Source organism: Echiichthys vipera (assembly GCF_963691815.1).
Source record: "Echiichthys vipera genome assembly, chromosome: 22".
Classification (NCBI taxonomy): domain Eukaryota; kingdom Metazoa; phylum Chordata; class Actinopteri; order Perciformes; family Trachinidae; genus Echiichthys; species Echiichthys vipera.
The window spans coordinates 18,559,276-18,620,841 of NC_139847.1; the positions used below are offsets into that span (position 1 = coordinate 18,559,276).

A 61,566-nucleotide genomic window follows, 5' to 3' on the forward strand; every position below is an offset into this window, starting at 1 on the left:
ATTAGAGTATAAAGTGTCTGCATTTATCCGTAGTCTGTGTGTCGATAGTCAATTAAATCTCAGATCAGCCACCAAACAGTAATAAAGCCGTCCTACTGTAATTAGAATAGTTTAAATGTGTGTTTGGCTGTGTTCAGCTGGACGTTTATATTTACCACCATAATTGTCATTATCATTGTCATATTCTATCACCTTAGCTGTGCTAGTTTCTACTATTCTGCTGTATTAACTGCTATAACATATAAGTCATATTCACATTACTATATATATTGTTATAGTTACTGTTACTTTTGTGGTTGCTTGCATCTCTGGGACTGTCTCTCTGTCTGTCTTTGTGTCTGTCTTTGTCTCTCTCTGTCCATCTGTCTGTCTTTGTGTCTGTCTCTGTCTCTCTCTGTCCATCTGTCTGTCTTTGTGTCTGTCTTTGTCTCTCTCTATCCATCTGTCTTTCTTTGCGTCTGTCTTTGTCTCTCTCTGTCTGTCTTTGTGTCTGTCTTTGTCTCTCTCTGTCCATCTGTCTGTCTCTTATCTCTCTCTTTCTCTCTCCTTTTCTTCCTCCCCAACCGGTGCAGACAGATGTCTGTCCTCCACAGAGCTGGGTCTGTTCGTTCCTGTCTGTTATAGTGAAGGTTTTCATTGCCACCATACTCTACAGGGGAATTGTTGGGTCTATGTAAATCATGAATAAGTCATAGAGTGTGGTCTATACCTACTCTGTAAAGTGTCCTGAGATAACTTTTGTTATGATTTGGCACTATAAATAAAATTGAATTCAAATTCAAATTAATGTTGTTTTTTTCACATTGTCAATTCATACATTATTATTCTAAAGAATAAAGCCATAGCCTTACATTGCTTTAATCAAAGTGTATATATTGAATTGAATTGAACGTACCCTGTCGACAACCCTTCCCAACCCTCTGGAAAGCTCTCTTTCTCTTCTCCTGACACTGTTTATTATTCTGACACATTTAACGTGACCCCCACACTGACCGGGCCAGGAACATTAATATTGAATGCTTGAACATATTCACACTTCCAACTATTTCTATCTCAACATGTCCATGTTATTTTGTTTTGTATGAACTGTGTAGAAAAGTATCCAATCCCAAGTAACCTATGATTCTCATCTTTTAAAGAATCAAAATGTTGCATGTTGATGTATGGTCAGACAGAGATGGAAAGGGAGAAATCTAGAGTAGAGGGTATAAACTGTGGCCCATTACCCTTGTTTCCCTGTTTAAGTGGGTGTGAGGGAAGAGTGACGGGGATGAGAAACCACTGCGTGCTTCATGCTCGGGAGCTGGCTTGTGTATGCAAAGCAAACCTCTGCAATTAATTAAGACCTGACGTGTGCATCTAGAGATCTGTAACTGTGTGCTCTGCAGCCTGTGGCTCCTTGATGACTTACTTGTGGCCTTGTGTGCAGCTCAAGACCATTACACTGTCAGAGCGACTTGTGTGAGTATGCACTAGAGATGTATCAATCGCTCAATATTGACCTATCACAGACACATTGCTATCTATCGGTATCAGAATCAGAATCCGGTTTATTGGCAAGGAATTTTTGCATTACAAGGAATTTGCCATTTTATTTTGAATTCATTCTTGATTTAAATTGTCAGTAATTGACTGATACTGAACATGATGTTTATTTAGCTATTTTTCTTTTCACTGTTCATTTCTAGAATTGATTGATTGATTGGCTTAAAGTTCTTGGGCGGTTCTTTTCAGGCTCACAAATAGTTTTTTTTTTTTTGCTTTTACCCCTGAATGTAAAATGTGAAATATTCTTTCATAAATGTGGTGGTTAGCACTGTCGCCTCACAGCGAGAAGGTTCCTGGTTTGAATCCCGGCTTGGGCCCTTCTGTGTGGAGTTTGCATGTTCTCCCCGTGTCTGCGTGGGTTTTCTCCGGGTTCTCCAGTTTCCTCCCACAGTCCAAAGACGTGCAGGTGTTCGGTTCATTGATGACTCTAAAATTGCCCGTAGGTGTGAATGGTTGTCTGTATCTGTACGTCTCTATGTGCCCTGCGATAAACTGGCGTCCTGTCCAGGGTGGACCCCGCCTAACGCCCGATGTCAGCTGGGATCGGCTCCATCCAGCCCGCGACCCCGACAGGGACTAGCGGTTGAAGATGAATGAATGAATAAAAGATTGTTTGTTGAGCAAAGCAGTCTTCTGAGCACCTTTTCAGAGTCATATCAGTGAAAAGGTTGACTTTCATCACTGCTCAAATATTCACTAAATTGTTCGTCATATTGTTCGTTTTTGCTCATCAGATACATTCATATTCCAGCTGGAAGCGTGAAGTTTGAAGTTTTGTGTACCATGTCTTTACTCCTGATAAGCCCTCAATCTTGCAGCGCTTCATGTTTGCGACACCGTGCTGTTTTCTGGGCCATATGGGTCAAGTGGAGGAGGGGGAGGAGGAGGCTGGTCAGGAGCAGCTGGTGCTGCGCTCCTTGACAAAGGCTGCAGTTAACCGATTAGAGGCTTTACCTCTAAATTTAGAATCCGAGCTGCGTCCTGCTGCACACACACTGACTCTGCATCAATACTGATCAGGACTGTGTCTTAAGTCGTAAGGCAAAACGAATCGCTTTGCTCTCTTTGCATTGATTGCTTTCGGACTTGACGATTGAGCACACACACATTTGAACTTCAGATGTTGCCATGTGAGTTTGGTCTCTCCACACGGTTTGTGAACAAGCATATCAGTCAGTTTGTGAACAGCCTTAAGCCTTAAACAAACCCAGTGTGTGTACATGAGGACTTATAAGAGCCCTCAGCACACACTTCCAACTGAAATGTATTAATCACCGGCAACAAGTGTTTATGTGTCTCAACTGAGGAGGAAACATCCTATTGCACTGCTTTGTTGACACGTTTGAAACCTTATCTGTAATCTAATACTTTCCCCTAACTCTGTAAAACTCCCATAGAGCCAACCAGCCTCGACACAATATTCATTCATTCATCTTCAATCGCTTGTCCCTGTCGGGGTCGCGGGTGGCTGGAGCCGATCTCAGCTGACATCAGGGGTGAGACGGGGTACACCTTGGACAGGACGCCAGTCTATAACAGGGCACATAGAGACGAACAGAGACAGACAACCATTCACACCCACGGGCAATTTTAGAGTCATAAAAATTAGGAAGTAGATAAGTATTGAAAATAAGTTCATAAAACTCAGTAAACAGAAAAGCATTCTGCACCACCTTTCACAGCTTGATAGAATAGGGTTTGGAATAAAGATACGCGTATTTACATTTAAAGTCTGAAAATGTATGTTGCATGTGCTAAAATAAAGACGCCTTCCCCAGAACATGTCATAGCTAAATACAAAGGAGGAGTCCAACATCGAAATGCTCTTTTTAGTTATGAAGCTCCTCTTCATTCTTTAATGCAGCGGTGCTGCAAATATATTTTAGGAATATTTGAGAATGACGCAGAGTGTCCTCCTCTGCCATCACATTCAGTAATAACTTAGGTCAGCTCCATAAAGATGGTCACACCCTCCCATATCACCAGTACGATATATTCAAAGCTGGGCTGTACTTGAGTCCACTTCTGTGAAGTCTTGCACTCGTCTCTGTCTCTCGTCTCGTTTCCTCTATAGAACCGGTCGACTTGTTCCTGGCTTCTGATTCAGGATCAGTTGGACAGACCGCCGTCTATATTCTCTGCATTGATGTTCGAATATCGGCCATCATGTTTATAGATCCATCCTAACTCCTGAATCACTATATTAGCATTGGCTCACTATTGCCTATTATGGCCTGGATCAGGACTCGATTCACTCTGGACGCTCTTCACTTGGTCCCTACTGGACCTGGACTTGGGCTTGACTTGGAGTCAATTAAGGTGGTCTTTACTACAGCCCTTCAACGTGATAAAGAAACAGAGGATCACACGATGATGGTGAATTGATTGAATATGAAAGAATAACATCAGTATAAGCCTGTATTTGTATTCATGCTAGTCCAGGTCCTCTCTCTCTTTGGAGAGCTAAGACCTGCTCAGATTATTCTCATGTCCACTGATGCTTTGTGGTGACTAAAACAAGTGTCAGCTTTAAATGAAGCTCAAGCCCAACCGCTCATCTTCCTCACTCCCTCGCCCTGCTCTCAGGATATCTGATCCTTCAAATCCTGGAGGTGGAGTTAGTGAGTCAATGAAACCTTTTCACTGTTCTGCAAACTTAACATAATTCCTCTAATTCATTTATTTTACATACATAATAATACTAATAACACTTTAATCATAATACTGATACTATTTAAAAATTCTCACATGAAAAATCATTCAACCCTTTTACTGACTGAACCACTGGATGACCAATGCAAGGACACACACAGACTTCTCACAAAGACGCTGTCACTGTGTGCTTTGGGTTGTTCATAATTTATATCTCTATATAGCAAATAATCACTAATGACTGGAGGATGGAGGATGACACCAGCAGGTGATGAGTGGCACCTAAGCCCCCACCACAGTGACTTCCTGGCTGATCCAATAAGGAGGTGCCAAAAGCTGCAGTTGAGTGTCCACTAGGAGCAGGTTTCATAACAGAGCAGTTTCCCCTTGACCCCCATGTTAAACAGGCCGTTTTCACAGCATCATTAAACCTGTTTAAGGCCTGGGACAAAAAACGTTATAGTCGGTATGTTTAGGTCATATCTCCATGACAACACTGAGGGGAGTGATTTTTTTGTACCAAGCTAGTTTTTATTTTATTGGAGGTTAAAGTTTGCGATAATTAAGGATGCAGCCTCTTGAGTGACATATAGCCTCTGGCCCTCACTTCTCCTCGGTAAGCTGGATTCATACCTCCGGATCCGGACGAAATTGGTCCGTCCGTTCCAAACGTTGTCTCCGTTGCTACCCTTCATACCTCCATCCGGTTTCAGCGTTGTTATAGATGTTACGCAATACATCCTCTAGAGGAGCCGTGTCGCAAATTACCGCATCAACAATTACCAACATGGCGTCTGTCGAGGGGATGATTTTGCTGTTTGTCATCCGAAATCGGCAAAAAAGGTGCGAAAAGTGTATGCGGCGGTGGCATATGAGACCACTCAATGAAAACCGACACTTTAATGACATCTTTTTCTTTGAGTTTTCTGGCAGCTGTCAGCCGCTACTTTTGACGTTTTGCGTTTTAGCTTTTTAAATGTCCAGTTTACAGGTCCAGTTACTACTCTCTTCTTCGTCGATTTTCACGAATGGTTGGACTAACCCTATACTGCCGCCTCGATTTCCGGTGGTATTGCTCCGTTCCGTCCGGAGCCCTCCGGATTCGTGAGCTCAGAGTCGACTGAACCACTGATGGATGAAACGATCTCCGGGACCGGACAACAGGGTCCATATCCGCATTGACCGTAGGATGGGAATGGGCCTCTCAGCCAGATGGATGTCACTCCCTCCCCTCAACGTCACATCAATGCCCTTTTTTGGAAAGAGGCGGAGTCAAACTCTGACAAGATGGCGACTCTCGTAGGCGAGGACGATTGGATCAAGTTGAGAGTACTATCTCGACGGAGAGGCTACGTCCTTTTTTTTTTTATAAAGTCTATGGTGGCACCTGAGTTTTGCAAGAATCTCAAGAACTCTGATCCAATTCATTCACATTTTAGTTGTGTCAAATCATTGCAGGACACTTCTCATTGGGTATGTCTAGACTACGCAACTGCATCGAGGAAGAACTTCCTTTTAAGCAGCAGAAAGCTGGCTCTGGGAGACGGCCATCAGAGAGAAAAGAAAGAGATGAGTGAGCACAAGTTAATAGCATGCATTAACTGGACATGAATACATAGAGATCTGTCTCTGCATGTGTTAAAAAGAACTACTCGGTCTCAAAGAAGTCAGAGATTGCCTGTTGATTTGTGGCCTAATATGAGAAGCGTTTCTCTTGACTGTGTTTGTAAGTGCTGTTTTGTTTGAAATTAACCTCATGCTGTTTAATATTAGCCTACTGTAAGTTATGATGTGGCACCTGAGTTTTGCAAGAATCTCAAGTGTTAGCCACAGAGTTGTGTTTTTGTTTCTCATCAGACCAAAGAATATTTGTAATAATATGCGGCTCATTAAATTGTTTCCTTTGACCCAGCAGGGCAGCATGTAGCCCATACATTATATCTTTAATGAAGTCAATCAACCTTAAAAGCCATTCTTCCAACTCTTTCACAGGAAAAAATAGTTACGTAATGAGAACCAGAACCATCAAGGAACTCTGATCCAATTCAATCACATTTTAGTTGTGTCAAATCATTGCAGGACACTTCTCATTGGGTATTTCTAGACTACACAACTGCATCGAGGAAGAACTTCCTTTTAAGCAGCAGAAACCTGGCTCTGGGTGACGGCCCTCAGAGAGAAAAGAAAGAGATGAGTGAGCACAAGTTAATAGCATGCATTAACTGGACATGAATACATAGAGAGAGAGAGTGTCACAGGAAGTCCCCCGGCAGATTGGGCCTATAGCAGCATAACTAAAGTTGGGTCCAAGACAAACTTGAACCAGCCCTAACTATAAGCTTTATCAAAGAGGGAAGTTTGAAGTCTAAGTTGACTTTAGGTATCTGACAGGGGTGCCATGGTCAAACCTGGAAAAGTCAAAACATTTGGTTATGTGTAATGAAATGTATTGTTGGATGACCCTCCATGTCATGAATTTATTTTCTGCAGCTGTTGACGTGACGTAGCTCTAATATGATAAGCGACGATGTGTGACGTTCATCATCACATACATTTCTTCCTCTTCTCCCTCAATGAATCAATGGACTCCACTGATACAACAGTTGTGTTTGCCCTTATTCTGAAAGCCAGTGCAGATCAAAGAGTTCAGAAATATTTGTAGAGAATAGGTGCGTTTCCACTATGGTCGACTACCTGTAATGAGGCGGGTCTATCTCGCCAAAAACGCCCCTAATTTGCATGTGAGTCGCTCTGGAGGCTGTTAGACCGGGTAGAAAATGGCCCTGTCGGAGAGCAGGTCCTCTTTTGCCCCCTGAGATATACCCGATTGCAGGAATTTCACTTTAAGATGATTCTGATATAATAAGTGAAACCCTCCTTTGTATACTGTCCCCTGGTATCACCCTATATAATATAACTGTTGATGCACATTACAATGTTCAGCGTAGTGTAAGTGAGCAGCAGTGAGAGGTTGGGGGATCAGGTTGACATGTTGTAACAGCTGCAGCAGTGTGAGATTACTGAACAGCAGTAGCACTGACCTGCAGAGCTGAATCGCACTTGCCAGCTCCGCGGAGAGCAAAAAACTCTCAAGGAGACGAATCGTGCTGCACACACATGTAAATTTGAATTTCAGCTGAGAGTCCAGTGTTGTTTTTGGAAAGCTGCCAGTGGTGGGAGAAATCCTCTATAGTACTAAAACAACAATACTCCATTACAATTAAAGGTCCTGCATTGAAAGCCCCGCTGAAGTTTAAGTGCAGGAGATATTATCAGCAAGATTAAAACTTAAAAGCATTGTGCCCTGTGAATGCTGCAATTATGTGTTATATTTGCATAGACATATTCACATGTAGATGCAGAGAAGATACAAACCTCATTTGTTCACAGTTGAATTGCTGTGCAGCATTTGCAATACAAAGTAAGAAGAGTGCAAATATAAACAGTGCAAATATACACAGCAAATACATGTTGAGAAACTGTATACACCACAGTCACAGTGTCGCCGTTAGGCTTGGGCCTCCGGTTACAACCCCTGATGATGTATGAATAGCCCTGAGTCTAAAAACAAAAAGAAGAGATAAATATACAAATATCCATCCCACATCTGCTAACACTTAGCCCTGTCATGGGCACAGCGTATATACAGATAATAATTGGAGCTATTCATCTGTCATTCCAAACATGCATATGATGAAAATTATATATTTTGTATCAAATACACAAATTTAGTTCCTCCGCGTGTCATTCAAGCAGCAGATCTACTTCATACTGCACACATTCTGTGAGAGAATACTTTATTTTTAAAGCACTTTTTAAAACAGTTAAAGTTTTTGAAATGCTTGACCAGCATTAAATCAGTTCAAGATGTCGAGACAGAAAGTCGGGCAATTTAAGTAATAAATTAGATGGAATATAATACATAGATCCAATCTAAAAAGAATAAAAACTAAATGAAAATATGAGATAACAAAAAAAGTGATATGTGGACAATAAAACAGTGTGGTTAAATGTATAAAAAGCTTTTCTTTTGAGGCGTAATTTAAAAGACGCCATTGCGTCTCAGACCTCCAGGCAGGGACTTCCAGAGCTGAGGAGTCATGACCACGAAAAGCCCAGTCACTTTTAGTCTTGGGCCGGGATCGGGACCAGCTGGCAGAGCCCTGCCCGAGGATCTGAGGTTTACAAGGGAGCGGTAATTTACCAATGTAGCCAGGGGCTGAGCCATGAAGTGCTTTAAAAGTAATCAGTAAAATCTGAAAATCAATCGTAAAATGGACAGGCAACCAGTGAAGAGAGGCTATCACAGGGCTGATGTGATCATGCATCCTGGTGTTTGGTAAAGATAAACGCAGCTCTCTGAACTATCCCTGCATGTGTTAAAAATAACTACTTGGTCTTGATTTGTGGCCTAATATGAGAAGCATTTCTCTTGACTGTGTTTGTAAGTGCTGTTTAGTTTGACATTGACCTCATGCTGTTTAATATTAGCCTACTGTAAGTTATGATGTGGCTCCGAAATGAACCAACACATTAAACAACTCATTCATTTTTCATTACAGGTGAAACCCTTTGGGCTTAAAGTCACTGTCATCCTTTCCTCTGGAAGCTGACAGAAGTCAATAAAACCACACCAACAGACTGTAACGGGTGGCGTATGGACCCAATTGCAGTACAAAGGACTCAGAAACAGAGGTAAAAGTTCAACGGTTTACTCAGACACAGGCAGACAGGCCAACAGTTCGGAAAACGGCAAACAGGAGTCAGGAGAGGAGAAGCTAAACTCTTGGTCAGGGACAGAGGGCTGGGTCGATTTACCAGGATGCAGACGAAGCAGGGAATCAGGGACAGGCGAGGTCAGTACCGGGAAGACAGGCAGAAGAATGCTAGAAAGTCTCGCATGGCATAAGAACAATCTGGCAAAGAGTGAGTGTGGAGCTGGTGATTATGTGCTGGGCTGATTGCATGTGATGAGAGGCAGCTGTGTGCACAGGTGAGTAGAGTGAACTGACGAGGTGGGTGTGGCTGACAGGCTGAGTGGGGCAGAGGCAGGATCAATGGAAAACTACTGAGGGCTGGATGACTGAACTGTGACACAGACAGACAGACAGGCAGACAGACAGACAGACAGACTGTAAAGTATACATACACTAATGAAGTACAGCACAGTAGAAATGTACAGTCCATCACTGTTAACATCAATGCATTTAGGTGCTTTTTCAACTCCAGTCCATACATGTTTAATGATGTATGTGATGTAGGCTATTCTGTTTGTTCTCAGTACTAACAACTACTAATATTTAATACATATATGTCACAATTCATAATCATTCTGCACAAATAAATGTTGGGGTGCACGTTTCAATGTTAGAATGATTAAGTACTTTGAATGTAAAGAGGGTACCAGAGTGCATGAAAACCATCAAAATAGAGCTTTTGCCCCCCCCCCCCCCTTACAGAGGTCCGGGCTAAGCCCCCACTGTCTTCAAATCCTACAAACACCCCTGTACAGTAAATCATTCATCTTACATAAGACATAACCTACTACAAGATTTGTTCCCAAAATCGACGGTTTCTCCAATCCAGTCACAATGACAGCACATACACAGTCACCCACAGTAATCTACACGTGCACACGCACACACACACACACATTCATTCAGACGTTGCATGTGTTGTCGTGCATGTTTAAAACCCATCTCGTTCCTCGGCCCACTCGGCCCATATCACGGCGTTCACATCAGAAAGGAACTAAAAGTTTTCATCTAAGATAAATATTTTTCTCTGGATGCCTTTCTGTCAGCATCACTGGGTGACGTCAGATTCAGCAGACCTGCTTTGTCAAGGCGACAGAAGTGAACCAAACCATACTGGGAATACCGTGCCTTCAAAATAAAACCCTGGACCTGGACTGTAAACGCTTCCATGTGACTGTAACGTGAAATGTCCTTTCCCCCAACAAGAGGCTTTTTAGAGCAACCATAACATGTCAAGAATTGTGTATAGTTACACATTTAAAATACACCAAAAGCTGCCTATTCAGAGTTTCTTACACGTGAACATGTCTTCTTTTCATATTATTGTTAATACAGTGAGTTTTAAACCCCAATGTGAAGCTATTTGAAGACATGAATTTGCTTTCTGGGAATATTTGCAATTATTCTTTGACATTTCTAATCTGAATTAGTGATAGACCTAAACATCAGCCGGCTGATATTATCGGACCATATTTGCATTTTTTAGGTGTATCGCCATCAGCCGATGCGGGCTGCTGCGTTCACCGATTTTCCCCGTCATTATTGACAGACAGGCGCGCTCAGGCAGCTCCATGTTGCTGGAGACGCCTTTTATTAAATTCAATAAATGTTCCTTTTAAAAATAAATTGAAACTCATAACATTCATTATCATCGTGTAATTTTCATGATGTAAATTGAGGGAGCAAAAGTAGTATCGGCTCAGGAAAATCACAACAGTATCGGTCATCCATTAAGGCTGACGAAAATCGGCATCAGCCTTAAAAAAAATCCATAAGGACATAACCATGAAAAGAAACTTGAGCTCATATGTTCTCATCAAGATTTGGGGAGTTAAAATTCCCCAGTTATCACAGTACAATATAATGTAGAGAAAGTAGGTACATAAAAATCTAAAAAAAAAATTGGAAACCTTTTTTTTGTTTTAGGTCAGAATTTCTGACAGGACTTTTTTTATTTATTTATTTGTGTATTTCTGGCATGTCTGTTAGATTAATCATCATCACATGTGTCCTTGGTATTTGAGAACTAGTGCAGTGCTAGTTTGGGGGCGTGCCTGTTTCGGAGCAGGCTGATTGCTCGGCCACTGGAAGCAATCACTGCCCAAGAACTGCTCATCTAATCGTCTTCACACTTAACACTGCACTCCTTGATTTCTCAGCAATACACCGGCCAAGTGTGAAGTTGACTGGATGATCTGTGCTTGAGAAATGTGAAGGACAGTCATACAGGCACACTCAGGGCGCACTCACACTGTCCATCCGTACCGTCTCCAAGCACGTTTTACAGCTAAAGTCTAGTTCATTTGACCAGTGTGATGTACGAGCGTGCACACGTGTACGAGCACGAGGCCTACGGCAGTTCTGACGTCATTTTATGTGTGCCTGTTCGGACATAGAAAAAAGAAGGACAGACCTTGCGTGGACATTTAAAAAAATGGTGGCGAAAGGTTCACGTTTTGGAGTGTTTACTGCAGATTTGGTCGATGAAAATATTCAAAAACAGTCGACAAGACGCACAAAAACTCTGAGGTCTATGGAAAGATTTGTAAACAAAGCCACGCATCGCCATGACGTCATCAATGCGTGTGACGTGTTACGGCGTGATGACGTATAGGCAACAAGAAGCATTCGCCGAGGCCCAGGTAGTGTGAGTACAAACGGGCCTGGCCCGCGGGGGGAGAGGGAGGGGGGACAAGTACCCTAAAGCACGGGGCACGGTACGGATGGACAGTGGGAGTGCGCCCTCAGACGGAGATTCCTTCTTTATTTAGATTACGCTGCTACAGCGCCAAATACCGGCCAAGTGACACCAAATGTCACTCCAAATATCCATCACATGTCCACCAGTTGTGAAGCAATAGCACAAATCATTCAGGAGATATGAAGTTTTGTAATGGAAGCATCCAAGCAAACTCTGAGGGCCAGCTATAGCAAACCTGTGTGACAAACATAACGGAATAAAGAGGTAACTTTTTCCAGCTAGGTCCAGAGATGTAATATATCAAATTTGTTCATGATTTTTCAAAATTCGTAAGAGGAGCGGTAAAAGCAAACATTTGGATGCAATTTTATTATGGCGGAAAATTGCTCTAGAAGCAAATGTGCGTGACTTATATTGATCGTCCTGTAGGGACCCACAGAATCCAGGAAACAGTAAACGGTTTGTTGTCATGGCGCCACCACATGGACACGTTCGACAATGCACCAGGCTCCGAACAATACACCCATGTGTTTTTTAGGGTAGTTCTCCAGATAGGAGAAGGACAGAAGGCTGAAAAGGCTAACAGGCAGAGATCCCTGGCTTTATAGATGTCGATGCAGGGGTGCGGATCCCATGGCAGGATCGGGGGGTTAGGGGTACTGAACATGGAATCATTACTCTTCTTACCCGTCTTGTTTATTTGTCCTAAACAGCCAACAGAGTATCACTGTTTATTAACTATTATATTAGTAAATCACCATTTTACTGAACTGAGCACAGATGGATGTGGAGGCACAAATAGATTGATCAAACATGATTTTTTTTTCCACCATTTCTTTTTAGATGTGAATCTAAAATGTGAAGAAGGTGAAGTCTGAAAATACATTCGTTCAATTGTGAATAATTACGGGTATTTTTCCTGCACCCGTGAGCTGAAGAGCCGTTCTGCTGCGTGCCGTAAAAATCGCTTTTATTTTGCAAGCGTCCGGAAGTCCCACACGCACACTGTCTCGCTCCATCGCCCCTCCGTCCGTGTGCACTCGGCCGTCAGCAGAATAAGCGGTGTGGGTGCAGACACTGGCAATCTGGTTCCTCGGTAAGGAGTCGGGATTTTAAAAAAAAACAGTCATCCGCCTCCCGAGGACCGATCCGGGCTGGGTGTGGAGCCGCTCACGGGTCCATGGCCTGATCTGTACCGGTCGCTGATCGGCTGCGTCTGAAGCCTTCGAGATGCTCCGAGCTCTCTGCAGCTGCACAATAACACCGTCACCGTTACCGGCCCGGGGACACAGCTATGCTTTTCAAACGGAGAGCCAGGTAACATTAGCTAGCTAGCTGGAACCGTCGGGGTGGGAGTAAGGGGTTGGAGAAAGAGCCAGGGAGCACCGGTACCGGGATGCAGTAGGTTTGTGGGGGATAAAAAAGTGGCGCCGCGCCGTGATTACTGCAGAGAAAGAAGGTGTGGGTGAAGGGCTGGAGGGACCCTTCAAAGGCCTTTCTATAAAACAAAAAAAAAATCAGTGTGTGTGTGTGTCTGTGTCTGTGTGTGTGTCTGTGGGAGTGGAAGCTGTGATGACACTAAAGGCTTCTTTGTGTTGTGGTGGAGACTGTGGTTGGGTGGTGGCCACTGCTGATTCCTCTGCATTGTGTGCATACATATTTACAAAGATAGGACCCAACAGGATAGAGAAACCACAGAAATATAAATAATGTTCACAGGAGACAAATCTGTCTCAGGCTTCTGTACACGTTAAAGCGTCTGTGAAGAGATTCTCAGGGTTCTGTACACGTTAAAGCTTCTGTGAAGAGATTCTCAGGGTTCTGTACACGTTAAAGCTTCTGTGAAGAGATTATCAGGGTTCTGTACACGTTAAAGCTTCTGTGAAGAGATTCTCAGGGTTCTGTGCACGTTAAAGCTTCTGTGAAGAGATTCTCAGGGTTCTGTACACGTTAAAGCTTCTGTGAAGAGATTCTCTGGGTTCTGTACACGTTAAAGCTCCTGTGAAGAGATTCTCTGGGTTCTGTAAATGTTAAAGCTTCTGTGAAGAGATTCTCAGGGTTCTGTACACGTTAAAGCTTCTGTGAAGAGATTCTCAGGGTTCTGTACACGTTAAAGCTCCTGTGAAGAGATTCTCTGGGTTCTGTACACGTTAAAGCTTCTGTGAAGAGATTCTCGGAGTTCTGTACACGTTAAAGCTTCTGTAAAGAGGTTCTCAGGGTTCTGTACACGTTAAAGCTTCTGTGAAGAGATTCTCAGGGTTCTGTACACGTTAAAGCTTCTGTGAAGAGATTCTCGGGCTTCTGTACACGTTAAAGCTCCTGTGAAGAGATTCTCGGGGTTCTGTACACGTTAAAGCTTCTGTGAAGAGATTCCCGGGGTTCTGTACACGTTAAAGCTTCTGTGAAGAGATTCTCGGGGTTCTGTACACGTTAAAGCTTCTGTGAAGAGATTCTCAGGGTTCTGTACACGTTAAAGCTTCTGTGAAGAGATTCCCGGGGTTCTGTACACGTTAAAGCTTCTGTGAAGAGATTCTCAGGGTTCTGTGCACGTTAAAGCTTCTGTGAAGAGATTCTTGGGGTTCTGTACACGTTAAAGCTTCTGTGAAGAGATTCTCAGGGCTCTGTACACGTTAAAGCTTCTGTGAAGAGATTCTCTGGGTTCTGTGCACGTTAAAGCTTCTGTGAAGAGATTCTCAGGGTTCTGTACACGTTAAAGCTTCTGTGAAGTGATTCTCGGGGTTCTGTACACGTTAAAGCTTCTGTGAAGAGATTCTCGGGGTTCTGTACACGTTAAAGCTTCTGTGAAGAGATTCTCAGGGTTCTGTACACGTTAAAGCTTCTGTAAAGAGATTCTCAGGGTTCTGTACACGTTAAAGCTTCTGTGAAGAGGTTCTCAGGGTTCTGTACATGTTAAAACTTCTGTGAAGAGATTCTCGGGGTTCTGTACACGTTAAAGCTTCTGTGAAGAGATTCTCAGGGTTCTGTTAACATTAAAGCTTCTGTGAAGAGATTCTCGGGGTTCTGTACACGTTAAAGCTTCTGTGAAGAGATTCTCAGGGTTCTGTACACGTTAAAGCTTCTGTGAAGAGATTCCCGGGGTTCTGTACACGTTAAAGCTTCTGTGAAGAGATTCTCAGGGTTCTGTAAACATTAAAGCTTCTGTGAAGAGATTCTCAGGGTTCTGTACACGTTAAAGCTTCTGTGAAGAGATTCCCGGGGTTCTGTACACGTTAAAGCTTCTGTGAAGAGATTCCCGGGGTTCTGTACACGTTAAAGCTCCTGTGAAGAGATTCTCAGGGTTCTGTACACGTTAAAACTACTGTGAAGAGATTCTCAGGGTTCTGTACACGTTAAAGCTCCTGTGAAGAGATTCTTGGGGTTCTGTACACGTTAAAGCTTCTGTGAAGAGATTCTTGGGGTTCTGTACACGTTAAAGCTTCTGTGCAGAGATTCTCGGGGTTCTGTACACGTTAAAGCTTCTGGGAAGAGATTCTCGGGGTTCTGTACACGTTAAAGCTTCTGTGAAGAGATTCTCAGGGTTCTGTACACGTTAAAGCTTCTGTGAAGAGATTCTCAGGGTTCTGTACACGTTAAAGCTTCTGTGAAGAGATTCCCGGGGTTCTGTACACGTTAAAGCTTCTGTGAAGAGATTCTCGGGGTTCTGTACACGTTAAAGCTTCTGTGAAGAGATTCTCGGGGTTCTGTTCACGTCGTTGCAATGAATCCTCTGTGCTTCTTATCTAAACAATTGCAGAAGTCTGCGGTCAGTCCGTCCAAACCACCACCCATCTTCTGCTGAGGTTTGAACCGCTCCAACTCTGCTCTCCATTTGCTTCTAACACAGGTCTCACAGTGTCTGGTGTCTGTGAGCACCGTCACTGATTATATATCAGTATATTATATTCTCCTGATTTCTCTTCTGAGGCATCTCCATCTCCATCACACACCACCAGAGAAAAGCTCACTAAGGGCACCCTGTACAACACATTTTCCATATGTTATTACTGCACAATATCCTGTCTACATAGTCGGTCTAATGACAGGGTTTGAACACCTTTTCCAAGGTCAAATTCAGGCACGTTAAGGTCCATTTCCAAGCTTTTCCAGCACCTGACAGCTGTGGTCAAGTCTACAAATCCATACATGTTGAAATTCATTATTTCACTTTTTATCACGTTAAAAGATGCTGTAAACCACTAAAATCATCATAGATCATAAATTACATTAAGTTCATATTCTATAGCTATTTGTTGTAAAAGAAATGCAGATACAATTTCACAACATTAAAATTCAAGCATTTTCAGGGATTTTAAGCCCCTCTACGAAGCCTGTAACTATGCTGGCAATAAACAACAATTTTCATGGATGAATCTGTTGCAAAATAGTTAAACATTTATTTTTTGTGGATCAATAAATCAATTCATCGTTTAGTTGTTTAAGCAAAATATGTGGAAAGAAAACCCATTATAGTTTAAGACTATATTATTATAAATGAGTATACTTGGACTCTGGGTTCTAATTTCTCAGCAGGAATCAGCCGGTGAAGCACATTTACAGGCTGGAGCCTTCAGATGTCATGTGGCCGGTCACTTCAGCTGCATCATGTGCGTTTGACCGCTCGGTGTTCTTATTGTGTAACAGGGCAGGAGCGTGACAGAACGGAGCACTTGCAACGCCTGCGTTTACTTGGACTGAGAATTCACAATGTGGCAGGCGAGCGTACAAATGGCCTCGCGCTCACATCCAGTTCGGCAACACTGTTGTCCGGCACAGGAGCGGGGGTTGGGGAATTCCTTGTGCAAAACCACTCTGAGCTTTACAGACATAAACTGTAACAAAGAAGAGAAAAAAAGGACAAATCAATGACTCTGTAGATTCAATAATACCAGAAATTCCCGTGTATTGATTTGAAGCGTTAGCCGCGATGACCTAACCCAACGTTCACACACAGGCAGCCTCGTTCTCGTCTCTCTCTCTCTCTCTGGCCCGGGGCTGGCAGGCTTGTTTGTGTCGAGCGGCTCATTTATCTGTGCTGCTGTGCATTGAAGCGGCACACTTCCAGAGCCACGATGAGATATCAACGGGACGGCAGCTATTTCACAAAAATGACACGGTAAAAGATTGAATTGAAAAAATAGATATGGCACAAAGGAACAAAATCATCCAGAGTACCAGCAGGTCATAAGAGGTGAAGAGGAGGTGCTGCTGTTTCTGGATACATTCATGCTGCTTCCCTCTCTGTGATGATGATGATGATGGTGATGATGATGATGATGATGATGATGATGATGGTTTCTTAGTCATGTTTGCTTTATGACTCATCCAAATCTCTCCCTCTCTTTCTCCCTCTTTCTGCCTCTGCACCCACCTCCGCCACGGTTCACTCCGCTCATCCCTTCATCTCCTCTCTTTTTGTATGACATCATCTCCCTCTGGCCCCCTCCTCCCCTTCATAACATCATTCCTCCTCTCCCATCCATCCATCCATCCATCCCTCCTGCTGTTTGCTTCTCTTGTTTCTATCTCTCGTTGTATCTCCTCCTCTCAACCATCCGGCTGCCCCCTTGCGCGCACCCTCCACCGTGCCTTTCCGCTCACTCCCTCCTCTAACCTCTCCGCTGACCTGTCCTTTTCTTCACTTCCATCTCTGTATCTCGTCTCTATCCTCCTCTTTGCTCGGTGCATCTGCCTGCCTGCTTCCACCAACCATTCTCACCTCTCCCCCTCCACCCCTCCTCCCAGGATGGTGCGGTTGCTGGTGTGTGGCCGGATGGGTCCATTTTGGATGTGGAAAGCGCTGCTGATCTTCGTTTCCATTGGGGTTGCTGGCCAGCTGTTGGGGGCCATCTTCAACAAGAGGTATCTTGTCTCATTTTTTTTAAACTTAAACTTGTTATCAGGGATGTCATGATATGACTCACGGCTCATCTGTTTTTCGGCTCTCTACCACACCTGTAAAGTATACCCCCCCAGCCTCCGCTGTTCGAAAGCATGTACGTTTACATTAAAAACGTGTATTCGGGCTAAGGGCATACTCCGGTTTCTCAAACGCCATGTAAACACCGTACCCTGGGTAAAATCAGAGTTCTCATACCCCGAACTCCTTCAGTACTCCGACTATTCATGCATGTAAACACCATTCCGGGGTTACTATTGGGTTTCTTGTCTGCGCGTGCTCCTCCCCCCCCCCACCCCCCCCCCCCCCACACACACACACACACGTACACTCTGTAGCAGTGGCTTTTGACCCGCAAATAGATTAAACCAGGAAGCAACGGCGCCAAAACAACGTGAAAAAAACACCTTTAAACAGAGGGGGGACTTCGCCATGGAAAGTAACATCACAACCAAGAAAACTCTTTTCTGTCCAAAAGACGGCAGCTTGCGATTTTGACAGGTAAACCAGGGGAAAAAAGCAGGGTATGACCATTTTCAGGTTACGGATGTGCATGTAAACGCACTGGCTGTCACTGCTCCACAGAGAGTGTGCTTGGATCGTTGCGAGGGTGGTCCCCCGCCCATAAGACAGATACATTTCTATGTTGTTAAATGTATCGTTTGCTGCCACTGTAAGGGTTTTGAACATCTATACACATTGACTGTTCCGCTCAATGTGCGCCTGTGTCACTGTTTCCCCTCACCCGCTGCACGGGGGAAATGAAGTCAATGAATCACTTAAACACTGTTGATTTCTTTCCATGGTGCTGCCATAAAAATGTTCTTTTGGTTTAGTAAGTGTCAGTCAGCTGGTGAAGGCAGGTTATCCAGCAGCTGTCACTCAGGAGCTGCTGACAGACAGCGGTGTGTGTGGGGGGGTTCTCACATGTTTGCGACACGGTGCTGCTCTCTCCCAAGTGGCTACGGCTCCTTCCAACAAGTAAAAGAGACAGAACTGAGTAAAAGCGAGTACAGTCTTTTTTTAAAAAGGATTACGATACACACCTTATTGTAACAGAGGGCAACGTGAGGCAGCACCGCAGCAGCAACACGCTACTGACAGAGTCGTCGTCTATGTATGCTGCACGTTCATTCCCCATGTATTTTCCCCATGTATGACCAAAACAACGAGATTAGTGGACCAATCCACCCAGAGCGGGCGGCCCTGGACTCTTGGGACGTTGATTGACGGTGAGATTCACCATTCAGTTTACACATGAAGCCCGTTTAAACTGTGGGGCTGATAGGGTCAATGCCTGTGCGTCCTTGGTTCCTGCTCATCAATGCATCCGATGGTGATCACAGTGAGGTCATGTGACAGTCATGTAACTGGGACAGCACTGGGACTGAAGTTTGAGTTCATTTTAAAGTCCACTGAGGCTCAGCTGAACCTTGTGTTGGCTGAGAAGAACATTACAATTCTACAAGATTAAAAAGATAGTGCAGTATCAACCCGTAAAAGAGTTCTGTTTCTGTGAACTATTCATGTGGAAAACTGAAACAAGCGATGCTAAGATTTAAAGAGCGCGCTCCAGAGATAAAGAGACGTCTGCTCAGTGTTCTGACTGCTAATGTACAGTCTATCTAATAATTATTACACACTGTTGATATTTGTGCCTAATGGCTATACCGCTCAGCGGTTCAACAAGAGTTCTAGTATTATTTTAAAGGGAGCAGGACAGTATGTTGTTCTTGTACAGCTCCTTTATGTTAAAATAACAGCTACTGGTACAGTCTGACTTTCACACACAACAAAGCAGTGCACACACACACACACGCAAGTGTTACACAGACTGGTTTTCACAGGGCAACAATGCAGGAATCAGGACACCATAGATATCGTAGCTTCGACAATTCTTACAGTTATGAAACCCTGACTTTGTGTAACCGTGGTAATGGCAAAAAGCGTTCATTTAAGGCATCTCTAGTTGTTAGTCACAGCAGCATTATAAAGTGTGAAATTAGGCAGCTTCTACTGTATATTCAAAGGTCAAATGCGTCCATTGGAGGGGACATGGCTAATTCATGTGCCTGCAGCGAGTGTATGTTTGTACACTTCGTTTCGTAGTGCGCTCGGGGCACAAACTGTTCTTTAACACGTTTTTTAAAGCCGGCTGCTGTGTGTGCACAGCTATTTTCCACAACAGCATGATTAGATTATTTTTCAGCTTGCAGCAGTCTGCTCACCATGTGACAGAGACAACCACAAGAACCACACTGAGGAACTGAGGAGAACCATACAGGAGCTGTGTGAACTAGTGCACTAAATCACAGGACACTTCACAGACGGGCTCCGAAAAATATCAGCGTCACAGTTATGTTCATGGTATCAGTCAGTTAAGTGTGTCCTATGCTGACTTAGCTACTATTGTAGTTGTATTGTTTTTCTGCCGCAGCTATTCATTTTCAAATCCTGTCTGCAGCTTATGTCGTCTGATCGTTGTCTTCCCTGTGAATGAAGCAACATTTTTTCATGCATTTCATCATGGCTAGTCAGCATTTCACTTGTCTTTGGTAATAATAATACTATTGGTGTGTTAGAGATCAACAGGAATTATATTCTACGGCGCTCATGAGAGCTTGTGTGTTGCTTTTAGGAAAGAAAATGCATAGAAAACAACTGAATATAGAGATGTGCTGCAAAAAGCGCAAGTGATGCACACAGCTGGGATGCACTTGTTGCCATGATTTTTGGCTCATGAAGTTATTATGAAGTTGGTAATCTGTTCGTGGTGTCTGGAAATGAGCTCAAATGTTACATTGTGTTGATTTATTTCAACATTGTGATCGCATGAGTCACATTATTGCAAGAATCTGCTGCTAACCTAGCGTTAGCCCTTTTGCTCATTATTAGCAAATAAACTGAACACAATCATTGTGGAACAAGTTATGTTAGCTGGCTTTAACGTTAATAGTTATGCACAACCAAATTGCACATGGTGCTGTGATTGTCATGGCAACACATGGAAGGGTTACAACCAGTGTTTTCCCCAGTGTGTTATAAGTTTATTATCAACTGTACTGATACTGAGTTTGGAAGTTTATTTAAATAGTAAAGTACGGTATGAACAGAAATATGATTTTACTTCCTGCACACGGTACTGAAGACAATACTGAAGTCAGTTATTAACGGAGGGAGTCTTTGCCTTGGTTATGACCTCGCTCTCCTTGTGGCGCACAGGGCTTCTTCAAAGAGCACAACTCCTTCACTCTATCCTCTAAACATCTGGGTCCAAGGGCCCTGGGGGAGGTTCAGGTTGCAGTTCTTATGCTGTTGAGAGCATTTCTATGATGTGGTCAGAGCATAAAAACGTGCCTTAATAACCAAAACACAGGAGCCTGCTGGATCATTATTATTATTATTTTTTTTAGATTTGTCTGTTAAAGTCATAATCCATAAGAGATTTGTTGTTTCTAGTGGCTTTCTTTGGCAGTAAGATGTAATTCCTGGCGAAACACATTCACCTCTCTACTTCCAGTCCGTCCCCTATATGTTCCCCTCTTAAATCCATACACACAAACAGGTTCTTACTATACTTTTGTGTAAAACTCAAGTCAGTTGGATTTATTCTGTTGTAGTTGTTTTTTTGTAGGAGTGAATAATCTTCTCAAACAAAATAATAAAGGATCTGTGATAAGTTTCAGTTTTGTTTTTTACCCCTGTTAGGAGTGGAGTAACACTTTCGGAGTTTTCTGAGAATTGGGAACACACAACCGTGTAGAGGCATAATTAACACGCTGTCGTGTTAATAAGATAAATAACATTAGGCTGTTTAATTTGTTTACTGAAAGAACAGAACTGTTCTATAGGAAAGGGATCCTTAAATGGCTTCTCTTGGGAACTGAGTGTTGGGCGGGAGGGGGGCTCATCGTTATCCCCAAAGCAATTTCAGTCAAAAGCAACTGGACTTGGTTATTTGTCTAGGAAGACTTTTCACCTCTCATCCAAGAGGCTTCATCAGTTCATGTACGCATCTGACCAGGCTGGGACTGGTCCAACTAACTGGTGTGAGATGCAGGTATTTAACCTCTCAGAAGGCCGATGATGTCACTGGAACCCTTTGTGCTCCAAGTGCCCACGCCCGTCGTTAGAGTGACAGTCGTTGGTGGGAAGTTGGTTTCGACTTCGTTAGTGCTCTATTGAGTCTAGACAAATAACCAAGTCCAGTTGCTTTTGACTGAAGGTGCTTCGAGGGTATAATCACCATTGTTTCAACTCACTCTTTGATAGATAGGAACTTCACACACAGTTTGCTAGATGAAATTATTATGGATTATACCTTTAGAGAATTTGAGAACATGCCCTTTCTATAACTGACTCATGTACTTTCAGGTCATTCTCTCCTGTGCACCTACCTGCCACCTTCCCCTCATACGTCCCTAAAGCTATGCAACATGTGGTTGTTAGTTGAAAGTGTTTCTGGTTAAATCATTTACTTCTAACTTCAGAACTTTTTTGTTGCTGGTTGAAAAATTGATTGTTTTGACCACTTGTATGGAGGACTGAACCTGCAAAAAAAAGAAAAATGCATAAAGAAAAAAAATACTATAATAAATGTAGACATTGATTACTTGATAAAATGTGATATAATTCATATTTCTGTTTTTGTCTGTAGCTTCGTTATTTATTGACCTCCACATTTATTTATTCATTTTTTCAAAGTTTATTTTAGTCTAACTTTCTTTTTACATTTCTGCTTTGTTATGCAAATGAGGGGGGTGTCTCTCAAAGTGTGTCACAGGGTTATCTCTGCACCTATTGGTTGGTTGACATAAAAGCTAATTAAAACACAAATATCAATTTGTGTCACATTCTATCAATTGTTTAATGCCTATATATTTTTTTTTAAAACATTGTTTTCGGTACATGTTGAATTTATTTAATTATTATTATTTATTAATTCATTTTATTTAGGGGGTCTTTCACTGAAAACAGCTGTCTGCTGCTGCTGGAAGCTTATGGTAGTCAATGAGAAAAAAACAAAGTATGAGGTAAAGGGGCTTTAAAGCTTTCGTAAAGCTGAGGGGAACTACAGAGTTGCAGACAATTCTCCGGTTTCATTACTTTGAGGGACGTGGAGTCATTTGATCATCTGTTCTCTTTGTAGGATTATTAACACGCTGTTTAAATGGGATCTAACATTAACACATTCTCTTCACCTGTCCTCCAGCACTGTCCAGCCATCTGATAGGTCCATCTTCATGGCCCCTGATGCTCAGGGGCCCTCTCTGGGCTCCTGTCAGCCCCACACCCACGTCATGTTCCTCAAGACCCACAAGACAGCCAGCAGCACCATGCTCAACATCCTGTACCGCTTTGGGGAGGAGCGAAACCTCCACTTCGCCCTGCCAGTGCGCTACCAGCTGGGCTACCCACTACCCTTCAACGCACACAGGGTCAAAGGTTACCAAGGTCCCAGAGTGGTGGAGTTCCACATCATGTGCAATCACATGAGATTTAATAAGGTTGAGGTGAGTTATTTAGAAGAGGAGAGGGGGAAGTGGATTGTTCTATAGGGATGTGGATTCTTTGAAGTGGGAGCAATTGTTGGAAGAACTGAATATTTACTTGTTTTAGATTTTTGCATGAAATCCGCCAGAATTAAAAATTCTATACACTCTCCTTAAATACGAGCATAATTTAGCAAGAGCGCCTTAGAAATAAAACTTTATGTTTTCTAACCTCATAAAACACATCTTGAATCAAGCAAGTGTGACAGATGGATCATAATTCTTCTAATCGTGCGACATGTGTCTCTGGAAACCCACTGTCTCGTAGATTATGTACTTCAGTAGTACTTTATGATCCACATTTTATCCCTCCCTGTAGTTGAAATTCGATCTAATCTTCAACCAATCGATTAATCAATGGGAAAAAACTCACGTTATCTCGAGATGAACGTAATTGACCACATTAAACTCAAGTGCTGCTGAGCAACAACAACAAGAGAGGAGAAATGAATACTGCTGAGCTGTATATATCTCTATATACATCTGTCCTCTCTCTCTACATGCTACAGCGTTCCTTTCTTCCTTTATCCAGAGCAGGTACAGATATTTAGATACGCCATATTCCCTATCACAGCCCACAGTACTCCAATAACCTTGCAATGCAGATTACACAAGATCACGTAAGAATTGTGAGATAAAGGCATCTCTGCTGGGCAATTTCAAAAGAGCGCCTTATGAAAGTAACACCAACGGTTATCCAAACAGTGACCAAGCAATCGACCAACCGACCAGAAGATGTCAGCGGCATGGCTGTTTACATATAAATCAACGGTTACTGCCGACCGTTTTCAACTAAAAAAACCCTCTCAGAAGAACTATCCATCCTTCCATCTTCATCCGCTTGTCTTTATCAGGGTCAACTGTTGTAGTTGAATTGAACGAATGAAAAGCACATTTTTGTAACCACAATCTTTTCTGTTTTGGCAGGTGGAGAAGGTGATGCCTGCAGACACGTTCTATTTCTCTATCATCAGGGAGCCTGTCTCTCTGGCTGAGTCCTCCTTTGCCTATTTTAAAGAGGTATCGGCTGCCTTTCGGAAATCCAAAAGTTTGGCCGACTTTGTTGAAGACCCATGGAAATACTACGACCCTCATGTCCGCCACAACCACTACGCCCACAACGGGATGTGGTTCGACTTTGGGTTGGACAACAATGCCAATTTCTCTGAGCCACTGGCTCAGCAAGCTGTGGCCATGATCCGCCAGACCTTCAGGCTGATTCTATTGTCTGAGTACTTTGATGAGTCCATGATCCTGCTGAGACACATGCTCTGTTGGCCTCTGGACGCTGTCGTTTCTTTCAGCCTCAATGCTCGGCAGCAGAAGCCCAGCAGCGGGAGCAGTAGCTGGATGAGCGCAGCAGCAGCGGTGGCAGGAGTCACTGGTAGTGGGGGAAGCTCAAAAGCCAAGACACCAGGTAATCTAACGGAGCAACAGCGGGAGAAGCTTCGGCAGTGGCACGCCTACGACGTTCACTTATATAATGCCTTCAACAAGACCTTCTGGGAGGAAGTCAATAGGTTCGGTCACGCCAAGATGGAGCAGGAAGTACAGCACCTCAGGACGCAGCGGGAACATCTAGCCAGTGCTTGTCTCAGGGATGGCGGAAGGCCTGTGGAGGCACAACAGATCCAAGACAAATCCCTCCGTCCGTACCAAAGTGGATCGGTGAAGATTGTCGGCTACGAGCTGCAGCCACGGCTGGATAACGCCACCAGGGCGACCTGTCTGAGGATGATCATGCCTGAGATTCAGTACAAAGATGTGCTGGATGCTAAACAGTTCCCACGGGCCAAAGCCCAGACAGGGCAGCAGATCCAGGGCCTTGTCGTAGTAGCCGGTGGCTCGTCAAGGACAGGAGAGAGGTCGGTGGGGGGAGAGGCCAGGAAGAGGAGAGAAGAGCAGGGAGAGAGAGACTCAAATGGAAGCCCCTTAATGAGGAAGAACCAGACTTTGATAGGAGGACAACGAAAAGAAAAAAAGGAAGAGGTAGATGAGGTCTGAGGTGAGTCTTGATCTTAAATATGGTACCTTTGGACTAATGAAACCGAAAACTGAGCCAAGTGTGGTTAACACAAAAGCTCCTCCTCCGTACTTCCACTCTTTGGTCGTTTGCTTGTGTTCTTAAAAACATTTTTTGCTTTTACTCGGTGTCAGTCTTGTGGACCCTTGACCTCTGAGAGCCTGGGAGGCTTTCAAGGCTGCAGGAACAAGTTAAAGGAAGAAAATGAAAGGGAAGCACCATAAAGGCCTACCCACACCAGAGGCGTTTTTCCTTTATTTTTTGCGATTCATTTGCAAATGGGTATGTTTTTTTTAACTGTTGTTTGTGAGTACAGTGCTTTCACACAGATTGTGAATGCTAGCGATTCTTTTTGTGGAACGAGGTTGATTTTTTATTTTTATTTTTTTAGATAGGGCAAGATACAGGCATGAGAAGCTCCGTAGTCCCATTTCCAAACTGCATCATTTTGCATTTTTTGGTTGTGTAATCGTCACGCCCCTGGTGTGTGAAGGCCTCGATGTTGACAGGCACCTTCTGCTTTGCTCTTTATTTATAGACACACAAAAGCCTGTTTTATTCTCTGTTCATATTAATACTTTTAAGAGGTCGGTCATATTGTCCTTGATGCACATGCTCCAAACTCCTCAGCGTAACATAGGTACATTTCGCCCCTGTTTTTGCCTCTCATGCATTTCCATCACATTGACTCGCTGAGCTACAGTACGCCCCTTTTCCATCAGGCCATTTAAAAACATTTCTCCAGGAGACTCTTCTTGCAATTTGGCTCATAAAATATTCTGTCTGCTGCACAGTACCTGGATTTATTCGTCCAAACAAAGATATTCTCAGCTCAATGTACACAAATTCTATATTTTTATGTTCCTCCTACTTCTTTATTGATGTTCCTTTGGATTTTTTTTATACTTTCATACAAAATAATGCATTTATATTGAGTATATAATGTACAATACGAGCAAGGGAACACGTCAATTTCTGTCCACCTGAATATGGAAACAATGTTGCAACTTTGAATATGGATAAAAATCTCTTTTATGATGCAGTGGATGGATTTTCTTGTTATTGAGAGTCTTCTGGGGCGATTTCAACAATTTTTAAACAACATTCTGTTTTTTCAAAGTTTGTTGTGGATTTGTCAGAGAACGGCTAAAGCGAAGGTACTGCATGAGAGGCACAAGCTGCAGTTAGAGCGTGTATACAACATTAAGTTTCCATTGCTGATATAGTTTGTAAAGTCAGTACATGCTGGTACTTACAAATGCATACAAATAATTAGGTATGTCAGTACGGAGCCCCAACTAGAACCACTAACCTGGAGCGCCTCTTAAATATCTCTTCATAAGAGAAGAGGGGAAAAGGAGGCCTGTGCTTCTGTTCTGACGGGCTTGATGCTCTCCAGCCTGCAGGAGGATGAATAATGTCAGTATTTGGGAACATTCCTCCCTTCAACTATGCTGAAGTATTCACCCCCTGACACATACAGAGACATTACCACGGAGATCCATTACTTTATCATGATAAAACCAAAGTCGGGTATTAAATAATGAAATTAATATGAGCATGGGCCAAACAAGATCTCGAAGAAGCTGCATGTTAAGTAACTCTCCCTGATTCTTTACAACAACTCCCCAGAATCCCTTCCAGATAATCTTTGAGCAATGAGTCAGCAGGTATTTTGGGGATTTGATTTCGCTGTGTGGTCAAACAGGTCACATCAGACAACATAAAGACACACTAACCAACAAACAAATCCCATACAACAGGCAATGCACATAAAATATATCCTTCAATCGGACTTTGCTGTAGCTGAATAATAATAATAATAATATATATCATTGTCAAATGGCCTGTGAAAGCTTTCTGTTACAAATGAGACCATGGTATCACTATCTTAGACACTAAGGGCGCACTCACACTGTCCATCCGTACCCTGCCCCGTGCTTTAGGGTAACTGTCCCCCCCTCCCTCTCCGCCTGCGGCCCAGGCCCGTTTGTACTCACACTACCTGGGCCTCAGTGAATGCTTCTTGCTGCCTATACGTCATCACACCGTAACACATCACACGCATTGATGACGTCATCGCGATGCGTGGCTTTGTTTCCAGATCTTTCCGTAGACCTCAGAGTTTTTGTGCGTCTTGTCGACTGTTTGAATATTTTCGTCGACCAAATCTGCAGTAAACACTCCACCTCCGCATCACACCAACGTGAACCTTTCGCCGCCATTGTTGTTGTTAAATGTCCGCGCATGGTACGTCTTTTTTTTTTTTTTTTCTGTGTTCGAAGGGGCGAACATAAAATGCCGTCAGAGCCGCCGTAGGCCTCGTGCTCGTACATGTGCGCACGCATTTCCCCCGGTCTGCATGTCGAAGTGTCCTTGGGCAAGACACTGAACACCAAATTGCTCCCCGTGCTGCGCATGGGTGTGTGAATGTGGTGTGAATGGTTTAGATGGTATGCAGATGTCCACTGCCATCAGTGGGAATGTCTGTGTGAATGTGACAAGTAGTGTGGAAGAAGACTAGAAAGGTACCACATAAGTCCAAGTCCATCATTTATATAACACAGACTGTCTCAAAGAGATGGATGGAGCTTCCGAGTCTGAACAGTGAAGTCAATGCAGAAGTGCCTTAAATCTGCATTGTTTCTGATGTCCAGCAGGGGGCAACTCCAATGGTCAGATTGTAGAGAAGTCAATGAGAAAATGAGCCAACTTCTGTCTTGATTGATTTCCTCAGTAAACATTAACTAACGAGTTAATGGTGGCAGTCTCTAAATAATACCCATTTAGAGAACCATAAAGCAGGGTACGCTTTGGGGCGTGGCTACCTTGTGATTGACAGCTAGCAGGCGTTGGCTAAACATGGAGATGGTCACACGTGTTACAGCATGCTCGTTGAAAGCTGTCAGATGTTTTGTCATCAGCATGCTGCTGCATGAAGATTCAAACGTTACGACATACAGAAGACATCTCGACCTCTCTGTCAGGCACACGTGACGGCAGACAGGTCCTCACTTGATACTCTTGTACATACCTAGAGTCCACCAGAGACTTCCTTTATTTGCACATACATAGACATGTGCATGTGAGCGCTCGCTAACTGACTCCATTCTGCTCAATGACTCCCTTGATGATTCCTACGTTTTCTGTGTAGACTACAGAGGTTTTCAGCGTCAACACAGCTGTTTTATTATGTGAGTCTGAACAAAGTGAAGACGACAAGAGAGAATATCTGTGTCGCTCACTGACCCCACCGGCTGACGTCTGCTTGATAAAGTTAAACGAAGGTCCCTTTTAACCCGTTCGAACTTTAAGTGCCGATTAGGTCTGAAAATGTCTGGAATAGGTCTCAAAAAGGAATTAAAGTCATAATTAGTAATAAATCAACAAGATTTGAGATACCTTGTTTCTAGCGGCCTCTTTGGCAGAAAAATGTAACTGCAGGTGAGCTTGTTCTTTCAGAGCCTCCATCTTGTCACGTTCACGGTCGCTATGTGTGTTGATTTTTGGTAAACTTTATTGACACACATCTACCTCTCTACTTCCAGTCTGTCCCCTATATGTCGCCCTCCTTAACCCATACACACACACACACACACACACACACACACACACACACATGTTCCTATTACACTTCTGCCCTTACTATCAGCCTGCCTCAGAAGTTGAGGTTCCCAATTTCTGATTGCAAGTGAACGCAGCATAACCGTTAGTGACAATCTGGGCCGACAGACCAAACACTGTCAGCAGCGTCACTAACATGGCGGCTTATTTACATCTAGAGAGGGAACGTCTCCACAGACACGTATATTGGAATACTCAGCATTGAGGCAAGTACAAGGTCTTTCATTAGTGGGTCATATGATCAATCACCATTGTTTAAACTCACTCTTTGATAGAGAGGAACTTCAAAGACAATTAAAGAGATGAAAATCTGAGTACAACTTTAAATATAACGTCAGGATCCCTGCATACGACGTTATCATAACTGCAATGCAAAGAGATTTTTGTCTCCTCCATAGACCTCTGCTGCCTGCTATGATTTCACGTCCATACTGAAGCTCTGTTTTTATAAAAATAGCGGCCACAAAGCTTTAATTGGTCTTGTTGATCTCGATAACTCTGCAACCCCCATAAGGGGTTTGTGGTTCCGCATCAGTAAAGTGTTGGTAAGGTTTCAAGTTAAATTTATTGAGGGAGGATGTTAAGTCCATCCGTAGGTACAGTGGGCAGCCATTTTCCAGTACCTGCCGTCACTAAGCTGGCTGTGATGTGGTGCAGAAGGGAAGCAGAGCACACATCAGAAACCAGTGCGAGCACCTCTCAAGCTGCTGTGGGACCGGAGAGCAGACTGTGTATGAGCAGTCAGAGCACATCAAAGCGAGACATCCGTCTGCTGCGGTCTCCACTTACACTGCCGTCAGTGCAACACAACACAATCAAGCCTGTCACGAGGAAAAACAGCAACATGAACCATCAAAGGTCTCGCCATGGTCTCATTCGTTTTACAGCCATTTGAGAATGATATTTACACATTAATATCGTCAGAAAAGAGCATGACTTTTGCCTCACTGGTACAAATGTTCGTTCTGCACGCGAGGAACATATTTGCTGGCATCAAGTATGAATAAGTATTGAGAAATAACTAGGAAAACGTATTTCAAATGGGAGAACTGAGATACATGTGGCAGAGTCACGGCCCACATACACAGACATCTTATATGGACATAGTGACTTAGTGAAGGTCTGTAAATGGCTTAATGTTGGAGCTCTGATTGTGTGTCTCTAACACTGAGAACACATTTGACTGAGTGATGCTAATGGTCCCACACAAAGAGTTCTTCCACAGCAGCAGAGTGTGTTCTCCATCCTGTGAAGTGTGAATGGTGTAACCTTACAGCACTCGTCCGTCTGGGGGGATAGGGTGCACCGCGTTGTGTTCTTATGGCTGCCTCCTCTGTCTCCTCCAGTGAAAAGGAGACTGATAATCGGCTTGACAGTAGACACTGAGTCAGAGGGATGATAAAGAATGAACTAGATTTAAAATTATAGGAGCACACCCGTGTTTATTTGTGTTCCCTTCCCTTCTAACGAGACATCGGTTTCTATCTATTTGTCTTTGTAAAGCTCAGTGTGCGGACAATTTGCTTCGGTTACATAATCCATCAAAGCGGTGGCCTTTATGGAAGCAGGCCCTGTATTCACACCACATCTGAAGGCTAACAGGAGCTCCTTACTGGACTTAGGAGTAACTCTTTAAAAAAAGGGGGCTTGTTAGGACTCCTAAATCTGTGAAAAGTTCTAAGTCACTAAAAGCAAATCCCAAACAATACTAAAATGACTGCTGCTGGCAACATTTTAACAACCTTTAACGACGTCTTTCACAGTTATCCTCGCTCTGAATGTTCCTTTAGTAATGTCTCTCCTTTCATTAGTTGTTGTTTGCACCTCTCACTATCACCATGGTAATTGTAGTCGGATCATTACGACTCTTCTTCCCTGGATACCTGCTAATTGTTAACTGTTGTTAACGAGCTGTCAGACATGTGAGAGGCTGATAATTATCTGCACATTCAGGCCCTGTTTACACAACAGTGCCCGTGGGTGAAAGCGACAAAATATTTCATCAGATGTGCCTTTTGTTTAGACGGCGACGATTAAAGTTTTTGGGGCTTAAAAAACCCTAAAAAGTGAAGCCACCCTCCAGAGTGGAAATCTTAATAACGCTCCACCGTTGTGTTTCCGTCTAAAGGGGTAAAAACGCAAACGTGCTGGATGTTACGTAGGTGTTTACATAACATCCATGTGCGACTGTTTCCATCAGTGAAACATTCAGGTGTCCTGGGTGGAGCCGAGGCGGTGGGAGGCTGCAGACCGTGCTGCAGATCCCTGTCACACTGTGCGGCGTCCTGCTTCTCCAGTGTTAGGGAGAGAAGGAGAAGGAAGTTTCTGCGCATGCACCAGCTCAGGGTGCCTTTGTGTGGCAGTGCTTCACAGCTCCACCTACACACCTGACCTGCATATTACATCCAATTTCACACAATTTTGCGTCACCGTATGCACGCAGATTTCCCCCCAAAGACGCTCGTCTAAACGTGGAATAAAAAGTGATAATGCAACGCCACTTTTGTGTTTCCTTTCTAGATCGTCTCCGTCTAAACAGGGCCATATTTGACGAGTCAGCAGCCTTTATTACTCTTTGTTTCATGTTCAACTGTTTAATTGTAAACTCTGTATTTGGAGTTAACCCGCCCTTTCTCTGAGCTTAAGACTCCTCCAAGTAAAAGCTGGTGTCAGCAGCTTCGTGAAGAGGTTTAAGAGCGCTGTTTGGGAGAACTCCTGGTGGAAGAGCAAGTGTTTTTGAATACAGAACTAAATATTATATCCAAGACCATCACACTGTTTGTCCCAGTGCTGCATTGCATCTCCTTAAAAACACCATTTCAATGGTATTTCAGTCACTCATGATCAAATGGAACAAATGGGAGGTCTCTTGTGTTAGAAGTCAGAAACACTCCACGCTTTCTTCCTTTCTCACACACTAAAGTGTTCAGTGCTACCACCTGTGGCGGGAAGCTGTATTTCAGCAACACTAGTGAATGAAATGGTCTCCTTCATGTACAGTATCTTTTACTGAATGTAATGGAATGGTCACAGTATTTGGACGTCCTTTTTCCCCCACTTATACTTTTCTAAGGACCTGCCATCCATGGGTTTGCAGTTGGAACATCTTTACCCACTTCACGACTCATTCGCTGCTCATTGACCAAGACGTTTTACGGCCAAATACCGGGAATATTTAAGAGTAAAACAAACAAAAAATACATGTTTTGAATGAAAAGCCACTGCCAGGACACTCTTTATGTCCTGCTCCACTGCTAAGGCTCTTACTACAGCTCAGGCATCACTATGTTTGTCTGAGGGATGGATCACCATCATTTTATTGTGATCGCATAAACAGAACCCACATGTTTGTATTACAGCAAAGAGCTGGACTAAATCTAGTCTGCTGCCCTGGCTCACCACTGTCTGTGATGAACACTAACGCACAGAACGGTTGCAGATAGATGGATTATGGACGCTGTCATATTATGGACCAGGGCTTTAAAACAATGTCCTTCTGTATTTATTATTCAAATTGCCATTTGTACATACTGTATTTATAAGGGTTTCTTCTCTTAGTGATAATGATGAGGGGAAGGGGGTACGCTGGGATTTATTATAGATGTTGATGAGAAAATATGGAATCGCACACACTCATCCATATGTTCAGTCGGTGCGTTAAACACTGATGACACAGCAGTTATGGCTGGGTCATAATGTTTTCACTTGGTGACCGGTGTGATGATACGTATCATCCCACTGTTAGGAAATGTAATGGTCCACACTTAGATTTTAGAAAGTGACAAAAAGAGTCAATGATAATAATAATAATGATAATAATACATGACACTAGAGCAGTTCATTACACTGAACATTAATTACACACATCCCTATCCACACGGACACACAAGCAAACTTGTTTCTATTCTTCCACGAGCATCTGATTCCAGTGTTTTTACCCATACGGTACCGCGACTTATTTTCTAGCTATTTACTAGCGTTCAAGTTTTCATATGTGAACATGTCATATGTTTCATAGTGTGTCAGGATGTGCGTGTGGACAAAAGGGCGTGTCAAAGCCTCTTAAAATCTCTGTTTTGTCCGAGGTCAGAATGAGCAGAAGCTCCGAGACACAGCGTGATTCATCTGTTGCCCTTTCATCTGAACACCAGAACTCTGCTCTGCTATTCCCACAGCACTGGGTTATTACCAGTCAGGAAATACTTTATTGATCCGATTGTTTTAAGCTGTTTTGGATTTCGCTGAACTGGGATTACAAGAGTCCCCCCCCCCCCGAGAAACAACAGTGTATTTGGGATCTTACTTGAAAATGTTTTTGTCTTTTCTTTGGTGAAACGTGTACTGGATCACGCTCTTTGAAGGATCTCTTCCATGGAGGGTTTTCTTTTCTTTTACTGAATAAAAACAATATTTCATCAACTTCACTCACTCGTCTCCTTGATTTCAGTTTGATGTATATACATTATACAAAATATTTTGGAATATTTTTTGTCTTTCAATGGAATTTTATGGTGATCTATCCAGATATATTGTCATACAAAATTACATATAAAATTGATAAAAACAAGCACATACACATTTTTTTCAGAAAATCCGATGTGAAATATTTCTAGTTTATATTTTGCATTAAAGTTTCTTATAAAATGAGAAAATACTCAATATTTCTGATTTGTTATATATTAAATTCAGTATACAAAATGTACTGATATAACCTAAAAATATACTTGTAATTGTCTATATCTACTATTTATTTATTCAACTACCAGAGACGTCCATTCATCCATCTTCCACCGCTTGTCCCTGTCGGGGTCGGGGGGGCAGGATGTCAGTGTATCACAGGGCACATAGAGACAAACATATGTTTTCAGATAATCAGAAGCTTATTTATTGTTGACTGCTGTAGGAAGAGTTAGCATCAGAAGTGACATGTCAGTGTTTTCAAACCAATCCTTTTACCTCTGCTCACTCTCTTCTATCAAACATTAGCTCTTTATTCATTAAGGGGACATGTTCCAGGCACGTCCAGCTGGGAGGAGGCCTCGGGGAAGACCCAGGACCAGGTGGAGAGATTAGATCTCCACACTGGCCTGGGAACACCTCAGGATCCCCCAGTTAGAGCTGGTTAATGTAAAAGGGAAGTTTGGGGTCCCCTGCTGGAGCTGCTGCCCCTGTGACCCAACCCCGGATAAGAGGCTGAACATGAGATGAGATAAGATGAGACTACGTCACAGGCTGATATTGGCACAGATATATCGCAGGGATTGCTAAGATTATTTTAAATGACCTTTTTGAGAATCTTACAATTATTATGTTCATTTCTTAATTAATGTTTACTTTTTTTTTATTTTGGAAGTACCAGAAGAGAAGAGAACCAGTGATTTATATCATCCAGCACTTGTTTCAGTACTGGTAATATCAGTTTCAGCTATTTAACCAATCTGCTTTTGTTTATTATCAGCCTCCTTGCAAAACAGGGCCTTTTATCTCCATTTGTTTTTGATAATAAAAGTTGCTGGGTTCTGTGTTCGGCCTTATGGTGATCGATTAGTGTGGTCTGGACGAAGATCTGTGTCGATTAGCCGCCCTGTTGTTTGTATTGCTGTCGCTGGTAAACGGAAGCTCAACGGTAAAGATGGATATCAATGGTGTGGACGTCCCGTTAATCCCGTTGTGTGCGGTAGTGAAAGTATTAGAGTGTGTTGGTTAGAACGTGTCTCGACGCACGGCCATGTCTTTAGTCTCTGTTTGTTTTTAAAGCATACATTACATGAAGAGCCGGTGGCGCTCGAGCCTCGCTTTGTTTACACCGCAGCAGCTGCTTCCCAGCGGAATTTACGTTAGCTGAGCTCACTTCATCGGAGAAATGATGGAGTCACAGTGCGACTATTTCATCTATTTCCCCGCCGCACCAATATCAAGTGTGTCAGACCCGGCGGAGTACACGACTCTGCCGCGGAGAAACCACGTCTACCTCGGGGAGGTCGTCCAGTTCCTGCTGGTGCTGCGGTCCCAGAGCGCAGCGGGGAGGGGTGACAGCTCCGGTGTTGCATCCTGGAAGGACCTGGCGGCTTCTCTGTGCGCTCGGGCCAGTGTGTGCGTCGCCGAGAGCCGGCAGCAGAGACCCAGTGAGTACCAGGCAGACCTCCAGAGCACCTGCAGCCAGGACAGCGGGGAAGAGGAACCCGGAGAGAGGGAGTCTGGGGGGAAAAGTAACCGGACTTTCACACAGTGCAACCCGCATCTCATTCACAACAGCTCGGCCGGGGATGGGCGATGGTCTGAGCGGGAACCGGTGAAGGTAAGAAGGGTGAAGTAAGGGGAGGGGTTTCCACTTGGCTCTGCACTGTAATTACTATCTAATAAAGACTGCTTTAAAGGTCAATGGTGGCTTGTGCTTTAAAGCCACAAGGTTGGAGGTTTGATCCCCTACTCCCCCTGCCCACATGTGGAAGTGTCCTTGAGCAAGGCACTAAATCCCTAATTGCTCTCTGGGCAATTTCAGCTGTCCACTGCTCCTTATGATGGGTGAAAGCAGAAGTCAAATTCCACTACATAGTACTTCCAATTGTATGCGACCACTGATCTCATAAATGTGTTTGATGACATTTTGGACTTTATTCAATATACTGACCTACCTTCAGCAGAATAGGAAGTTACCTATTTCCTGAGCTATAGAGAAACCCAACCACAGTTGTTTAAATACACTTCCTTTCTCCACTGGCCTTTATACTTCCGTTTGACTGAGGTTATCTGAGTGTTCAACCCTTCTTTGGTCACTTCAAACCAAGCCAGTCAAAACAGGTTAATCCCTGGTTATGACAGTTCAGATAAAACACGTCACCTGGTTCTTAGGAGTCATGGTAGTGTTCCATTCACATTGAAACTGATCCTCTTCAACCTGTGTCCGACCACCTCCTGACCTGAAGACGAGCCAGTCAACTGGAGTTAAACGCCAACTCAAGCCTGCTTCAACCCTGATTGAGCCTTAGGTGGGAAAATAGACGAAGCAGGCTTTGTTCTGTCTGTTGCAGTAATCTTTGTGCTGCAGATGTGTCAGAACTTGACAGAGCACAAATATCTTCAGGGGCTTTAAACCTGCTTCAGTCTGAAGACGTCACAGATGACACTGACAGGCTGCAGCAGCTTTTCACACCGCTGCTCCGGTCTCTAAATGGCCGACTACAGAACCTCAGTTAAATTGGATACAATTACGTTGTGTCTGTTGTTTTAGAACTTTTAAGTTCCAACACATAAGGCTTATGTTTTTGTTGGGAGGATCAAGAGATAGAGACCATGTTTGAACTACAACACATTACTTATGAACAGACTTGGGGATCAGACTAATGTTAACAGACAGACCCTGTTGTTAAGAAGAAGAATTACTTTATTGATCCCGCAACGGGGAAATGGATTTTTTGACTCTTATTATTAATCACGTTACACACACACAGGCCCAAACAGGATCTATACATGCAATTAAGGAGAGATGTTAGAGTGAGGGGGCTGCCAGTGACCGGCGCCCCGAGCAGTTGGGGGTTCGGTGCCTTGCTCAACAGCACCTCGGCAGTGCCCAGGAGATGAATTGGCACCTCTCCAGCCACCAGTCCACACTCCATACATGGTCCACACCGGGACTTGAACCAGTGACCCTACGGTTCCCAGCCAAGTAACCTATGGACTGAGGTACTGCCGTTTTTCCAGTCGGCGGTGCAAACGTGTCTTTACTGCGGAAACAGTTGGTCGATTAATCGAGTCAAACGACAGACAATGATTTGACAGCAGTTTTGCTATTTTGGCATTTCTTTCAAAAACGCAGAACTCTGCCGTGCACGATGCAGAGAGCAGAGGAGGATTGTAAACGTGCGGCCATATAGAGACAGAAAGGACATGCCATCATGTAAATAAGAGGCTATTTCATTGTTTAAGGACAAGATAACGACCTGTTCTATAGGAAAGTATCCTTTATAGATATCCTTTATCCTCCTTAAATGACTTCTGGCTGTGATCTGGTGCTGTTGGACCCTGGAACTGGTCAGTGAGATGTGATTGTGGCCCCTACAGGGCTCCAGTCAGAGGGCCCCGGTCAGAGAGTCATTAGTTGATTTCAGTCTTTTACTCCCACATGTACGAGCACGAGCGTGCGCACGTGTACGAGCACGAGCACGAGCCCTACGGCAGTAGCGTTATGTCCGCCTGTTCGGACATGTAAATAGAAGGACGGACCATGCGCGGACATTTAACAACAACAACAATGGTGGTGAAAGGTTCACGTTGGTGTGATGCGGAGGTGGAGTGTTTACTGCAGATTTGGTCGGATGAAAATATTCAAAAACAGTCGACAAGACGCACAAAAACTCCGAGGTCTATGGAAAGATTTGTAAACAAAGCCACACACGCGATCAATGCGTGGGATGTGTTACGGCGTGATGACGTATGGACAGCAAGAAGCATTGGCCGAGGCCCAGGTAGTGAGTACAAACGGGGCTGGGGCGCGGGGGGGAGAGGGAGGGGGGACAAGTACCCTAAAGTCCGGGTCGTGGTCCGGGAGGACAGTGTGATCACGCCCTTAAGGTCTTTCTGGTTATTTGTAAGAAGCACTACAGCGCTAAACCTACAACTGGTGGTCGATCCAGTTTGGGCTGAAGGAGGGCAGGTGAATTTCATTTCATCATCCCCTCCTCCCCCCGCCCAATTTCCCTCAGCTCTCCAAGTGGCCTCTTTGTTACATGTACTCTTGCGTAACGCCAGGGGCTGAGGGAAAGTGAAGGAGGACGTGATGAACTGATTCGATTTTAGAGGTCAAAGGTCACCGGGACCTCAATAACACAGTTTCAAATCATTCTGACAACATTTCACACAATTGTCCAATATAATGAATGATGACGGAATAACATTTTATATCCAAAAAGTCAACGGTCAACTCCACTGTGACAGAGTCATGTTTCATGACTCAGGAACAGAAGGGGAGACTCAGACAGTGCTGACTGTAGAGATCTGAAGATGTGTGTGAAGAATCCACGTTACACCAAAAAATACACTCAATACCTTCTATTCAATTCCTTTAAAGTCTTCACTACATGTGTTAGTCTGGACAGACATGGATCTAAACTGCAACTTGACTGTTTGACTGACAGATATTTACCCTCGGTAACAGACATGCTGCTCAGTTGAGAAGCTGTGGCACTTGAGTGTCAAATACATGGCATTCCTGTAAATGAAGCCCATACGGCATAGAGAGGTGTTTCAGCATGTTCATGCTGATTCCATCCGTACTGGAAATGATCATTTTACACACATTAAAGCTGCACCTCTGTCGTCTTCAATCCCCTAATGAAGCCAAACTTTAGACCGTTTCCTCCCCTCCACCATGACTCCTTCTTGACAGTGTGTCTGTCTCTCTGTCTTTTTGTCTGTCTTTGTCTGTCTCTGTCCATCTGTCTGTCTCTGTGTCTGTCTTTGTCTCTCTCTGTCCATCTGTCTGTCTTTGTGTCTGTCTTTGTCTCTCTCTGTCCATCTGTCTGTCTTTGTCTGTCTCTGTCCTTCTGTCTTTGTCTCTCTGTCCATCTGTCTGTCTTTGTGTCGGTCTTTGTCTCTCTCTGTCTGGCCCCAGTTGAGCGCGGAGCAGGTGCGCTCACACTACTTAAAGGTACTAGGCTTTAGCTGAAAAACCGGTTTTGGCCGCGGCCAAAAGGACAGTGTGATCACGCTCTTAGACTCATTTGAATGAGATGAAGGGGTTTTCTACGGATGATTGCAATACGTCGGCACTGCCTGCACTTTTTTAGGGGGCTGCATCATCTTTGATTCAGAAACTTCTGTTTGTGATCCGTATCATGATTACCATCATTATTATGGATATGATATATTGCAAAATAACATTTATTCCATGCGTTTGCAGAAAATGTTGAGAAAAAATCTAAGTACACTAAATATTTACTGCAACTTGTCATTTTTCAGTCAAATATGAAGCATCAATGAGATTTTGTTCAGAAACTATCTGCTAAACAGGTGAACAGCCCATTACTTCAGAAACTGTATGTGCACTGACAAGCTTATCCTCTGTCCTGCTTGTATTTACTATTACTCTGGGAGTAAAAGACTGAAATCAACTAATGACTCTCTGACCGGGGCCCTCTGACTGGAGCCCTGTAGGGGCCACAATCACATCTCACTGACCAGTTCCAGGGTCCAACAGCACCAGATCACAGCCAGAAGTCATTTAAGGAGGATAAAGGATATCTATAAAGGATACTTTCCTATAGAACAGGTCGTTATCTTGTCCTTAAACAATGAAATAGCCTCGGATGAAAATATTCAAAAACAGTCGACAAGACGCACAAAAACTCCGAGGTCTATGGAAAGATTTGTAAACAAAGCCACACACGCGATCAATGCGTGGGATGTGTTACGGCGTGATGACGTATGGACAGCAAGAAGCATTGGCCGAGGCCCAGGTAGTGAGTACAAACGGGGCTGGGGCGCGGGGGGGAGAGGGAGGGGGGACAAGTACCCTAAAGTCCGGGTCGTGGTCCGGGAGGACAGTGTGATCACGCCCTTAAGGTCTTTCTGGTTATTTGTAAGAAGCACTACAGCGCTAAACCTACAACTGGTGGTCGATCCAGTTTGGGCTGAAGGAGGGCAGGTGAATTTCATTTCATCATCCCCTCCTCCCCCCGCCCAATTTCCCTCAGCTCTCCAAGTGGCCTCTTTGTTACATGTACTCTTGCGTAACGCCAGGGGCTGAGGGAAAGTGAAGGAGGACGTGATGAACTGATTCGATTTTAGAGGTCAAAGGTCACCGGGACCTCAATAACACAGTTTCAAATCATTCTGACAACATTTCACACAATTGTCCAATATAATGAATGATGACGGAATAACATTTTATATCCAAAAAGTCAACGGTCAACTCCACTGTGACAGAGTCATGTTTCATGACTCAGGAACAGAAGGGGAGACTCAGACAGTGCTGACTGTAGAGATCTGAAGATGTGTGTGAAGAATCCACGTTACACCAAAAAATACACTCAATACCTTCTATTCAATTCCTTTAAAGTCTTCACTACATGTGTTAGTCTGGACAGACATGGATCTAAACTGCAACTTGACTGTTTGACTGACAGATATTTACCCTCGGTAACAGACATGCTGCTCAGTTGAGAAGCTGTGGCACTTGAGTGTCAAATACATGGCATTCCTGTAAATGAAGCCCATACGGCATAGAGAGGTGTTTCAGCATGTTCATGCTGATTCCATCCGTACTGGAAATGATCATTTTACACACATTAAAGCTGCACCTCTGTCGTCTTCAATCCCCTAATGAAGCCAAACTTTAGACCGTTTCCTCCCCTCCACCATGACTCCTTCTTGACAGTGTGTCTGTCTCTCTGTCTTTTTGTCTGTCTTTGTCTGTCTCTGTCCATCTGTCTGTCTCTGTGTCTGTCTTTGTCTCTCTCTGTCCATCTGTCTGTCTTTGTGTCTGTCTTTGTCTCTCTCTGTCCATCTGTCTGTCTTTGTCTGTCTCTGTCCTTCTGTCTTTGTCTCTCTGTCCATCTGTCTGTCTTTGTGTCGGTCTTTGTCTCTCTCTGTCCATCTGTCTGTCTTTGTCTCTCTCTGTCCATCTGTCTGTCTTTGTGTCTGTCTTTGTCCATCAGTCTGTCTTTGTGTCTGTCTTTGTCTCTCTGTCTATCTGTCTGTCTTTGTGTCTGTCTTTGTCTCTCTCTGTCCATCTGTCTGTCTTTGTCTCTCTCTGTCCATCTGTCTGTCTGTGTGCCAGTCTTTGTCTCTCTGTGTCTGTCTTTATCTCTCTCTGTCCATCTGTCTATCTCTGTGTCTGTCTTTTTCTCTCTCTGTCCATCTCTCTGTCCATCTGTCTGTCTTTGTCTCTCTCTGTTCATCTGTCTGTCTTTGTGTCTGTTTTTGTCTCTCTCTGTCCATCTGTCTGTCTCTTATCTCTCTCTTTCTCTCTCATTTTCTTCCTCTCTCCGGTGCAGACAGATGTCCGTCCTCCAAAGAGCTGGGTCTGTTCGCTCCTGTCTGTTATACTGAAGGTTTTCGTTGCCACCGTACTCTACGGGGGAATTGTTGGGTCTCTGTAAATCATAAATAAGTCATAGAGTGTGGTCTTGATTTGGCAACATAAATACAATTTAATAGAAATTGTTGTTACCACTTCTCAGATCCCATCCCTATTTAGCCCTGCTATTAAATAATCTGAATGCTAACTTATTTCACATATTGTCACAAAAAACTAACATGTTGCCCTCTGCTTGTCCTCCTGCAGTCTGCTCTGGTGTTGGATGACCAGGTTATCTTCTGTCTCACCGTCTCTTTGGACAAGCTGCCAGTCAACACACTTAAAGCCAAGGTCAGACACATCTGCACCCATACGAATGAGCTTTGAGGACATTTACTCTAAGATGATATACATTTGTCAACCGTTTAGAGACAAACCTCCCGGCTAGACTAACTAAGGAGGGAGACAAAATTAGGCAAAATGATTAGCCAAACTTTACCCTGTGTTTGTCTTCCTCTCTGCCATGTCAGATCATAGTGACTGTTTGGAGGCAGGACGAGGAGAAGGCGGAGGTGAGGGAACATGGCTACCTTACTATTCTGCAGCTCAGGAGTCCAATACACACCTTCAGACAGGATCTCAGCACTTTTAAGGCGCAAGGTACACACTCTCTCTCAACACCGGACGTGAACTCTGCAGGTCCGAAGCACTCACACCAGATTGCGGTCTTAAAACCTGGAACTTGGACCACATCATTCTGGGGAATGTCTCACAAAATCACTCTCAACTGTTGTGTCCGTCTTGTTTCCAGTCAGCACCATCCTCAATGTTCTTCCACCTCCCAGTGTCCAGTGTCAGCACATGAATGTCTCTGGAAAACACCTGACTGTCCTCAAGGGTACCAGCAGCACACACACGCACACGCACACGCACACACACACAGTATGAGATTTGACGACTCCTCTCCCCTCCTCAGTGTTGAACTGCAGCTCTCAGGATGAGGTGTGTGTCAGAGACGTGAAGATCCTTCCTAACTATAACTCGTCCTACCTCCCCATGATGCCAGATGGTTCAGTTCTCATAGTCGACAACGTCTGGTAAGTGCATGTGCACCTATACTCTCAGATGAAAACATCTGTCCACCAGCAGAAGGGCAACCACGAGTGTACTAACACAAATAACAAGCTGCACTGATGCACTGAAAATGCTTGCTATGATTTGACATATTACGTACTAACTGGTGTACCCTTCTTACTAAAGGTTAGAACTTTCACACAATAATTAGTAGCTAGGGCCCGAGTAATATGGGGTTATTGGGACCGATACTGTTTTTGCATTATATCTTTTTTATTATTATTATTTTCTTTTTATATGTTTTGTAAAACAGGTTTTCATTTAGGCACATATCATAAAAACTACATTTGTGATTTAGGCCACATAAACAATTTATAACAGTAATAATTGTACATATACATGTTGTGTGTTTATACTCTACGTACTCCTGACAGTAGAACAAGCCTCTATGAACCTATAATCAGCCCCCGTCATGCAAGAACATTAGTCATACCTCCCAGGGCTATTTATACACGTTGAACAAGCATTGTCACATCCTGCCCTCACTGACACACCAGGAACTACAGCACACACTTTTTCATTTTATATATGCTCATTTCCAGGTTTCATACTTGTATGTTGTGTTTTTACTAGAACATGTTTACATGCTTTGATGTTCGAAAAAGCATTTTATTTTCCTCACACTGTCTGCTGCTCAGTGTGTCTCTGCACCGTCATTGCAGCCGGGGAACGACTGTAACGGCCCTGCACTGCCCTGACTCTTAGGGTGCACTCCCACTGTCCATCCGTACCGAGCCCAAGCTAAAGTCTAGTTTGTTAGACCAGTGTGAGTGCAACCATACCGCGTCTAGGTGCAGCACGCTTGCCGGCCACGGCCCGTTTGGGAGAGGTGGGCTTTTGTAAAGCACGTTTGCACATGTGCGAGCATGAGCGTGCGCACGTGTACGAGCACGAGCACGAGGCCTTCGGCTGTTCTGACGTCATTTTCTGTGCGCCTGTTGGGACATAGAAAAAAGAAGGAGAAAGAAGAAATACTATGGTGGCGAAAGGTTCACGTTGGTGTGATGTGGAGGTGGAGTGTTTACTGCAGATTTGGTCGATGAAAGCATTCAAAAACAGTCGGATAAGATGCACAAAAACTCTGAGGTCTATGAAAGATTTGTAAACCAAACAACGCAATAGCGATGACGTCATCAATGCATGTGACGTGTGATGATGTCATCAATGTGCGTGACGTGTTACGGCATGATGATGTATGGACAGCAAGAAGCATTCACCGAGACCCAGGTAGTGTGAGTACAAACGGGTCGCGGGGGATCGGGAGGGGGGGGGCAAGTACCCTAAAGCCCGGGGCACGGCACGGACGGACAGTGGGAGTGCGCCCTTAGTCCTGTCATGCTAGATCAGCTCACCACATTACCCAGACTGAAACAGGCAGAGTCATGAATATATCCTACTGAGCGCTGTACTCTGTGTGTGTGGTCTCATCTGAAGCTGTTTTTTTGTGCTCTTTAAAGTCTCCTAACAGACACATCTTTGTTTCCACTTCTCACTTAAGCCACCAGTCAGCTGAGGTCACCGTGGCTTCATTCTGTCGGATAGACAGCGAGTCATCACGTTTACCCAGCATGCTCAGCGCTCTGGAGGAACAGAACTTCCTGTTTCAGCTGCAGCTACAGGACCAAGCGGAGGAGGACTCCAGTGAGGTGAGAAGACACGACGGATGCAGCAAATGAGCTAAAAGCTGTCACATATAATACACCAACACCAGAGGCTTGAATTCCTTTCGAGTTTTTTTGTGTCTGATCAGTTCTCACATCTAGTGGCCTAGTTTGGATCAGGGGTTACATTTGAGTTGGAAAATTCTGTGTGTCCGTCAGTGGCACAGCTTTGCCAACTCTCACACCTTTGGCTCCAAACGTCCACTGTGAGACGCTGTCTGAGCAAACGGACTGTGGGCTCCTTTTCTTTGGCTTTACTAAATCACTGTGATCGTTACAGCAGCAGGACCAATATGTCTCCAAATTGAGAAAAGTGCTAATATACTCAGCATGTAGCACCTGGAACTTCTTTAATTAAGCGCACAAAAGTCCAAATATGGTTTCCTTTGGAGAATCATTTCTCCCATGTCAAGGCAATTATTACAGGGAGTTTTCTATGTTCTTAAAATACAGTATATTTATTGCACGAGTGTCATTAATGCAAGCGGGATACTATAAATAAATGAAAAATAAGGCAACACATAACAACAGCCTAATAATGAAAACTTGACAGAGATTTCCGTGTTCTGTGAACCATAGGTACAGCACACAATAATTCTACCGCTGGCAGTGTATTTAGGTGTAGGTCTGTGTACTTATTGTGGGTGGTGCATTATTGTTTTCCGGGACATGGCAACAGATAGCAGGCTGAAGGATACTTAGCATCTTTAACTTAAGACAGGTGCGTAGGAAAGAGAAGAGTAAGGGCGCACTCCCACTGTCCATCCGTACCGTGCCCCGTGCTTTAGGGTACTTGTCCCCCCCTCCAGGCCCGTTTGTACTCACACTACCTGGGCCTCGGTGAATGCTTCTTGCTGCCTATACGTCAGCACGCCGTAACACGTCACAAGCATTGATGACGTCATGGCGATGCGTCGCTTTGTTTACAAATCTTTCCGTAGACCTCAGAGTTTTTGTGCGTCTTGTCCACTGTTTTTGAATCTTTTCATCGACCAAATCTGCAGTAAACACTCCACCTCCGCATCACACCAACGTGAACCTTTCACTGCCATTGTTTTAAATATCTGTGCATGGTCCCTCCTTCTTTTTTCTACGTCCCAACAGGCGCACATAAAATGACATCAGAACCACCGTAGGCCTCGTGCTCGTACATGTGCGCACGCTCGTGCTCGTACATGTGCAAACGTGCTTTACAGAAGCCCACCTCTCCCAAACGGGCCTGTGGCGCGGTACGGTTGCACTCACACTGGTCAAAGGAACTAGACTTAAGCTGTGAAACGTGCTTGGGCACGATACGGATGGACAGTGTGAGTCCAAAAAAGCACACTGTCTTACCTGCAAAAATGGTTTAACAAATAGCATTTTTGTACTAGACCTTCATCAGGAACAGTTAACAGTGAAAAAGAGGTCATCCTAAATAGGGAGTGGCTACAAGTCTGCAGTCAATCCAAGCAATCACCTCGACACACATGAAATCGAAATAGACCATATCCACTAACAATCAAAGATGCATAAAGAGTTGACTCATAATAATCCTAGAAGATCAAATATAACCAAGGTAATCATCAACAGTAGCCTATAGGTCATCAAATAACAATACATGACCGTATAATGTATATTTAATATTTACCCCAGTCAAAAATAAGGGGGAATTCTTATGAGACACTAAGAAAATATTTAAGAAATGCATGACTAGAAAATAAACTGATGCGCCTAGAAACAGAAAATATACAAATCTAGATAAATGACAAACATATAGAACATGTAGACTATTTAGACAAGTTTAAAGTCACTAGATGAAGGATAAATATAAACATCTAGACTATAGTGTTGGGGTTTAACGCACAAATTTAAAGTGATTTGTAAAGTCTCAAATAGGAGATTCATTAATATAATCAACATCTGGACTGAAAACTAAAGGTTCAATGAATATACTGTAACAAATGAAGTCAAAACCAGATGAATCATAACTATAAACATCTGAGCTAGTCCGAAAAATCAGTGTATCCATTTATATACAGATAGATATACAGGCACACAACAGGTCGCTTGAATAAAAATATAATGAAGCAAATTATATATGTGCATATACATACGCAAAATGTGGTTTACCTATATGGGAGTGGGAAAAATGATGATTGCACTGAGCACAATTTCCCGTTGCATTTGAACTTACATGGAACAAGAGGTCCGTCCATCATCCGTCATCTTCAACCGCTTGTCGCAGGGCAGCTGACATTAGGCATTTTACATACATGTCTTTGGACTGTGGGGGGAGCCAGAGAACCCACACAGACACAGGGAGAACATGCAAACCTGGATTTGAACCAGGAACCGTCTTGCTGTGAGGCGACAGCGCCAACTGCCGCCCCGACCAAGTGGTCACGTGTGTGTTTTGCCCAGTTTGCTGGCAAACAAAGGAGGATTTTCAAATGTGGACGAGAGTTTATTGTCAGACCGTAGAATGTGCCAGTGTTTTCTGAACACAAATGGTACACAGGGTCATTTCCAGGTCTGGATGAGTATGAAGAAAGGTCAAAGAGTTTGGAAAAAAGTTTGCATCGTTTCCAGACTATTATCTCACTTTCTCAAATAAAATATATCAAAATAAACCGATCAAAAAAAATGTACAGCGTTACACAGCCGATCTGTAGATGATATGAAACTAATCAAGCTGGCTGTAGAATGGTGTCTGGTTACCATGGTAACCGTTCGTTGTGTGACTGCGATTCTTATTTATTTAGGCTTTTTCCATACGTGTTGTCTACATTTTATTCATGATTTTATTTATTATTATTTTATTGATTTACAGTATGTTTCCTCCATCTAAAGCCAATGTAGCACAGACTTGTGTTTTCTTCTGTGGTTCCTGGTTAATTATCCATCTCTACTGTTCCTGTCTGTAGAGTTACAGGTTCATTTTACTCTTTTAACGTTTAGCTAGAATAAAATGCTGTGCGTTGAACATGTCTCAGTTTGGAGCTCATTCACTTATATGATCTACAATACGTATGTAAAAATGTCTTGTAACTACTTGGCAACATAATGGCATACATAGTCAGAATATAACATAGGTATTAAAAGTTTGATTTTAAAACCATTTATTTACATAATAAGCATCTAACAATTGGTATTCAGATGTTTAATATTGACTGAAGAATCCTCTGAGCGGTCTGGAAAAGTATGACATTTTGAAATGTAAAATGTGTAGGAACCCTGGGTATAGCATTAGTGCGGGTCGAAGATACATGTGTCAATTCTGAATTGTTTTCACATTTTCTTCTTGTTAAAGCTTATCTTCAATAACTCAGTAACTCACTGGTAACTGTTTGTCTGATGAGGGTCTTGTACTGAAACGTTGCTATTTACGAAACCATTTTTGCAAGAAAGACAGCCCTCATTTATCAATCTTGCGTGGAAACGGGTGCAGATCTGAGCGCAGAATTGGTCGTATGACAGGACCCACGTGTGATTTATGAAACATTCGTATCGGACCAATCTCAGCGTACGAATGAGCGGGCCTTGATAAATGCTGCGGCTGAATTCGATGGTCATTAACATGTTACGCCCTTAAATATTCCTGGTTCGGAGGCCTCGCCCACTGAGCTCAAACATGGAGAGAAGAAACACTGGTACGAAAATAAACTTTTCCGACACACAGATCGGCATCCTGACATCCGAGATGGAGCAAAATAAAGATGTGCTTTTTGTCGGTCTTAAGAGTGGAATAAAAGGGGCCCATAAAAACACTGTATGGAAAAGAATAACGGAGGCAGTCAACCTGAAGCAGCGCTCCACTGTGACCCGTGTGCGTGTGTGCGCACTGCTGAACCTGCGCTCCTGCTCTGTAGCGGGGTTTGCCAGCGGGGTTATTAGGTATTCTGTTAGAGGATAACCTTTGTCACCTAGTGGTAGATTGCCAGGAAATGGTTGTACGCCTTTTTTTTTTTTGTCGTATGTTCGTTTGATAAATGAGGGCCAGTGTGCATAAGTTCAATGTATTTTTTGAACAGATAGTAGGCCTAATAATGAAAACACTATTAATTGCACCAATGCTATTAGTTGGTGACAAAAAGTAAAATAAATAAAGTCAATGTAAAATGTGAATGTCCTCCCTAAACCCTCGTGGCATCTGGTCATTGATGGATTATTTTAAGGGCCGGTGGTATTCTGCATTTTTATATTTGTCAACCAATCCCAGGAAAAGACAAAACCAACAGTGTGTTCATTTGTCTGACATTTGTCTTTCCCCACTCTGTCCAGTGGTTCCTACTGAAGCGTAAAATCTTTAAAAACAGATCACAGATCTTGGTCATTTCCTCAAACAGCTGGTGACGTTTTCAACAAACAATCCTTACACAGGAGGATATAGTTTATTTATTGGGGACTATTTCCAACTGCGGATTAATCCACATTTGGTGTTCTCCTGTGAGTATTTGAGGCAGCAGGACGGTGTGTGTGGGATTGAGTCAGAATAACTGAGTCTCAGATGTGTTTTGAATAGTGTTTGCTCATCATATGTCCTAATACATTTATCATACATATTTCTGTAGGGTTTCGAAGTCCCGTTGGTGGCCGTGTTACAGTGGTACAACCCAACACTGCCTCTAACAAGGTAACTGATCCTCTTCTGTTCAACATGTAGCAGGTCTCTTTACCTTTTATGTTATACAGTTAGAGTGCTGGGAAAGCGTAGTAGAATAATCATCCGTAGGATTTAAGGGCTACCCATAGATTTTATGAACATTTCAAAGCGACTGTGGATCAGTAGGAGAGTGGGTCGTCTTCCATTTGAGAGATCGGAGGTCCGATCCCCAGCTCCCCTGGTCCAGATGTAGAAGTGTCCTTGGGCAAGACACTGAGCCCTAAATTGCTCCCTGTGCTGCGCATGGGTGTGTAAATGTGGTGTGAATGGTTACATTAGATAAGATGGTATGCAGATGTCCACTGCCATCAGCTGTGTGACTGTCTGTGTGAATTTGACAAGTAGTATGGAAGAAGACTAGAAAGGTGCTATATAAGTACAAGTCCATTTACCAAGTCCAAAGCAGGAAAAGCACGTGTGAGTAATAATTCAACCTCATTCCATTTAGGTGAGCTCGTTTCACAGAGAGTTTTTTCCACTGTGGCAATTCAAACTTCTGTTGTGCAAAAGACCTGTTATAGGAAGCTATAATACTAGTCTGCTATACCTCCAGATACATCTCTAGTTGTTACTTGTTGCCCGGTATCCGCTTGGATCGTCCTCGGCTGGTGATGACAGCTTCCTGTCCGAGAGCCGTCAGGCCTCTGGAGCACTTCTGGGTCAAGTACACCCTGCTTAACGACTTGCACGACTTCCTGACCGTCCGTCTTATCTGGAATTCTGACGGTGAGTAGCAGACTTTACCATCACACATCTCTCTCTCTCTCTCTCTCTCTCTCTCTCTCTCTCTCTCTCACTCTCTCACTCACTCTCTCACTCTCTCACTCTCTCACTCTCTCTCTCTCTCTCTCTCACTCTCTCACTCTCTCTCTCTCTCTCTCTCTCTCTCTCTCACTCTCTCACTCACTCTCTCTCTCACACTCTCTCTCTCTCTCTCTCTCTCTCTCTCTCTCTCTCTCTCTCTGCGTCCTACTTTTTATCTCTGTGCAAAAAGAGCTCACGTTGAGTTTCGTAATATAATATGTATATCAGTACCCACACTCTAGCTTCAGGGGCCAATGAAATGGGCAGCCACAGGCAGGCACTGGTATTCTCTAGAATGCCGTCCAGAACGAAGAGTTAAATTCCTGCAGGAGCACAGTGAATATTTTATTATCCACCTCCTCCTGTTCAAATGGGGCTGGAAATGGTTAACATAAACCCTGCATTGTCTTGAGTACAGTCTTCAGAAGACACCCGACATTTTCTCAGTAACTAATTCAACAGGTTTAACTGAAGAGTAGGCAGCACTTTACAAACTAATCTTCACAACTCTTTGACATCTGATCTTAGAGCACCATGTAAGTCTGTAAGTCCTCCCACTATTACACTGTGTGTGCTAAGCTGGAAAAACCACATAGACAGGCCAATCCTATGTCAATCTTGAGCTGTCAAAGTGAGCTTGTTTGAGTCACAGCCCCTTATTTACTGCAGCGGAAAAAACATCAGATGCCGTCAGCCGTGGGTGTTTAACCGCAGGCTTCATTTACATGACATTTACAAAACCGCCAAATACAATTTCGCAACAGAGAACTATCCATCACTCTGACAGGCAGATCAGATTAGATTTATTCTGAAGATGGAACTTTATAACTCATTTCTACAGTCAACACTGCATCTTTTCACAGTGCCGACCACTAATCTCTGACTACTGTTTAAATCACATCAGCACACGGCCTTCGAAAGTGTCACTACTCAGCGGGTGCCAGCTGTTTCTTTTATAGACATTTTTCCATATGAAGTGTGACAGGATTGAGTCTCGACAGACGAATGTAGATTTGGCAGCACGACTCCAAGTTTTACCGCAGAGCTGTTTTATCATATACAAAAGGGAACAACACTAGAAGCTACACCGTTGTTCTTGTAGTTGGGACTTTGAATGACCATTGAAGGGGTGGATGCTAGATTGTAGTGTTTTTAGATTGTACTGCACAATCATCAACACTCAGATTAGCAGCTAGTTAGCTCTAAAGCTAGGGTTAGGTTTCAAGATAGGGCTTGGGTTAAGGTAACACCTCTTTACTTACTTGAGATGAATCACATCTTCATTTGTAATGGATCGTAAAGTAGATTATTGCTGCATTTGACCTCAAATTTATTCACTACGATGTTGCATCACAGCAGGTTTAAATAACTGTGTTGATGCAGAGAGTTATCCTGATCAGATACCCGAACCCCCTCAACTGGCTCCATTAGACATGAAGGAGCACTAAAGTCTTAAGTAGTTCACTTGTAGTGTAATAATCGGATATGTTGAATCTTTAATAAGTGAGCAGCGTCCGTCCAGATGTGATCATGACTGGGTCACTATCCAGATGTGTAATCTTCAGTGTAGTCAGTGGGGAAACATTCTGTAGCAGCCTCTGAGATGCGTTTTGTGGGTGTGTCAGGGTCAAAGTCAGCTATGATGGAATCCAACAGTACATTTGTATCAGTACACAAGCTATCATGACAATGTATCAAGACGTTGGAATGTGTTCACTTTTTGTTAAGCTGCAAAAACTTTTCCAATTACTTCTAGTTTGCTTTCCTTTATTTGCAATGCACAGCTGTTAAACATTTAAAGCCCTTCTCCTTTCCTGGAAGAATTTGATTTACGATAGCTTAATCGGAATAGTGTTTGCACAGTATTAGTGTTACAAAGATAGGTCAGTGTATCAAAATTACAGTACTAAAAAAGTTCCGTAGACTGACCTTAAGCAAACCTCCTTTGATCATCCAGGTTTCTATCTAAATCAACATTATTTTTTCCTCTTCTTCCTGATCCATCCATCAGCTGATAAAAGAGGCCAGCAGGACCACAGTGGGGGGGCGGTGGTCTGCCAGTCTCCCCTCAACAACCTGGGGCAGTGTAGGAAGGGCTCCACCATCACCTTCACCGTGGCCTTCCAGATCCTCCGGACTGGACTCTTTGAGGTACTGCCTGCTTCTGCAGAATAAGTTAAGTGACAAAATAAACACAGTGATATTCAACCTGCTCTCCCGTCTCGTCCATCCCTATCTTGTCCGTGACAACACCATAGCTGAGCCAGCACATGAAACTGAAGCTCCAGTTCACAGCCTCCATGTCCACTCCTCCCGTGGAGCAGCGATCACCGCTGAGGAACTCTCCGTCGTCATCCAGCCCCGCAGTCAGAGAGCTGCTGGAGAGACACAGCCTGGGCCGATCTCAGAGCTTCTCCCACCAGCAGCCGTCCAGGTCGCACCATGTCAGGTACAGAGGATGAGTGTGCAGCAGCGTGCTGTTCCAGTGTCTTTCTCTTAGAAGAAAGCTTTATTGAGCATTATTCTTTCTGTTTAAAAAGAGCCTTGTTCATAGAATTGTTCTAGTAAGATGAGCAGCTTCTTGATGAATATTTGGGTTTATGATTTTCTCTTTCACCATCTATGAGGTGGGACTTCCTGGTGGCAGTAAAGTTGGCTCAGGGTCAGGGTTAACCTCTAGAAATAGATATCTGCAGGTGAATGCTGAATCTGTAGGCAACAGAACAAAATCTGGGTATTGGAAGAGCTTCCATGTGTGGTTTGAGTACGTTTGAGCATGCTTTGGGTTTATGCAGTTATACAGTCCACTTGGAGAACAGAAGAGGCAGAACACATGGGCTGAAATGCAATCTCAGAACCCATCAGTTATCAGATAGAGGTTTAGCTTTTTATAATTTTTTTACAACTGATTGTAAATTGAAACAATTCGGTCTTAAGACGTTGTCGCTCAACTCCAACTTCATCCTTGTGTAAATATCGTCCATCTCCCCAAGAGGCTAAATCGTGGGCAGCCAATAAAATATAAACTAGACTGGTACAAAAAAATTAAACACCTCAATTTTGTCATGGAGATATGACCTAAACATACAGACTAGAATGTTTTTTTGCCCCAGGCCTTAAACAGGTTTAATGATGCTGTGAAAACAGCCTGTTTAACATGGAGGTCAATGAGAAACTGCTCTGTTATGAAACCTGCTCCTAGTGGACACTCGGAGAACTGCAGGTTTTGGCACTTCCTGGCTTGAGAAAACCTGAAGTTAATTTTAGAAATGCAGAACTCTTTTGATTTATTCCTTTGTGAGATATTACCCAGATGTTGTGTAAATGCACAACATCACATATGATGTTGTTAGACACAAACAAAATGCAAGACAGGAGCTGTTTACACAGACCCACACATGCCTGGCTTCATCATGTGCATGACACAGTGTCTCTGCTGGCTCCAGGTCAGGCAGTGTGATGGAGCGTCGTACCATCACCCCTCCTGTAGGCTCTCCAATGGGCAGAGGCCCGCACCTGCCCGCCGACCACACCCTCATCCCACTGGACAAAATAGCCAAGAGAGAGTGTAAGGTGTTAGTGCTGGAACCAACGCAAGAGGCACACATCAGGTAGGAACACAGCTGTTACACTTTGACTCTGTATTATGTGCTCTCAGTCAAGACAAGGGCTCTTTTAATTTACTTTCTTTTCGATCAGAGCATGTTTCTGGCACCAGTTCTACTGTCTAGTCAAAGTATGGAGGGGTGCGGTTACACTTGGTTAGATTTATTGGTATGTACAGATGATAGAGTATATAACTGCCCTCATACTGTATAAGCCTAATGTATATGAAACCAAAGTATCTGATGAGCTTGTGCTTTTAGTAGATCAAATGACAGATTGTTGGCACTCAGTGAGTCTCTGGCCTGTTGTCAAAAGCTCACTGAAGCTGTGGTTGTCGAATGCCAACACAATAATGGTTGTTTGAATGACAAAGCCTTGACGTGTTAATATCAGCGCAGTGGTGGAACATCTTTCAGAACAATGAATGAAAGAAAGCGTCTGTGACAAAAGATGCTGCAGATCAGAGGCCAGGGAGGAGATGATGAGCAGACATAGATGGCCTGTTGGCACTTAAGCCTCACTACGTTTGGTGCTGATGCAAACATGCTCATCACACCGTAACTGTTAAGAACAGAAAGATTCTTCAGTTTTTATGATCATGCTGTTGCTTACCTAAATCAAAATTATATTTTAGAACGTACTAAAGGGCTGCAAATAACTTTGTGAGATTGACACTGGTGTTAGAGGAAACATTTCACAGATTACTGGTATGGTGACCAATAATGTGAATTTCTGAGCAGGAATGAAATTAGACCTCTTCTACAGTGGAGATCAAACTTAGAGAAAAAAGTATTAATGCTTGATTTATTCGGAAATGTTGTTGGTCTTTATTTAGAATTTGATATAATATACCTATACCACTATACCACTGCTGTACTAGCATGTTTTGTAGTGGTTAGCACTGTCGCCTCACAACGAAAAGGTTCAAGGTTCGCAACGCGGCTCGGGCCTTTCTGTGTGGAGTTTGCATGTCCTCCCTGTGTCTGCTTGGGTTTTCTCCGGGTTCTCCGGTTCCTCCCACAATCAAAAGACATGCATGTGTTAGGTTATATGGTGAAAGGTTGTCTGTCTCTGTTCGTCTATATGTGCCCTGCGATGCGGTTGAAGATGAATGAATGAACTTCAACAAAAAACTTTATTTTTTAAGCAAAATTACAGAACACTTTCAGATACCTCCTAGTTATTGGTGTTTATCTGGCAGCTCTCCTGGTTACTTTGTAAGATGGAAGCTGCTCTAAGGTGACTGAAACCCTGAGACAGCAGGTCGTCCAGATGAAGGCCAAAGGGATGACCCTCTCAGCCATCAGAGAGAGGTTGGGCCATCACAGTCTGTGATTTCAAGAAGATTGAAACTTTACAAGGACAGATTCATATTAGTCCCTCAAAAAAGCCGGTCGTCCACGTAAAACAAGTACATGAGAGGGCAGGGGAAAGACTGAACCCAAAGTGTGTAAAGAAGTCAGTTCCATTTGGAGGAGGAAGTGTCATGGTTTGCTTTCTGCAGCAGGAGTTGGGCCTCTTGTACAGCTACATGGCAGGGTGACTGCAAATGTTTATGTGAACCTCCTTCTGCAACATGCCACACCTTCACAGCAATTATCTCCCTGTCAGCCCGCATTTTTCACAAAATACAATGTCCCCTGTCACACTGTAAAACAGGTTAAACAGTTCCTTGAAGCTTAGAATGGTGAAACACTGAAATGGCCAGCCCAGAGTCCAGATCTAAACCCCATAGAGAATCTGTGGATAGCCCTTGGCCAAAAAAGATGTCAATCCTTTGTCCAGGCCGGGTGAGGTTTCCTGTGTTGAGTCAAATTAAGCCGCAGTCTCCACAAAGAAACCCTCTACTGTTACCAAACTGTGGAAGAGACTGCAAGAAGAACAGACCACAAGAATGGACCCAGATGAAACCAGAGCAGTGTGAGAAACTAGTGATGTCCTGTGGGTGCAGATGTGCTGAAGTCATTCAAAGCTGTGGCCTCTACACATCCTGTCCATTTTTGAATCCTAGAGAAGAAAACATTGTTGAAATCTTCTCTTTTGACACAATTGTTGCTGTTCTCATTTTGGTCACTTTTTTTTTCTCTAAATAAAGGTTTTTGTTGAAGTGCTTTTGTTATTTAAAAAAACATGCGAGTACAGCAGTGGTATAGGAACAGCAGATATTTTATCAAATTATGGTAAAAAATAACACTCATCACTCATCTTCAACCACTTATCCGGGGTCGGGTCGCGGGGGCAGCAGCTTTAGCAGGGGACCCCAAACTTCCCTTTCCCGGGACACATTAACCAGCTCTAACTGGGGGATCCCGAGTTGTTCCTAGGCCAGTGTGGAGATATAATCTCTCCATCTAGTCCTGGATCTTTCCCAAGGCCTCCTCCCAGCTGGACGAGGGGAGGCGCCCAGGGGGCTTACCAGATGCCAAAACCACCTCAACTGGCTCCTTTCAACGCAAAGGAGCAGCGGCTCTACTCCGAGTTCCTCATGGATGACAGAACTTCTCATTATATCTCTAAGGGAGACTCCAGAGAAATCCCATTTCGGCCGCTTGTACCCGCGATCTTGTTCTTTCAAGCACGACCTAGCTTTCATGAGCAAAGGATAGGTTAGGAAAGAAGATTGACTCATAGATCGAGAGCATACCTCGAGGCATCTAAGACCTAAAGGCCACATCTCACTGCCGCAGCTTCAGCAATGGAAGCTTTGAACATTGCCCCCTCTTGGACAGGGGCCTCCACCAGACGCTCCCAGTTCAACCGCACTACCCGTTTGGGCTTACCCAGTCTGTCCAGAATCTTCCCCCATCCTCTGACCCAACTCATCACCAGATGGTGATCAGTTGACAGCTCTGCCCCTCTCTTCACCCAAGTGTCCAAAACATACGGCCTCAGATCAGATGATAGTACCCCCCCCCCCCCCCACCACACGCAGGCGTAAGGATGTGACCCTCTCCTCCCTTAGCGGGGTAAACTCCAACACCGCGGCGCTCAGTAGGGGGGTTTTGAGTATCCCCACACCCGCCCGGCACATCACACCCTGGGCAACTCCGGAGAACAATAGCGTCCAACCCCTATCCAGGAGTAAGGTTTGAGCCGGAGGTAAGCCCCACCAGATCTACCTGTAAAAAATAACAGTATTTCAGAATGAATCAAGTATCAATACTTTGTTTTCTAATTTTGAGCTCCTGTGAACTGATTTGTTTATGCAAAGGTACCCAGAGGGTTTCTTTTTTGAACAAAAAAAACCCAATCATACACTGGATTACATTGTCACCCAATTCTATTCTCCCATTTTTATTGTATTTCATTTTTTTGTTTATGTGTTTATTATATACAGTATATTGTATTTAGTTCCAGTTGGTAATTTGGTTTTAGAAAAAGAAGCAAATGTAGAGCATCACTATTTTGACTGAATACACTTCAATAAACATATTTGAAACCGTACGAGAAACTTCACGCTGCTGAGTGAGGGGGTGACTTTGTGAGGTAGATACAGGCCATATTCATGAGGTGGTTTGATCATACACAGGCATCTTAGTAAAAAGTACAATACCTGTGTTACACAAACACTTTGATTGTGGCTGTTGGAGAGAAAACTGTAAAGAACAACCTGGTTCATATGAAATGTTCACTCTGTTTCTCCTCAGATGACCTGCAGAGGTAGGTTTTACTGCAGACACACAGTGTTTGGTCCCCCTGGCTGAGCTGATGAGAAGACAGTGAAAGAGGAAGGTGATGGGGTGATGCTGCTGGCCGGAGATGAAGACAAAGAAGTCCATATGGAGTCCCAACAACTCTTCATTTCATTGAGTTTCATAATTTCAAGTTTTTGTTTTTATACATTTCCTTCAAACGTTCATTCCATTTTACTCAGTGGGTTATTTTTTTGCTTTGCCTTCCAAAATGTGTGGTTTTGCTGATATTCTTAGTTACTAGTACATTTACAAGACTTGAAATCATCTGTTTCTTTTTCTTTTTTATGGCAGCTCTGAGCCCAGGTTGCCTGGCTGTGTCAGGCCTGGGAGCACACATTAAGCTGGATGGTTTCAGTCGTTGATGTTTCTTTAGATAAAGTACTGTGTTCACACCAAACGCAAATTTTCCCCCTTGCGCGCACATTTGACTACGGGACCATATTGGGATCATTCATGTTTATCCGTGCGACTCGCACAAGATAAACCGGATGATTGATTCTATCATCAACCATGTCTGAAATAACCACTGTTGCTGCTTTGTACCTGTTGTGAAAGTCTCAGATATGTCAGAAAAACCAAATGCTGCGCTACTTGAAGTACAGATTTTTCTGTGATTAAATTGCAATAAACGGATCGAAAGGATGCCAAAATCCCTACATCATGATGCAGAATTGTGAAAAGTCTGAATTCATGCATTGTCGGGTCCGTCCGCAAGATGACAAGCAAAAAGCTTTTAAACTGCTTGTTTTCTGAATGGGGTTCGGTCAGGTCTATGCTACGCAGGAGAATCTTAAAGCTGACCGGGTTTTGCTACATCCTATTGACTTTGTATGTAATCGCACTGTGAGAAAATTTTGCCTCGTGTTTGGTGTGAATACAGCTGACTGGCTGCATCTGAAAACACAGACCTTACAACATGGCCCTTTCCTGATTTAATATGATGACAGTGCTCCGGGGGGAAAACCCTGCAACCAGGTTCCAACATTTGGTGGAAAACCTGAAACCATAAGATTGGAGGCTGTTTTAGCAACATTAAAGTGAAATTTCAGGCGTAAAATCATCCCAGGGTCTTCTTCGACTCTTGCACAAATCAAATAAGTCATCGAGAAAGTTTTTTTTCGTGTATAAACTATTAACGTAGAAATCTGGTAGAGTCGCAAACAACCAGATGTGTCTAACATTGATTAGCTCGGGGCAGCACGGTGAAGGCATTCAAAGGTCTTTTTTAACCACTAATACTGCTGAAAGTAACAGCAAACCTCTGCAGCAACATGAGAAGAGTCCCTACAAAGAAAACAAAGCACCAATGGGCTCCTTCCTGTTGGATTGACTTTGGTAATCCACTTGAATGGACTTTACTATGAGAGGAGCTGGTACAGGGGCCAGTAGGTAAATCTTTAAAACACTCTTTTAATAAACTCTGGGTTCACTAACTACGTCGTTGGTGCTTTGTTTTCTGTGTAGGGAGCAGTATTAGTGGTTAAAAAAGACGTTAGCGACTTTAAGCGACCCTCCAGGATTCCTCCGTTAATAGTTAATTATAAAACTGTCTCTATGGCTTATTTGAATTGTGTGCAAGTGTGGAAAAAAGACCCTAGGATTATTTTGCACAGGAATTACACTTTAGCCCACATGGTGTCAGATTTTCAACTGTCCCATTTAGCTAGAATGTTGCATGTCCACATACCTTTGACCATACAGTGTAACAGCCAACACTAATCGTATAGTTCCAACAATAACTGTCTAATGAACAGGATACAGCATGTCAATCAGACGGCTGTGGGGCTGTTTGGAGGGTTTATTTTAATCTCTCGTGACAGAGCTAGCAGTCCCCCCTACTTCTAGTCTTTGTGCTAAGCTAAGCTAAACATGTTCTGAAACATACAGAGATAAATCTGATATTGATCTACTTAATTGATTGAACTGATTCTGGGTATGACAGCAAATCTAAAAATATCAAACTGCTCCTTTAAATAAGCTGAGCGATGTACCAGCATAGGTTTCATCATCATTATCTCTGTTTGGGCTCTGCTTCTTTACATTCCGGGAAATATATCAGTAAGGCAATTTCTATTGATAGATTTAAAGTTACAAAAATGTGTTTTTTAACCTGACTACAAATGTGTTTAGGTGGATGACAGCTGCAACTGTCCTCGCAGGAAATTGGGAATCTTCAGCATCTAATAGGATAGAATTGAAATGAGCGTGTTCAGGGTCCAAACAGTAGTCTTTACACTGACTGATTTATTTAAATGTAATTGTCTTAATGATGTTTATTTATTGTTATTGTTTTTGTCTTTTATTTGACCCCTCACATACACTCCATGGTCTGACTGCAGTCCTGTCCCAGCATCTGTGCAGCAGTGTAGTTGCCGTTACATTACATAATGGCTGATGACCGCTTGCATATATATTTGGGCCTCAGGTGTCTGCAGTGGAAACAGGCTCCAGCTGATATGAAAGGTTGTTGTTGTGCTGGCATTCAGTTTCTTTGACATTTCTAAAATCCACAGCTTTTCATTGAGCGTTTAAACAAGACAATTACTACAACAGAATGAATGCATTTCTTCAGATGCAGTGCCTTTAGAAAGTCATGATACCCTTTTGAAAAAGTCACTCTTTTTGTTTTACAGCCTGAAATGAGAATACATTCCAGAAATGATAATACATTCCAGAAAAAATTCCAGTGTGATTTACACACTTTGCCTTACAACATTAAATTGAAAGAAGTGTTTCTCAAAATTTCTGAAAATAAATATAAAAACCGAAAAACTAGAATAACAGCGTTGGAAAAGTGCTGAGTCCCCAGCTGTAATCCTTTGTGGAGGCACCTTTTGCTTTAATTACAGCATCAGTCTGTTTGGATCTGTCTCTACCAGCTTTGTGCACCTAGACTGGAGAATATTTCTCCATTCTTCCTGCAGAACTGTTGGAGTTCAGTCAGATTCTGTGGTGAGCGGTGAAGGACTGCACTCTTCAAGTCCATCCACAGATGTTCTGTAGGATTCAGGTCAGGGCTCTGACTCTAGGACCTTCACCTTCCTGTCCTTTAGCCACTGTGTTGGTTTTATGGAGGTGTGTTTTGGGTCGTTGTCATGCTGAAGGTGAACCACCTGCTCATTTTCAAGTGTCTAACAGAGGGACAAGGGTTTCCCTCAAGAATTACGGTGGACTTGGCAGCATCCATTTTCCCTTCAGTCCTGACCAACTGCCCAGAAACAAGCCCCCAACATGATGCTGCCACCACCAGGCTTCACTAGGGAGGCTGTGTTTTGGGTGGTGTGCTGTGGTTGGTTTCTGCCAAACATCATTCTTCAAGGTCACCATGGACCTCTTGGTAGCTTTCCTCATCAATCTTTTCCTGGCTCGGTCTCCAGTTTGGAGGGGCGGCCCGATCTTGGTTATACATGAGAATGTTTATAATGGTTATTCTAAAGGGACTCATCACTTTTTCAACACTGTTATTCTAGTTTTTCATTTTTAAATAATTTTCAGAAATTTTGAAAAAAAAAATTCACTTGAATGCTGTGAGGCAAAATGTGTAAATCACGCTGGAAAAATATATTTTTTATGTATTATGATTTCAAAAAAAGTGACTTTCAAAATGGGATCATCACTTTCTATAGGCCCTGTAGATCCTAGGCTGCTCTGAGACACATCACTTATGTCACTGGGGATCATTGCTTGTTTTGAGGACTAAATATGGAGAAAATAGAAACAATTCTTTGAGTTTATTTGGTTCATTTCAGAGTTTTAAAATCTGAAAAACTGGAAAAACTGACAGAAAAGTAAATATTTATTGGTATGGTAAAATAAAAATGTGTGGTTGGTAATAACAGAAAAGGGTGTGCACGGATTACAGTACATGTAGTATTGTCACTGATTTACACTCCTTTGCCAATAGAATGTACAGTTGCCATGTAAATCCCATTGGTTTGGCCTAATACGACGTTGGTTTGAAGCTTTCTGCTGCAGCTTGCTCACAGATGTGAATCACAGACATCTGTAGAGGTCATGTAAAAAAAAGTAGGATTACAAAAAAAACGCTAGTGGCACCTTGAGGCTAAAATGTGCATTACACCCAGCATTAATAGTGTGTTGCGTTGAACAGGAAGACCAACACACTGATCATTTACTGTAAATAGTCCTTAGGCATCGCCTGAAACAGTGCTGAGATATTGAAGTTCATCCTCTGTGACCAGAAATGACCACTGCAAATGTGGATTAAATGTGACTTTGATTTGTCGTAGACCAAAGTGTTGGTTAGGGGGGGTTTGGGGAGGAGGGGGCAAAAGGTCAGGGGGTCAGTCAAGTCCTAAGATCTTCCTCTGAAAGCCCTGAACACTTCAATAAAACATCATGGAAACTAGCCGGTTCTTAACATACAAATTAAGTTTGTACCACTTAACCATCCCAGTGTTCAAGCAACTGCACCTGGCATTTCTCCCACTCACGTGTATGAGGAGGCTGTTCATACTGAACATGGAAAGATTGCATTTGAGGCTGTCAGATGTGTGGAATTGTATGAGTGACACTGATTTTATACACTGGAGTTCTAATAGCTGGATGTGTTGACTTCTGATGAGCCTGGCTGCTGTTCTGAAAGGTCTGAAAGTGGCCTGTTATTCCTGTCCTTGGCATTGAACCACCGTTCAAAAACATTTGAGCCATTAGAAAAACCACATAATAAGCTTTTTGTTGTGTAAAACATTTGGGATGTCCTTCTTTTGCCTACTTTGATGGCAAATAAAGTATTGCTGGGTAATGTCTGTGTTGTACTGGTCTTTTCATCTGCAGGGATTTCCACCCACATACTCCTGAATTGAAACATGAAACATGAGTCCACAGTGGCTCTGTGAAGGCATCATTAGTGTCATAGTCTCACAAGTACGTTGGTTATTTGAGGAATTTGAGTTGATGACATGCCGTCGTCTTTCATCATTGTTTTTTCAAATAGGCAGGTTTGTCTTAGTACCAATCATTTCTCGGTGAACTACCTATAGATCACTGTTCTCACACAATACAGGTCACCTATTAGAGTCACTTAAAGAATTTACTTTGTATTTCCTCATACTCTTGACATTCCCATGTGTTTGAATGGAGATGTGTACGTGGGACGGAATGTGGACGAGGGTGTATACTGTATATAGTACGCGTGCGTAGGTATGTGTGTTTGTGTGTGCATCACAGGAGTGTGTAATAACACTGCACAGCGTCATACTATCTGCTGTTCGCACTGTGTGTTCTGAAGT

General features: G+C 43.3%; 2 protein-coding genes across 2 annotated transcripts; both read left to right on the forward strand.

Annotated features, from left to right (window-relative positions):
• Nucleotides 1-12,952: 12,952 nt before the first annotated feature.
• Nucleotides 12,953-25,311, forward strand: gal3st4 (galactose-3-O-sulfotransferase 4; the record flags this gene model as incomplete). The annotated part of the gene is made up of 4 exons (XM_083936676.1): nt 12,953-12,975; nt 17,401-17,517; nt 22,767-23,067; nt 24,034-25,311. 4 exons carry the CDS (start codon nt 12,953-12,955, stop codon nt 25,108-25,110), a joined length of 1,518 nt encoding a protein of 505 aa, XP_083792802.1. The 3' UTR covers nt 25,111-25,311.
• An 8,676-nt stretch (nt 25,312-33,987) lies between these two features.
• Nucleotides 33,988-56,893, forward strand: trappc14 (trafficking protein particle complex subunit 14). Its single transcript, XM_083936675.1, has 12 exons — nt 33,988-35,051; nt 41,037-41,120; nt 41,300-41,429; nt 41,581-41,667; nt 41,746-41,866; nt 43,402-43,549; nt 48,118-48,179; nt 48,763-48,935; nt 51,025-51,164; nt 51,272-51,462; nt 52,460-52,624; nt 56,267-56,893. Exons 1-12 carry the CDS (start codon nt 34,617-34,619, stop codon nt 56,268-56,270), a joined length of 1,740 nt encoding a protein of 579 aa, XP_083792801.1. The 5' UTR covers nt 33,988-34,616; the 3' UTR covers nt 56,271-56,893.
• Nucleotides 56,894-61,566: the final 4,673 nt, after the last annotated feature.

Coding starts and splice junctions, on each gene's coding strand:
- trappc14 (XM_083936675.1), top strand. CDS start 34,617: ATGATGGAGTCACAGTGCGACTATTTCATCTATTTCCCCGCCGCACCA. Junction 41,121..41,299: donor TCAACACACTTAAAGCCAAG/GTCAGACACATC, acceptor CTGCCATGTCAG/ATCATAGTGACTGTTTGGAG. Junction 48,936..51,024: donor TCTTATCTGGAATTCTGACG/GTGAGTAGCAGA, acceptor TCCATCCATCAG/CTGATAAAAGAGGCCAGCAG.